This window comes from Anabrus simplex, chromosome 2 (assembly GCF_040414725.1).
Source record: "Anabrus simplex isolate iqAnaSimp1 chromosome 2, ASM4041472v1, whole genome shotgun sequence".
Lineage (NCBI taxonomy): Eukaryota > Metazoa > Arthropoda > Insecta > Orthoptera > Tettigoniidae > Anabrus > Anabrus simplex.
Window position 1 is genome coordinate 777,150,111 of NC_090266.1, and position 72,089 is coordinate 777,222,199.

The following is a 72,089-nucleotide window of genomic DNA, read 5'->3' on the forward strand; positions in this document are numbered from 1 at the left end:
ACGATGTGTTTGTGCTGTCCCCAACAGTCTTGCAAGTTACATACCGCACACAACGCTATCTTTCACCACACTAACGTGCACACTCCTGTATATGGCAGACGGCACTCACCCTCATTGGAAGATTGGCCTTACAAGTGCTACATATGGTTGAAAAAGCCATTCGAAATTATTAATACAACACCCTCACACGCATCTTAAAGTCAGTCAAGATCAAACTCACCATATTGGGAACAGAAGGACGACTAACCAATTGTATCCCTTACCATGGCATTTTAAAACGGCTTTATAACAAGATATCATAGAAGCAATGAAAGCGCTACAAAATATTGACAGAATATACAGTATTCCGTCAAACGAATACAAATATATATATATCAAATGTTCTTTCGATGGAGGGAAAAGAGGGTGTTGTACTTTCATTAGCTAATATGAGACACTGTATCAATAGGCTAGTACATAAAAGTAACGTGTCCCATCCCTCATCAACATAATGGACTTGTTTTCAGACTCGCCGGAGCAAGACGTGTAATGTTCACCACGACACTTCCTATTTACTCCCCCCTCCCTTTCGTTCTCTTTCCGTAAATTTTCCACTCTGGAGCACTGATAGCATCTGCAAGCACGGCTTCTCGAGCCTTTAATTGGACTCTATGAGACGAAGGGCAGGGGGACAAGGGGGCCTCCATACAACACATAGAAGCTTCACCTGAAAAATTCCCATCCTACCGGTATTAGGAAGTTTCAGAAATTTTTTACACACTCCATGTGGCTTAAAAGATGTAACACACGTAGTGTACATACTCCTTCCCTCGTAAGGTGTCAACTCTTAAATACATCGCAATTGGGAAATATCCCAGTGGCAATGGTCACTGACAATAGTGTGATAATAAGGTAAAGTTAAAATATAGTTACCCAACAACAACAACAACAACAAAAAAAACAAAAACAAAAGGGCAACAAGTAATTTCATGGAAAGAAAATATTACCAGAAATATTACTAGTTTAACATTCTCAAGTATATCCAGTGCTTAACATTACAAGTGATAATAAAGTTAAAACCTAACTACACAACAACAAAACAACAACATCAACAACAACAACAATAAAAGTACAACAAGCGATTGAGTGGAAATATAACATTACAAGAAATACTACTAGTTTAATATTCTTTATCCAGCATCATCATATGTAAAATAACTAGCCAGATACCAGTGCTTCGCGACGGTATTATACTGAAATTTGGAATTGAATGCTTATTGTTTTATATATAATCCTCCGAAATTCGCGATCTGACTCGTTTTCTGAGAGAATCCGCCAAATTTCGCGATCTGATTCGTTTTCTAATAGATTACGGCAAGTTCCAATCTATCCTTCCAGCAATCGATTTCGTACTTCCCGGGCTAGGTCCAGGTATTTCACCCGGTCAATTGGGTCCCTAAATCTTTGCCATCTTTTCCTATAAGCATTTTTAATATGGATCAAATCCTTCAGGAGATCCAGCATGGTGTCGTCTTGGGTGACTTGGCGATACTGAACCCGCGGCCGGACTGCATTCTTAGTCATTAACCGTCCAGGATCCGTTTCCAGCGCGGTCCGCACATTTGACGACGGTCCAGAACATTATTATTATTATTATTATTATTATTATTATTATTATTATTATTATTATAGATGTTATGGACCCCACAGCAAGATGCAAGACCGTTACTTGGCGGTAAATTACATCTGCTGCCATTGTCTATGATGACAGTATGACCAGCACCATTGTCGCGCGTAGGCAAGTGTGCGGGATTTCTGGCGATTCGAAAGACATACTTCCGTGCATTATTGGCCTTGTTATAGAGGAACTATTGGACGGTCAATCTCATTCCTATCGTTTATTTCAAATGTGTTTAAATTTTTATTTATATGGCAGGAGAATCTACTGTAATCTAACAACGTTCTCCGAAGGAAAAGATGGTTCTTGAAAACGAACCCACGAAAGATTAAAAATGATCGATTTATGATCAGAATAAGTACATCGAAAATCTACAGCCTGTTTCCAGTCATTCGACAGGGTCAGGAATGGAATGAATAAAGCCCCCATCTAGCGGCGACAATAGGAATTGTGCCGGCTGCCGAAACCTGTCGCACTCCTCTGGGGCAATGATTAATGAATGACAAATGAAGTGAAATTATATTGGACAGTGTTGCTGGAATGATTGATGACAGGGAAAACCGGAGTATCCGGAGAAAAACGTGTCCCGCCTCCGTTCTGTCCAGCACGAATGTCACATGGAGAGACCGGGATTTTAACCACGGAACCCAGCTGTGAGAGGCCGGCGCGCTGCCGCCTGAGCAACGGAGGCTCCTTATAAAAACATTATGAACAGTAAAATCAATTGGTCTCACCTCCTTTTACACCCCGCCGCCGTTAAGTTTATTCACCCCCCCCCCCCAAAAAAAAGGACTAAAAGAAGGCGTGTTTCTTTATGTTTAAAGGAGATTCCAAACACCAATGTTCACGTCTATTATCTTCAGTTCTGAGATAAAAATAATTAACTTTTTTTCACTTTCACACTCCTCCCCCCCCCCCCCCCAAGTGAATTTTCCGGCAAAAAATACTGGTTTCTTTAATAGTAAAGGATCTTCTAAATACTAATTATCATTACTCTAACTTCTTCGGTTTTTGATTTATATGTCCTCATGAAAGGAATTCAACACCTTTCCACTCCCGCCCCCCAAGATGATTTCCTCCCTTCCCCCCCACCCAAAACGGGTTATTCTTTGTTTTTAAAGGAGATCCAAATACCAATTTTCACGTCTGTAGACCATAACAACTTGAGTTTTTATTAGATGTAAGTATTCTCATACAATTACGTCAATTAATTTTTCAATTCTTTCACCTCCCCCCCTCCCATTCATTGGATTTCCCGAGAATATGTGTTTCTTTACTTTTAAAGCAGATTCCAAATATCAAATTTCACGTCTGTAACATCTTCATTTTTGAGATAACAGTAGCCTAATTAAAAGAATTCAACACCATTTTCTGTCACTAGGTTCAGCATGTGTCCTGTTGCTTAGTAGGCACTGGGTCCTCCACGGGAACTGATAACTTGTTCCATGCGTGATGGCATCGACGCGTATAAGGAGCGAATGTCGTCTTGGGGTAAGCCACGCATGCTGCATTTACCTGGTTCCAAAGTTCATGCTTGGTGGTTGGCATTGGGTAATAGCGCCGCACCCGTCGTTTCACCATAGCCCACACATATTTGATTGGCGACAAGTCCGGTGAACGGGTGGTCCAGGGCAACAGTCTGACATTCTGTGACAACCAGAAGGCACGTGTTTGTGCAGCAACATGTGGTAGCGCATTGTCCTGCTGAAATTTGGCGTCTGGGGTTCGTGCAGAAAGGGTATGGCTACGGATCGCAGGATGTTATTCACGTAGGTCAAACTGGTCACAGTGCCCTGGACACGCACCAACTGTGATTTGTGGTTGTACCCAATAGCATCCCACACCATAAGGCCTCGAGTTGGCGCTGTATGTTTTGTGCGAATGCAGTCAACGTGATGCCTCTCCCCCTGTCTGCGGCAAACCAAAATGCGGACATCATTTTCAAACAAACATAATCTGGATTCGTCCGAAAATACTATCTGCTGCCATTATCGTCCCCATTGACGTCGTTCTATGCACCATTGCACTCTAGCATGTTTATGCACATTAGTCAAAGGTAGATGGAGAAGTGGACGACGCGCCGGTAACCCAGACTGTAATAAACGGCGACGGACTGTCTCTCCTGATATTGTACGATGTGTTACACTGTTCCACTGTTGCGTCAGACCCGAGGAGGACGAAGATCTGTCCTACAATGCCATTCGGATGAGGTGTCCATCTTCTCGGGGGGTGCTCTGAGTGGTGCGACCAGACCCATCTCGTTGTATTGTACGACCTTCTATGACCCATTCTGTACACACCCGCTGCACTGCCGACACACTTCGTCCCACACGAAAAGCAATTTCCCGGATGGATGCATCACGTTCTCTCATGCCAATAATTCGCCCAAATTGTAACTCACTCATTTGACGGTACGGTACTCGCATACGTCTGCGAGGCATCCTGCACGTCTGCTCAAGTCACATTGATACATTACCTTAGGTTTATAGCGACAACGAGATCCGCAGGAACATTTTACCAGTCGGTGGTGGTGCGCCGATATATCGATTTGGAGCTTGAACCTGAAGGCCGACATAGTTCAAATGCTAAACATTTCTTAAGAACGTACTAATGCACATGTCCTGTGAATATGAACTTCCTACCTCCAGACTTTCAAGATGTTCTGCTTTTTACGAACATACGTATAGGTAATTCTTTGGTAATAGTGAAATATTTTTCAACTCCCCTTACCTTTTTTTTTTTGCTTGAGTGCCGGGAGATTCTGTGGACATGTTCAGCTCGCCAGTACTGCCGCTGCTTTTCCCGGTACACCCCATAGGGTGAGCTGCATGTGATGGGGTGTGTGGGCATAATTGTGCGGAGGTGGCCTCGAGAGAGGTACCAGTCCGGTATTTGCCTGGATGTGAGATGGGAAACCACGGAAAACCATTTCGAGAACGGCGAACGCGAGATTCGAACCCACCTATCTCCCAAGTATAGAGCTGGGAATCATAACTTATCATGCCACAACGCACTGGGCGAACCCATTCGGTTAACTCCCTTCACGAAGGTTGGTAACTGGGTAGTAATCGCTATCACCGCAATTATCACTGAGTGCGAGTGAATATCATTCGAAATTTTTGGCTATACTTTTTCTAGTGTCTTCTACAGTACACTAGTAGCTAACACTTTTGCACAGCGAGCTACAGTCTGTCCCGATAAGCTTAATTTTCGTCAGGCCATATTATTTAGCAAAACATTCTTTAACAAACTCGCCGTCTGAATATGGTTTTGATTTCGTTGCTGTAACTTCCGCTACTATAAGGGGCACTCAAATGAAAACCGAACACGCGCCATAACACACATTTCGCACGAAAGTTGGCAACACTGTTGTTACGTATCGATACTGCCGTTGCTGTGGTAGAAGAACTGCATAGTGACAACTCGCAGGTGCACGCAGTTGTTGGGTTATATCTCTGTTGGTGCGCGGACTGGGCTAGTGTGTTCGTCCAGCTGTAGAAATGGAGGCAAGCAAAGAAGAGCAAACAAGTTTGTTCGTTTTCTGGTGGCTGAGGGTGCGGGAGTACGCGAAACTCATCGCGCAGTTCTCCCCCCCCAAAGAAATCTAAACCTATTCACACGAGTTCCGGTTAACTCATGATGACCTGCTTCTTTGACCGCAGGGGTCCTCTGCTTGTAGACTTCCCCGAGCGTGGAACCACAATCAGTTCGCAGCGTTATGAAGACACTTTGCAGACAGTGCGACACGCCATAAAGTCAAAACGCCCTGGAATGCTGTCCGGCGGAGTCATCCTGTTGCATGATAATGTTCGCTCCTCATACAGTACTTCCAATTTGGCGAAGGCTACGCTTCAGCGATTTGGTCGGGAAACCCTTCAACATCCTCCGTACAGCCCGGATCTTTCATCTTGTGATTTTCACAGTTTTAGCAACCTAAAGAAAGACATTCGTGGACGTCGTTTTCATTCGGACGAGGGTGCGCTTGTGGATACGTAAGTACCTACCTCTTTCTAAGTAAACTGGAAATCATCATCTCTTCTCCCAGGGGAATACATGTATTAACGCTTCTAGTAATTACTTTTGAATAACACCATTTCATTGTTACGCTGTAGCGGGTGTTCGGTTTTCATTTGACTGCCCCTCGAACATTGTTCGCCTTGACAAGCGATTCAGATTGTGTGGACATATTTCTAAAACAAGATGGTTGTCCCGAAAACTTATATTTAAGTTCAATTACTTTGTCTTTACAAACTTCACCCTCAAATTTATCATATTACGAAGAAGCATGTTTGAAGTCCTGTCGCTTGACATTGTGGTCTTTAACAGCTGAAACCACTTACACTATTTTGTTTTTAATTTCAGTAAAAAAATAGTCTAGTTATTTCTCCACCTGGCTCGTCGGAAACTGTTCTTAAAAACTAGGTGTACCGAGTTCGATAGTTGCAGTCGCTTAATTGCGGCCGGTATCCAGTATTCGGGAAAAGGCGGGTTCGAACCCCACTCTCGGCAGCCCTGAAGGTGGTTTTCCGTGGTTTCCCATTTTCACATCAGGCAAATGCTCTGGCTGTACCTTAATTACGGCCACGGCCGCTTTCTTTTCACTCCTAGCCCTTTCCTGCCCCATCGTCACCATAAGACCTATCTGAGTCGGTGCGACGTAAAGCAACTTGTAAGAAAATACGTACCTAGATGTACAAGCCTTCAAAAATTGCTATGAACAGACACTTCACACACAGTTTTAAAAACCAATGGAAACTACAGTAGTCTTCTCAACAACACTGCTACTTAAAAATTGGACTTGTTATCTTTGTTTTTTACAACTTCCTTTACGTTGCACCGACACAGATAGGTCCAACGACGACGGTAGGATAGGAAAGGCATAGAAGTGGGAAGGAATCGGCCGTGGCCTTAATTAAGGGTGAGCCCCAGCATCAGCCTGGTGTAAAAATGGGAGATCACGGAAAACCGTCTTCAGGGCTGCCGACACTGTGGTTCGAACCCACTATCTCCCGGATGCAAGCTTGCAGCCGCGCCCCCCTTACCGCACGACCAGCTTGCCCAGTTATTGGACCTGTTACAAACCGAGTAAGCGAGAGCTCGGAGCTATATCATCATATGTTTTCTATAGCATAAGAAAGTAATTAGACATTTTCAAATGTCCCGACAACCGGCATTCAGCAATGGGCGGAGACTTGAAAGTGCTGTGAGTGGTTTAATACTAGGTATATAAATAAGGGTCTTGCTGGAAACCAATGAGTAAAGTAAAGTAATAAAATAAGCCCTCAAAACATCTGGACGCCTTTCCTAAGATGGGAATAGATGTATTGGAATTAACTTAGGATTAACACAAAAATATCAGTGTTATAGTTTCGTTCTATTTGCTTTATTAAAAATTACATTTAATTTATGAATTCGGGTACGGCGTGTTGGACACACCTGGGTTACAGCGTACGTTTCAGTGCATAGGGCAGAAGAATATACATTTCAATGATGAAAACAACGGGAAACTAGATCACTCGTTATTCCCCTAGTACGCTTATTCTGTGATGAAAATGTGTATGATAGTTATAACTCTTTGGTATCTAATCAGCCTTTGCCGTGTATTATACTGAATTAGGTGAATCAGTGGACATTTTCCACTCACCCTGCTCTAAAATTGGAAGTGCCTAACAACCTCAAGAATGTAAAATCCTCTCTGTATAAATATATGTATATAAATTACTCTATATTTAGCATAGTTTAATCATGGCAATTATTTTAGAATATTCGTATTTTATTTATTTAAAGTGTTGTAAATATGTGTATATAAACCTCTCTTAGATGTCGTTTAAACTTAGTAATTATTTCAGAAAATAAATTGTATCCATTTATTTAATCTATTTGTTGTATATAATGTTTTATTAAATCACCTATAATTGGGTAAATAACCTATTGATGATAAATCTATCTATCTATCTATCTATCGATTTATCTATCATTCTATCTATCTATCTATCTATCTATCTATCTATGGTAAGCTGGGTATTATTCTGGTGGAGGATAGCGTTGTGTTTGATGTGCGAGTGGTATGAATATTGAGAAAGATGCAAACACCCAGTCCATAAGCCACAGGAATTAACCGTTTATATTAACATACCCCGACCTTTCAGTGAATCGAATAATGTTATTTGCTTTACGTCCCACTAACTACTTTTACGGTTTTTGGAGACGCCGAGGTGCCGGAATTTAGTCCCGCAGGATTCTTATTACGCGCAAGTAAATTTACCGACACGAGACTGACGTATTTGAGCACCTTCATATACCACCGGACTGAGTCTTTTTTTCTTTCTTTTTTGCCAGTTGCTTTACGTCGCACCGACACAGATAGGTCTTATGGCGACGATGGGTCAGGAAAGGTCTAGGAGTGGGATGGAAGCGGCCGTGGCCTTAATTAAGGTACAGCCCCAGCATTTGCCTGGTGTGAAAATGGGCCGGACTGAGTCATGGTCGAATCTGCCAACTTGGGGTCAGAAGGCCAGCGTCTCAAACGTCTGAGCCACTCAGCCCAGCTGCAACGTATCGAACGCAGGGCCTCGAGGATAAGGCATTGACTACTCAGCCATGGAGCCGGAGACCTTCGAACTGAGGCAATCCTTCTATATTCAAACAAACTACATCTTTGTCTCTCCAGAGTGTAAAACGTCGTAAAATTTTCTACTTGAAGAGTAAAGCCGTACTGACTGGCTTTCGGTCGTCGGGGTCCCGGATTCGATTTCCGGCTAGATCGAGGCGTTTTAGTCTTGAACAGTTAATTCTCAAGGTTCAAGGACTGGGTTTTTTGTGATGTCGCTCGGCATTCCTGCCATTCCTCCACCACAATAATACGCAGCTTCCTCTACACGGCAGACACAGGTCTGCGTTACAAGGGCTGCACATTAGCCAGACGGATTTCTTTTTACCACCTTTAAGAGACAACCAATATTATTTAATCCCTGTTCAAAGCAGTCCAGCAGGCTGGCAAGAACAATGAACTGTATTCTCCTACATTAATGACAAATTATGCATGCATTATGAACGTACTTCCAACAAAACAAGGCTTCCTTTATTTGCCATGATCTCGAAACAGTGTGTTGGAACTATTTTGAATGCAGCATGATGTTGCGGGCATAGCAGCAAGTACTGTACAAACAACGCGCAATGAAGTCTCAATGTTTGCTGTGTGTTTAACTTCGCTAAAATTACAAAAGCATATTCCGAGACGTGAATATTTTCCCAGCTGGAAGTAATAACAGCGGGTAATGTGTTAGGCTCTGTGTGTAAGAAGAGCAACACCAGTAAATTACAGGCCTGTCCTCCCCATGTCACGCGCCCCATAATGAACAGCAGATTAGGGTTAAGTTTGGGGTTTTGTCACGCGCTACTTCCGACACTATTTCTTGAGTAGAATTGCCTGCTTATGGAGTTCACAGTCTGGTGAAATGAAGAAGCTCTCACACAAACTTCTTGAAGACCCAACGGCTTAGCGGGATTTAGGCTACAGGTTATCCAAAATAAAACAGGCTGCTTTCATCTAATTTTTACCTAATAATAATAATAATAATAATAATAATAATAATAATAATAATAATAATAATCCAAGAAGCCTCCGTGGCTCAGGCGGCAGTGCGCCGGCGTCTCATCGCTGGATACCGTGGTTCAAATGCCGGTCACTCCATGTGAGATTTTTGCTGGACAAAACGGAGGCAGGACAGGTATTTCTCCGAGTCCTCCGGTTTTCCCTGCCATCTTTCATTCCAGCAACACTCTCCAATATAATTTCTTTTCATTAAACATTCATTAATCATTGCCCCAGTGGAGTGCGACAGGCTTCGGCAGCCAGCACATTTCCTATCATCGCCGCTAGATGGGAGCTTCATTCATTCCATTCCTGACCCGGTCGAATGACTGGAAACAGGCTGTGGATTTTCATTTTCAATAATAATCCGAGGGTCAAAATAATTGCATTGACAATTGACGGATGAGTGGATCTTGCCATTTGGGTGTCCGTTTCTTGCATATATGGCCGCAAGATCAAATTAAGGTAATTGACATGAATTGGAACTTGATTGCGAGGAACTAAACTCAGTTGACTAATATTATAATAATGTTATTATTTGACATTAGACTAGCTTCTGAACGTTTTCTGTGACAGTGCGAAGGAAAACGCTAGGAATGGGAAGTGGGCGGTTATTACCTCAATTCAAGTACAGCCCTGGCATTTCTCTGGTGTGCAAATGAGATAGAAATGTAGAACAGTCTTCAGAGCTACCATGGGTGGTGTTCAAACTCTTCATTTTCCGAATGCAAGGTAACAGCTATAAATAGAGTACCATGTTTATCTGCTTGGCCGGGTGTGTAGAATCTGGTATGGGAGAAGATGGACTTCGTTACAGTGTGAGCTGTCGGAGGAGGCAGGCCAGTATTCAGGGATTAATACGGGTACAATATATCAAGACCAGCTATAGTGCCTGTTCCGGTATTGAAGGGCTTGTTGGTCAGGGTCCGAACCAGGTTAACACATGCTCCAGATCTTAGCAATCTGGTTCTATTCTTTGGTGAGGCCTTAGGGTCACGCTTTGCTGACGAGTATTGTACACAATGGACCATGATGGGAAAACGTAAATCGAAAGGTCCTACCCCAGCTGGTAAAATCCGGGGCCAGTCATTATCTGCTCTTAATCGGACATTTGGATTCTCTGGACCCTGTACCGTCATGTCGGAATCAGTCGGAGGATCCCTCACAACAGAACAGAACAACAGACAGAGATAAGGACAGGATATGGAAAAGGTGTCATCATAATTGACTGCCCAGCTTTCGCGGATGATGTGGTACTCCTAACTGACATTCTAGACTCAGCCGAAAGACAGGTAAAGGAATTAGAAAATGTGGCCACCAAAGGAGGTTAAGGAATATCTTTTGAAAAATCTGCATATATGGACTCAGGGAAAACAGGTCGTACGGACAGAGTCGAAACCAAATTTGTGAAAATCCACTGTGTTCAGAAATTCCAGTGCCTACGAGAAATTCCCAACCCGAATGGAAGTGAGAAAGAGAAGAGTGGGAAAGATTAAAATGGCTTTCTGACTATGTCATGGAACTTACATATCCAAGTCCATATCCATCCAAGCAAATTTAAAACAGTATTGTACGGTGGTCGGAACGCAGTGTCTATATTCGGCGGAAACCATGACGAGGGTAACGGATCCAGTCATTGATAAAAGGGAAAGGTGTCACTAGATTCACAACGCATGTTCCGAGTGAATCCGAATGGAGAAATTTATATGAAAAGGTTGAGAAAGATAACAATTACTATGAGGAAAAGAAGACTACCATTTTATGGGCACATTAAGAGGATTAACCCAAAGAGACTGGCACACAGGATACTTAGTCTTCAAGAAAAATGGATGACACAACCTTGGAAGACGTACAGATGCAGGAGATAGATTTACAGGAAGGAACAACTTTTAGGAAGAAAATTGAGCGAATGAGGGATGCTCGTCAAGAAACGCAACATCTCGGATGAAGAGCGACAAAGGAGAAGCCATAGAATTACGAACATAATCAGGAGTGCAAAGAAAAGGGAATAAGCTTGAGAGACATAAGCTATGGTGGATTGTGTAAACGTAGTCCATATATGACCGTAACGAATAAATAAATAAATAAATAAATAAATAAATAAATAAATAAATAAATAAATAAATAAATAAATAAATAAATAAATAAATAAATAAATAAATAAATAAATAATATACTATATAAAGTGAGTTGGCTGAGTGGTTCGAGCCGCGTAGCTGCAAGTTTGGAATCAGGAGATAATGGGTTCGACCACCACCATTAGTAGCCTTGGAGATGGATTTCAATTGTTTCCCATTTTCACAATAGGCAAATGTTCGGGCTGTACCTTAAGTAAGGTCATTGCCATAAGAAATTCCTATCGCATTAATAACTGAAACCTGTCTGAATTGGTGCGACGGTAAAATAACTAGTGTATTAGTAGTAATAATAATAATAACAATAATAAAAACAATAGTAATAATAATTTAACGTCTATCAAATTTTTAATCATCTCAACTCAAGCCAATGAATCCAACAAACTTGGGCACTTTTGCAGCTGTTTCATTCAAATTTTTTTATAACTTTCTGGTGATAAGAGTCTCCGACGGTTTTATTGGTACTCAAGTTTCCGGTTTGGGCTGCGGCTGAGAATTAGATGGACAGATTGGCAAGTGTCTTGTGAAGTAAACTGGAAAACTTATTAATATGCAAAGCAGTAGCATGATCATGAGCACAAGGCAAAACGATCACGCACTGACCAATTCCCCCCTTAATCTGAAGTTAAGTGTTGTACTACAGCTACCTTGAGGGTACAGGTCCAAAAGGCTGAAGTGATAATATACAAATTTATTTCTTATTTCGTGTAACTTAAATTTTTCGATTGAGATTTGGTTGATGGTCCAGAATGTTGTTCTAGCTATAGCCTACTGAAAATGAAATAAAAGGAGCGGTCACAATTGGCCAGGGCAGTAAGCACATCATTCAAGGAACTGAGTCAGCCACGAGGACTGGAAAGCTTGTGATTTTATGGAGAGAATCTTTAATAGTTCCTTTCATCCAAAAGGGATTAAATATTCTGTTGGATGAAGCGTATCATGAACAATCAACGTAGAATACAAAGCAAACGACTGATAGAGTAAAGCTACACATTGTTCACCATTCATAATGCAGGTCAATGTTTCCCGGAAGCGACTTTACTCGTTGTGCCTTCATCCGGCAGAAGAAGCGATATATTTTCCTTTATTTCCTTCTCCTCTTAGAAGTAATGGAGGGTGGGGCAGGGCCGCGGCGTGTAATACAGCAAACAAGAGTAGTCCCGCCAGTCGGCGATGTGCTAGGGTGCATTCCTTTAATGGTCACACAGCATAACTAAAGCAGGGTACTTACCCGTATCAGCCAAGTGGAGAACGACCTGGCCACTTTCATCCTCTTCTCTTCTTCTTTTCCTGCCCTTTTACCAGTTTATCGTCCGACTCGTTGGCTAAATGGTCAGCGTACTGGCCTTCGGTTCAGAGGGTCCCGGGTTCGATTCCCGGCCGAGCCGGGGATTTTAACCTTAATTGGTTAATTCCAATGGCCCGGGGGCTGGGTGTTTGTGCAGTCCCCAACATCCCTGCAACTCACACACCACACATAACACTATCCTCCACCACAATAACACGCAGTTACCTCCAAATGGCAGATGCCGCCCACCCTCATCGGAGGGTCTGCCTTACAAGGGCTTCACTCGGCTAGAAATAGCCACACGAAATTATTATTACCAGTTTATCTCGGGTTGGCACTTTGTATGGGTTTGATCTAGTTTTACGCCCGGATGCCTTTTCTGATACCAACCTTACGTGGAGGAATCTGTTCATTATTGCGTGTTTTCATGATGGTTTGCAGTGTATTGTGTTCTATTTAAATGAAGGTATACTTTAAGATGAACACAAACATCTAGTCCTCGACGTGTAGGAATTAACCAAATGCAGTTAAAATCGCGCACCTGGGGCCTTCCGAACCGAAGGCCACTACGATGACCGTTCAGCTAAGGATCCGGACTCTTAGTTCACTAGACACAGGAAGGGAAGGTATTGAAAATAGAAATGTTCGGCTACCCACAAGTAGGCCTTTCTGTATTCAGAGAGCTCAGCGAGCACGGTTAGCGGTAAGCGTACGGAATAAACGTTTAATTTACGAGTGGAGGTCTGTATGCCTCGCTGCTCGAAGGCGCACTGTACCACCGCCACTCGGAAATAAGGCAAGCATTTCCCCAGCCCACCTGTGAACACCAGCTATATGTCGGTAACGTTTCACTGCTCCCACCGTACTTCACAATGATGTCACTCCGCACCACAGGTGCTCACGCTGTGCATTCCGTCCCGCGGGCGCCCAGCACTCCAAGTGGGCGGGCTGGCAGGCGATGAGCGCAGCGTATGCTATTTAAGCACAGTGACGTTGTGGTTACGTCACAGGACTTGAAACTTGCCGAAGAAAGGCAAGGACCACGAAGGGCGTGAAAATGAGACTCCCTAGGCCTCGGATGCCCTAACATCGTCGGAGTCGGAAAAGGACAAGAGTTTAACAAGGGATGTCGAAGAGGACAGATGAAATTGAGGAGTCTGGCACAAGTAAGTGGAAGCAATGCCACGACTCATTATGGGTCTCATAGTCGCCAATCAACACTCCCAAGTTAAGAGTCACTGGGGCCCCTTACAACAGACAGGGAAACCTTCGGTATTATTCTACCGCCCCCACACACAGGGGTGCATTTTCAAGGGGCCTATTTCGCCTTTGACTCAAAATGAACTAAAATACAAACTAAAACGACATGATAAAACTGAACACGGCTTTTACTTACATGTTGTGCGTATTTTATTGGTCATTGATTAATGGTGGTGGAATTACTGTGAATACAAAGAAGAACATAAACATTGTCTAGGTGCAGAAGAGACCACCATGTGTTGAGAATGAAGTCCACTGAAGCTGAACTTAACGTTAGCGATCTGATGAAGTTTTGGATGGTTTTGTGCATTTGTCCTCCAATAGGATGCTATATACGGTATTCTTCCACTGCCCAATTTCGGTTTAAATATCTTTCCAGCTCATCTGTTGCAGTAGGATCATCTTCAACGCCAGCCCACGAAGCAAACTTCATTCATTACTTTGGAAAATTATGGCATAGTCTTGGAGTGTGATGACCCGGTAAGATTGGAATGTTTGTCATTCATACAAGCCTTGTTCATATCGTTCAGAACACAAAATGAACGTCTTTCCCACCATTGTCCACTACAGGCTTGAATACCGACCAAATACGACTTTGAATGTTCGGATCCGGTTCAGAAGTCTTGTATTGTCGGGTTTCTAACATAGTTTTTTCTTTATTTCAAGTTTTCTTGCCAAGGTTTCTTTTGAAGTCACAGTTCGCATTCATTTCCGAAAATATGGTAGACGGGAAAGTCAAATAGGAAACCACAGCAAACATAGTCGTCTCCACTCGACCGCAATACAACACACGCCGTTGACTAGCAGTACAGCAGTTAACCCATAGCATTACCACATAGCGCTGTGAAGAGGAGGTGGCCCTCCTGGTGATTGAATCGGATAATATGATTACAGCGCTCCTCTGGTGATCTCCAGTACTACCGACGGAGTCAAATCAGTTCCGGAGCTTCGGAGGTTAATCGGAGGGCCGTCCCCCGTTCGCAGCGCTAGTTCCTACTGTACGGTATTTGGCTGTAATTTCAAACTTATACCAATGAATGTAGGCGACCTATAAAAGCGTTCCCTACATGCACAGAAATGTATATCTATCACAAATATTCCATACAATACCCCTTAACAAAGAACGTATAATCATTCGAAAGTATGAAGGCATCCTCGCATTAAAATTATTTATCAAATTACTAAATACCATGGACATATAATTCATATCTCATTTAAATACAAGCCCTGTGAATATTCACAACAAACATTATATCTACATAGGTTCAATTGTTTCTCAGAAAAGTGTATGCCCTACCCGTAAAGGTTTTTTTTTGCTATTAGCTTTACATCGCACCGACACAGGTTTTATTGTAACGATCGGATAGGAAAGGCCTAGGAGTTGAAAGGAAGTGGCCGTAGCCTTAATTAAGGTACAGCCCCAGCATTTGTCTGGTGTGAAATTGGGAAACCACGGAAAACCATCTTCAGTCCTGCCGACAGTGGGATTCGAACCCACTATCTCCCGGATGCAAGCTCACAGCCGCGCACCCCTAACCGCAAGGCCAACTCACCCGGTCGTGAAGAAATTATATAATACTCTGCGCTTATTATTATTATTATTATTATTATTATTATTATTATTATTATTATTATTATTATTATTATTATTATTATTATTATTATTATTATTATGGAAATAATTATTCTCATTACATTGGTGCCAGAATACAGTAGGTTCAATTTACATGTGAATTCGCTTTTAATTTCTGGGTATATGTCAAAAACCCAAAAGCTGTGACCAGAAATATAGGATGATTTGTTACGAGCTGACGGAGGATTTCAAGTCTGCAAGTGTTGCGTTATAAAACATGGCACAATTGAATCGGAATCTATATATCACTATTGACCTGCATTTAGAGCAGTCGCCCAGGTGGCAGATTCCCTGTCTTTTTACCTAGTGTTTTCTTCAATAATTGGAGCCTCAGTGGCTCAGGTGGCAGCCAAAGACTTTAATATTACTTATCTAGACTCACAGAGCGCGCTGGTGCTATGCGGAAAATTGAATATCTTCGCGCATCGCCATGTTGCGGGCGCTTCAGTTTTGAATGCATGGTTAACACGTAGTGATGTTTACAGTTTCTTGTGTGTTTTTCATGGTGATTCCTATCGGTTAGCGGGTCTGTGGTTGTGTTAGGTGATAAAGTGATAATTTGTAGTATTGGCAACTATTTTAGTGATGAGTGCGAGCTTACATTGATTGGCGATATTAAAGGAGAGCAGGCCTAAGTGAAGCCGTAAGTGCGGAGTGGAGAAATATTCACGATGGTGACCTCTTGTGCAGCTTTCAATTGCACAAATCGGTATCAGAAAGGATCTGGTATTTATTTTCACAAGTGAGTAGAAATTGAAATGTTATAAAATTACCATAATCGAGAATGGGCTACAGAGTGGTGGATTCAGGTATGTATGGACGTGGCATTCTCAATGTTTAGGCTTCTTCTTCTTGGCGTTTTTCATTTCATTACGGGAAGTTCTTAAGAACTAAACAGCTATTCTGAATAAGATGATGCATTTGTTCTTACAGACTGTGTACCCGTATTAAAATTTCGATAAACACGGGCCTAGAATCCGAAAAATATGATTGATAAAGCTTGGTAATCCCATCTATTTTTAGGTCAAATTATGGCTTCAGATTGTTAACAATTATCAGAAAAATGATTTATTGATATCATTACCCATGTTTTCACATCTCCTTTATAATAAAAGAATTGTTAAGTATGCTGTTCCAGAGAAGTTTGACTAGGCTGACTACTTTGCACTAGAAAACACTAATCAAACTACCTATTTAACTGTTATATTCGTATATGCTTAATATTCAAGCTCCTTTGTCTTCTTCCTTATGTGAATCTTAATGTTCCTGTAATAAAAAGTTAGAACATATTTTAATTTGTGCTCAGGAAATCTCCTTTCAGTTCGAGTTTATGAAATCATTAGGGCTAATATTGGTATTTAAGATAAGAATAGTATGAGAGGGAATTTTGCTACCTAAATGATATATTATTCCTCTCTTAAATTTAACCAACTGGTAAAAATATATTTAATTCCGAGAAACTTAAACTAAGCTAGGTATTCTTTTCATTGTTAGATACATGTAGAATTATGAGGTAGAGCAGTACTAGTGTAATGAGTTTTTTCAGGAAGAATATATTCAAAAGGTAAAATAATGTAGTGAAATGTGAATGATTGCTGGCTCCACCACTCTGTTCTGAAATATATCACATGAGGTTCTATTTATGAAGCAGAAGAATATACTGTGATAAATCACTTGGAGGATGTTCTGTCATTGTACCAGGAATGGTTGAGAAAAAAAGGAGGAGATAGCAATATATACATTTCTTTGATTTCGAATACATGGCTATTATTTTTAGACATATTGCTTACAGATTTCCATTGAATAAGCCTGAACTTCTGTCAAAGTGGCTTGTTGCTGTTAAAGGAGACAAGTTTTTTCCAACTTATTTGCATATACTATGTTCAATTCACTTCACAGAAGTAAGTTTTTGGCAATCTGAAGGGAACAAAATTCTGAAAGATGATGAGGAATTTCCAACACTGTTTGACTTTCCAGATTATCTACAAAAGGTACTTGTAGTTCTAGTAATTTGGATTAGATATTGTATTTCTTCATTTTAATTTTTTTTATCAATGATAAGTTTTTTCTTATGGTAGACCCAATAGGTCTATTTATTATTTTCAGACTGAAAAGGCTCCCTGTAGGATTTTAAAAAGGAAGTTAGGTTTTGGAGAGACAAATCAACAGAATAACACCGTAGATCCCAGTCCATGTAGCAGTTCAGTCAGTACTGTTACACAGTGCATTTCATCTGAGCACATTTATTTTAGTGCAGGAAGCCCCATAAAACATAAAAATCTCAGCATATCTCAGTAGATTTTAGATAGCTATTTTCCAAACCATATAGAAATCATAACTGAAGTATACTCATCCTGATATACTATTTCACATCCTAGAAATAATAAAAAAGAAAAATGTCACTCAGATGGAAATTAGTAAAGTAAGCAAAGTTACTTGTGGTGAACACTGGGCATAGCTTTATTTTTTACAGATTTCTGCAGTCATGTACCTTTTCAACAATCTGTTCATAGTACTGAATAATATCTGCTGTGATTATTCATCAGAAAGAAAAGATATGGCATGTAACTTTCATAGAATCTATTTCACAGGTTTTCTTTTTGCCAATATTACAGATTCTTGCTTTTGATACAACTGTTTGTAAAAACTGTAAATATTGAAAGAATTGATAGATTACTGATGTTCTCCAGTCTCCTATGTCACAGGTAAGAGATTGGTTTTCTCCTCATGATCTGGAAATCATACTGAAGTTGTAAACTGCTGTGATTTGAAAATGTCTTGGTATTTTCATGAAAACTTAACTGCTGAGTGTAGGATTTAATTGCATGTGTCTATTCCGAATATGCAAACAAATCAGTTACAAACATGATCATTATAGTAGGCCTAATGTGAGCTGCATATTCTTTCTTGAAAATTATTAATTTAATGTACTGGTATACAATGTTTTCTGTTTTTGGAGAGTGTTCTCTAAATTTAAGACATGTGTTTATCTACGTAGGTATATATTTACTATCATTACTAGTGTATTTTGAAGTCTTCTTATACAGTTTTCTAAATGTTTTATTACGTCTGTTACTTCTAGGCCAGCTATCTAAATGATTTGTGGAGATTTGTTCAATAACAATGAAAATGTGTTCAGTTTGTAAGCATAAGTATCATTTCCGTGTTATTACCGTCTTGATTCTTGTATATTTATTGCGTGTATTCACGTTAATCGGTGTAGGTTGTGCCATTTATTATTAATGCATTAGGATCTGGAAATAGCTTGGAAAGAAATATTTCCGTACGGATCTTCTGCTTTTGCTTTCTAAAGCGGCACCTTTTAAACATTTTATTTTGGATGTATCTAATTAACATCTTTTCTTACCGTGTTATCCTGTATCGCAGGAATAAAAATAACCTGTCGACAGGTGTTTTCATTTGTGCGTAATTGAAGTTAATGCATGAATTCCATACTACGGTCTCATCGGCGAGCTACAGAGTGCCCGCAACATGGCGATACGCGCATGGACAGCTCTTCCCCAGTCACACTCTACTGCGCAGCCAGCGGTGTAGGGCCTTGGTGGCAGCGTGCCAGCCTCTCACCGCTGGGTTCCGTGCTTTAAATCTCGGTCACTCCATGTGAGACTTGTGCTGAACAAAGCGGAGGCGGGACAGGGTTTTCTCCGCGTTCTCCGGCTTTCCCTCTCATATTTCATTTCAGCAACACTCTCCAGTATTTCATTTCATCCGTCATTCATTAAACATTGCCCCAGAGGAGTGCGACAGGGTTCGGTAGCCGGCACAATTCCTATCTTCGACGCTATATTGGGGCTTCATTGATTCCTTTCCTGACCCGATCAAATGACTGGAAACAGGCTGTGGATTTTCATTTTCAGTTTCTTCAATAATTGCAAAGAATTGGGAAATTTATTATATATCTCCTTTGGTAAATTATTCCAATCCCTAACTTTTCTTCCTATAAACGAATATCTTATTTGTCCCAATTTTCCCTCTTGAATTCCAAGCTCCGAGTGAACGTGCACCACCGCCCCGCCCCGTTAAGAGCACTTTCAGCTGTTCGCAGGAGTATGGCTTGAACGTAGGATTCAACGAAAGAAGACATAACTACTACAGTTGCGTAGCCAGGTCAGCCGATGGGGCAGGGTTATTGTTACAAAATGATGATAGACCGCAATGAAGGTGCTTGTGCATGTGTGGTGCGCGCATGCAAGACTTGTCATTATAAGGACCCTGATACAAGTGAATTACGTTGATATTCAGATTGCAGTACACAAAAAACTCTTACATTAAAATACAAAAGAAGAACAATATGATCAAGATCAACAGTTTTACATCGAATAGTATATTCAGTTTACAATCTAAAATCCAACTTTCAAGGCTTCTTAGAAAATAGATTCAACAGATCTGTTGGTTCTAGTCTCTGAATGCTTATTTAATTTATTTTTTATGGTCAGTTTCTGTTTGTTTTCTTTCTATAAACATTCCATGGTGGGGGGGGGGCAGGGTCTAACCCCAGGTAACCCAAACTTGGCTACGCCCCTGAACTACTACTATCAAAGTTTTCATTCCATCCCTGATGGGGATGGCGGGCCTCCTAGACGGTAACACCGTATCTCAGACCAGGGAGATTTTGTCCGGTAAAGGAGATGTCCGGTGAAGGTGAGGGGGTTGGCGGCCGTTGCCTATACTAGGAAGCGTTTTCCGGCATTTGTCGTAGTGCAGGAGAATGGAAAACCACGGGAAACCATTCTCAGGACAGCCGACGGTGGGGACCAGCACAGGAGAATATAATTCTGTACAATAGCGATGACGACAGGAGACAAACAGTTTATAGAATCGGTTCCACCAGACGTACACTCGCCCAGCAAAAGGCCGCGCGGATTGGGTCACGTAGCTATCAGCTTGGTATCTGTAATACCACCAAATAATTCAAGTATTAACTTAATGGAGGGGCGTAATTTCGCGCAATAATAGCAATAAGTTATAAATTTCCTGTAAAAGTGCACGTACATTTTTCCCGTATTCGCCTGTTTTTCGATCGGAGGTTCTCCGGAGGCACCAATTTAAAGCGCCAATCTCCTCTCCGTAAACAACCGCTGCGTTAACAAGGCTACTACCACAGCGCTGTCCTTGGCTCACCGACATAGTCGCTGTCCAGGCGGTCCAGACCGACCCGTGTGATGACGTCACGGGCTTCTTATGTTTGAGCCTTCTAATGCACATTGCCGTCCATTGCGGAAGCGGCTCATGGGCTGGGCCACTGTGCAGGACTCTGATCCCCGTGGCAATGCTCCCCGTTTATGCACTTGCCAATAAAGTCTCATTATAGCTCTTAATGTAAATATGTATCAGACACAAAAAGATGTATAAAAGATTATAAAATAGATTTTCTTAAATATTTCCAAAAATATTCGCAAGTTTGTGAAACTTGTGATCAGGTCGGCCAGGTTGGTAGTTGAAGTAAATGAAAAAAAACATCCCATTCGCAGCAAGGGTAAAAGTACGAATGCGCGATAACCAATAGTGTCAGGTACAAGTAGTTATCAGGCAGGCTGTTTTACTCATAGACTTAGTAAAATATACACTAGAGGCAGCACTGGCGCTGCAGTCGCATGCGAATTTGAGCGAGCGCGTTGTTTGACAAAAGCTGGCTTGTTTGGCGCCTTCACTACTGGAGCTTCCCGATAAATTGAAGTACCGTACTTCTCTGATGGAGAATGCCAGTCTCTATGGCTGCACAGAGAGGTTCATAAAAGGCAATGGCGTATCATTTCACAAGTATGTTTCCTTGACAATCATTTTCGTGCGTATAAAATAACATTTCGCGTGACACTTGTGAAGTGGATCGGCCTACTCACGCCGACTTCGCATCCCCACCCCAACACCCTCGGCGTGAATGAGATTTTTGGACCTTACCTTGAGGACTAAAATCAAGAAATACAAGGGATGGTATCTTTTCCACTGAATGGTAAAGCTGAATGAGAAAGCGTATCGTATATACTGAACCCTTTAGGTCCTTATTGAGGGATACCTACCTTCCTTACCTATCAGCAAAGCTCATGAGATCTGTCTCTTGGGTCGTTTCGGGTTCTTCGTCACTTGCTGAGGTAAAGGTAGGGTTCATTAATTCTAATCTATCTACTGGAATGAAAGGTCTATTTAAAAGATTCCTATTTATTCAGGGAAATGAAGTAATTTACTATGTCAACGATGTCATAGTCAATTGTGTCCACTGGACACCACAATCATTTTTACATAAATGTCAGAACACTGGCGTGAGACTTTAACGTAACTGCCTGATGGGCAATCTTACTAGAAACCATTATCTCAATTATTAATCATTTAAGAAAGGAAAGTCTGGAAATCCTTAAATTCGGCTTCCATGTGAGACCACATGTACCATCATGGTGATTCGTTATGGTCCAGCCCTCGTAACACGAACTCTGGGCTCTGAGTATAATTAAGGCCGTCCAATCGGTGTGTGCCACACAGTGGTTCTACGGCATGGACCCTTAATTGAATCGATGTGACCTGCGTCTATGTCATGGACCGACATCTAATCTTCTAAGTTACTTTAAAGTCATTGTGGATGATGACCGCAAGGAAATGATGCTACAATGGCATATGGCCCTAATCTAAGTCAATGAGGTTGATGACCCCCTGACCATCCAAGTTTCTAGGCTGAAGGCTAAACACAATTAAGTTACATCGGTTGATGACCAAAGTTTCCACTTTACTATCCCCAGCACATTCACTGCTCAATCAATCAAAGTTCAATAATTATAACAATAGCAATGCTCACAAACTTTGTGGCAGTAAAATCCATTTCCTTCGGATATGTCCCTTTAATCTTTACTTTATCTTTTTAATATTCCCCAGACAACAAATTAAAATTTCCAGAATGCATCTCCAAGTTATTCGCTTGATTAAAGTTATTTCAAAATGCGGTTTCACTGAATTTAATAATTTAATAAATTTAAATGATTTAACGAAATATTAACAAACAACAAATTTTATCTCCGCGGACTCTGGTTTCCTCACAAATTTCTACGCAGCTGTGATGTAAAATTCAATATTGCGATGTTTATCTGGCTGGAAAAGAATTTGTTACATCATTCATGTCCAGCTATATATATCCCATCTCGTGATATCATGCTTAAAAATCTAATCTAGTCCTAACCGTTATTAACACTTGGATATCCTAATAATCTACGCACAAACCAAACAACTCGCCATATAATTACGATGTCATATCTCGTCATTACCATTATGAATTTTGCACACCCCTCACAGACAAACCGATCAATCACGACCATCGCTCTATATTTTGGACAACCCTGAAATTGGGTTACTCTGTTCCTTATACTCGAAGTTCATGGTTTCAAATGTTCATCACGTCCCCAATTACAGTACTTCACAATACTTAGATCATTACCGGCTATGAAATTTCAACTAAATCCAGCATTTTAACGTTTCCCTGGCCGAGAATACAGTCTCAATACCAAGCCTGTCCCGTTAGATAGCTGAGGTGTCTCACCCCCCCTCGCTCGCTTGGCAGTTGCAGGAACCACCTGGTTTATTCACAGTTGACTGACTTCTCAAAATGTTCCCTTTAAACTCTGCCGACATAATTAAACAAATACGATATTCTAACCAACAAAATGCACAGATTATGCTTCAAGATGCCCACACTAATTATACGCGTCGCCAATTGATACCGCTATAGATTTCTATGAATTTCTTTCCATTCCCAACATTATAAATATTCCTCGGGCTATCATATCCCGGCTTCAATGACAGGACTCTAACCTGATTCGCACATCTCATCTCAACTCATATAAAACACTCCTCGGGCTTCAGTGTCCCGGCTTCAATGACAGGTCCAACCTGATTCACAAAACTAACCTCTGTTTCCCAGCTCCACAATTATCATCGACCAAGAACTGGAATAAAATCCTCACTAGAAATACCGACGTCTAATATCGCACAATGCATTAATCATGAATAACTTCGCATAAATGATATCGTATTTAATAACTTGATTTTTACGAGAAATGACTGAAACATTCTACTAGATCTTTTATTGTCAGTCAGACACAGTTTAAAATGGGCATTAAATAAAAACGTTTCTCTCCGTGACCAAATTCATCCCCTAGGTTCTCACCCGACAGCGCGCTTCCACTCGATTGAAAATTAGTGACCATGGATTATTATTATTATTAACGTCAAATTGCAGACAGAAGAAATTTACGTCGAATGAACATCTTACTTTGACATCACAAAATACAGGCAGTACACTCACACGGATGACGATCTACATTGGACGTGATATCACTTCGGAATCCTATTCAATAACTTTTTACAACATTATACGGCCCTCGCAAAACTTCAAAATTTTATCCAAGTGGAAAATAAAACAAATGACTCTTTTAGTCGTACTCTCACATTTACAAAACTTAGTAGGGCGACCACTGCGTCGTATATCCCCATGCAAATACACTTTTAGAAATCACGAGACGAGATATAAGAGGTAGTAAGATGGAAAGCCACCTACCTCATGTCGTCACGCCAGTATTCGTCTTAGGGCTCACCTGTGACCCTGGCATTTTATTTAGCCATCTTTACATTCATGGCTGTACATCTCATTATGTTTCTTCAGGTTTCCTGGAATAAAGCATAAAAAAAAGAAATACCCTTCACTTGTTTGCGGAGCGCACACGATGGATTATAATTATTCCCGCACACGAATTACTTAATCACATTAGAATATTTCAGTACTTTGACCGTCCTATCTGGTACAGTTATTTCACTCAAGAAAACTATCTCCTCATGGAGTCAAGACTTAGCCGCAATGGCTAAAATCTGCAGTCGAACTCAGTCTACTTTCGTTGGTTTGATTTCGCAGAGCAGCTCAACAATTTTTCGTCCGCTTTGTATCACAAATGCCGGAGAAGGAAGCTTCGTCATGGCGTCCCTTCATATTTATAGCAGTTACCCCCTCTCTTCGGATCTCTCCCTTTGTCGCCAAGAAAATTTCTCTAAATATTCTGACTTACCTAAACTGTTATTTCAAGAGTTTTGAAAGTGACTACATGCTTGCTACATTTCTGGCGGTAGTGTTCATGGACATTTAAAAATTTTACGGGTTCGATTTGTGAGATGATTGACCTCCTTTGATAGGCACTATATTTTTTGACTTGGCGTGGTCACGCCATGTACACGCGCTTTGAAATAGTTCGTAAAAATGACTTGAGATTCTTCCGCCGTCGACACGTGTGGTTGACGTCACGTACCCCATAGCGTGGGACCGAAGGTAATCACCCCCTCGTCACGTGTCAAATCCATGCTATCAAGAATCCAACTTTAAATTATTTTGTTACATTATGCATAATGTTCTTAGGGCACAAAGGTCATGGGTTCAATACATATTGGCCGGTCATGCATGCATGATCACAATGTTAGAAGTAGGTTAACAAAGACCGTTTTATTTCGTAACCACTAGGTTGATACACTGTTATTCTTCATTATAATCAAGAAGTAATGTCGATTTCTCTACATATTTCTTACAGTACTGATAATATTGACGGGTATAAAGTCACTGGTTGCTCATGGTCATGAATATTCAGTTTTTAGAGATTAACCTGATGGATTAAATTACATATATTTGTTTCCTTCATAATGTCAGTGATGTGCATCATAGATTGGAATAGCTCACTCTGTGGGTCAGTGGTGGAGTATCGGCCTCCGTATCCCATGATTGAGGGTTCAAACAAGGCATAGATAGCCGGATTTCTGAAGGGCGGAAAGAAGTCCATTCAAGACACCATGTCGTACGATGTTGGCATGTAAAAGATCTCTGGTGACACATTTCATGTTTACACGACGAAATTATTTAGAACCTCAGCCATAACATCCAAAAGAGTTTCGGTTTACTCTGCAATCCTTCTGCGAATTTATAACAGTAACTGCTATTTAATATATTTTATGTAAGTATAATTTTTTAGTTTCCCTTCATACAATATGTGTAGATATTATAATTTATAGACTAGATGTGAAACACCATGCGAACATCTGAGTCCACTATTATTATTATTATTATTATTATTATTATTATTATTATTATTATTTCTTTCTTTCTTTCTTTCTTTCTTTCTTTCTTTCTTTCTTTCTTTCTTTCTTTCTTTCTTTCTTTCTTTCTTTCTTTCTTTCTTAATCTGTTCACCCTCTAGGGTTGGTTTTTTCCTCGGACTCAGCGAAGGATCCCAACTCTACCGCCTTAAGGCCAGTGTCCTGGAGCTTGAGACTTTGGGTCGGGGCGGGATACAGCTGGGGAGGAGGACCAGCACGGTACCTCGCCTAGGTGGCCTCACCTGCTCTGCTGAACAGGGTTCTTGTGGGGGGATTGGAAGTTTGGAAGGGATATACAAGGAAGAGGGAAGGAAGCGGCCGTGGTGTTAAGTTAGGTACCATGCCGTCATTTGTCTGGAGGAAAAGTAGGAAACCACGGAAAACCCCTTCCTGAGGTGGGAATCGAACCCCTCTACTCAGTTTACCTCCCGAGGCTAAGCAGATCCTGTTCCAGCCCTCGTATCACTTTTCTAATTTCGTGACAGAGCCGGGAATCGAACCCAGGCCTCCGGGGGTGGCACATAATCATGATAACAACTACAACACATTATTGTTATTATTATTATTATTATTATTATTATTATTATTATTATTATTATTATTATTAAATGTCATATAGGACTATATATAAGCACAATAAATTATTTTAAATCATTCTTCAGTTTTCTTCAATCATATAATTTACCACTCTCCTTTTCCATTCCCTTTTAATTAAAGGAAGTAATTCTACAATGTTAAACCAAAGCATTTCAGGAAAAGCTAAATAAAATAACTTCGTAATAGACTAAAAGAAGAACCGGGTGCATATTTCCACTTTTAATGCGTTTAGAAAACTGATGATGATACTTGTTTTTGAAAGGGGCCTAACATCTGGGTAATCGGCCCCGTTTAGAAAACAGAGATAATAAACTTTGTCGAGTTGCCCCAATATCTCGCCAACGTTTTTGGGCCTAAAAACTTGGTCATTCGCTTCGGTACGAGAGAGAATGTTTTCGGTCTTTGGACAACATTATGCAGAATGTCCTGACCATTTACACAAGAGATAGAGAAACATACGTACTCCCAGTCTAAAAAAGTATGTTGATTGAAGACTTCAAATGAGCAGTCTATTGATTTTGTATTACTTAATCGCAATTTAACACCGTGATCTTTTATCATGCTATTCTTTGATTTGATTTGATTTGTTTATTTATCATCAACAGAGTTAATAGTTCTCCAATTACAGATGATGTAACACATTTAAATAATAACAATATTAATAGCTCATACTACTACGAATTATAACTAAGCAGTATATAAAATATACATATTTACAAAACACACAAGGAAGAAAAGAAACCATGAAAACAGGAAAGTGTTTAACATTTGAAATGACCGAAGGAAAGAAGGATAACTCTGAGTTACCAAATGCACAGAACAAGTTACAAGGAACAACACACTGTCTATGAAGCATCCATAGGATGTCTACGAATTTCACTAGCTGACGAGTGAAATATATCCACCATCCCGCTAATTTCGTTCAGGGATCTTAGGGACTGCATAAACCAAGAGTTCCTGTTTGGTTCCATTCTGCATCTTGGTAAGTGAAAGGTGACAGCCTGTCGGGTGTTGCGGGAAGGAACATGAATTGGTAGCAACTGGAGTAAATTGGGACAGTCAAGGAAATTACCAATGCATTTGTGAATGAAACGTGCGTTGACATACCTGCACCTAGTTCTAAGAGACTCAGTACACACGTTTGTACAAAACAAATCATAATCTATCGATGGCAGCTTGATACCAAACCACTTTTTACTGATCCATTTTGAGAATTTAATCTGTACACGCTCTAAGGCATTAACTAAGTGTTATTGTGCGGGGATCCACACTCCAGAGTAGTACTCTAGACTAGATCGTATAAGCGAGAAATACAGGGTTTTCAAAGGCAGAACAGATTTAAAACTCTTGCAATTTCTTTTTAAGAAGCCAAACGTTTTAAATGCCTTGTTAACGATATTTTACACATGCTCATTGAAAGATAGACCATTTTGATTGCTATAAATAACACCAAGTTCGTTAATTTTATTAATACGTTACACTTCTTGATCCTTTATATGATAATTGAATACACTGACTTGCGATTTTCTCGTGAAGGATATTGCACTGCACTTTGAAATATTTAGGGTTAAATGCCACTTTCTGCACCAATCACTAATACATTTATGTATTTATGCTTTTCGGGTTTTCATTCTACTGGGCAGAAACATCACAACTATAGACATCCGCACAGTTTTAAAATCCTCTATTTATATTGATGAATACAGCGGAGCGAGAATTTTGGCAAACTGCTGAGATTACACCATTTTTCGCTCGCTGCAATGATTCTCTCGTAGACGGTGGCGCTGCTGCCGCTTCTAGTGCATTATTTATTGATGATGATGATGATGCTTGTTGTTTAAAGAGGCCTAACATCTAAGGTTATCGGCCCATATATTATTTTTATTAACTCTCTGGTTCTACTCGGGTAGGTAACTCCCTTAGCTCACGCCGTACGCAGCAGTAATGGCATCTATCGGAGAGGAGTGGCAGCAGAAGAGACAAAGCGCATCGCAACAAACAATAGCCAATGTAATGTTATTGTTGATCATTTTATGGGGACTCCTGCAGGACAGCACCTCGGTGTCTCCTAAAGCCGTTAAAAGTAGTTAGGGGGGGAGGGGCGTAAAACTTATAACACTATTATTTCTTATGGGCTTTTAATTTACAGGTCTTCATATTTAGGTTTCTTCCGACTCTTTTACATTAGAGCATCCAATTTAAAGTAGGTCCTCCTTCCTCTCTTCATGATTCCCTTTAAAGCAGGGCCTCTCAAACGCCCAAAATCTCACGCGTGCACACTGTGGCGCAGAGGTCCTTGCAGAGTGCATCGGTCCCACTCGGCTCGACTCGGACCAGCGCGTTGTCTCGGGCCGACTCGGCTAAGCTCGGCACAACTCGATTCGGACTGGGAGCGCTACGGAGCAATTGAAGAAGAGGGAGGCAGGTGGAGCGAGCGGGACAGGCGCGGGGAAAGAGAGAAACAGCGCTATTGCTCCAAATCGAGGAGTGGGGGCCTGCACCCTGGTCAACCAACCGAAGTCGTCTTTTGCACTGTGCACCGCTGAATGCACTGGTGCATGCACCCTGAGAGACCCTACTGTAAAGACTCCCTCTTGATTTATTCTTCAACTGATCGTTCCTTCAATATTTATTTTATCATTTTAACGGTCATCTTCACAACTTCACTTGTTGATATGGGGTGATGAACACGTAGTTTCTCACCTTAAGGCAATCACGACCGAAACTACCACCATCGCTAGTTAACACGGTTGAAAATTATTTCTATGTTAGCGATGCTTGGCGGAGATATGGGCTAAGAAACAACAGTTTTAATTCATTAATATATCTGTTATAGCCAGTACGGTAAAACTATACTTTTGTTATGTAGTATTTATCCATAAAACCACTCATTACATAAATATTTGAGAATTAAATTTCGGACTCTCCATACACTACATTTTCAACTAGGGCGAATAAAGTTATTTATAGCCTAGACTGTAGTATCTTATTCCCCGACTTCACTTACAAATTATCATCAAATTCTATTCACCCATTTTCTCGTGACTCGGCATTGATATGCACTAAGCAGCACAAGACTAAATTCATGAGTATCTCTATCATAGGCGGTACGGTAAAACTTGAAAGGCATAAATTATCGGTAATTATATTATCTACAACTGCTGTTACGTAGTACTTATCCATAGAAACACTAACAACACAATTATTTGAGAAATTTTTGGCCTATCCCTAAACTACCACTTCACTAAGCGTGAGTAAAATTATTTATACCCTAAAATAAATTGCTTTATTCCCCGATATTACATACCGATTTTCATCAAATTCTTATTATATATAGTTTATAGATTTACCTGTCCGACTCGTTGGCTGAATGATCAGCGTACTGGCCTACGGTTCAGAGGGTCCCAGGTTCGATTTCCGGCCGGTTCGGTGATTTTAACCTTCATTAGTTAATTCCAATGGCCCGGGGACTGAAGTGTTTGTGCTGTCCCCAACATCCCTGCAACTCACACATCACACAAAACACTATCCTCCATTACAATAACACGCAGTTACCTACATATGGCAGATGCCGCCCACCCTCATCGGAGGGTCTGCCTTACAAGGGCTGCACTCGGCTAGAAATAGCCACATGAAATTTAAAAAAAAATTACCTACACATGGCAGATGCCGCCCACCTTCATCAGAGGGTGTGCCTTACAAGGGCTGCACTCAGCCAGAAATAGCCACACGAAAACAAAATAGATTCACCTAATCCTTTTTATGATCGTTATACATTAGGATATTAGACGAGTTAATTGATTCATTCTGGACACTTAATTCTGAAGATGTAAATACTGTATATCATGCAAAGCCTTTCTGTCTTTCGGAAAACACCGAGCTCGATAGCTGCAGTCGCTTAAGTGCGGCCAGTATCCAGTATTCGGGAGATAGTAGGTTCGAATCCCACTGTCGGCAGCCCTGAAAATGGTTTTCCGTGGTTTCCCATTTTCACACCAGGCAAATGGTGAGGATGTACCTTAATTAAGACCACGGCCGCTTCCTTCCCACTCCTAGCCCTTTCCTGTCCCATCGTCGCCATAAGACCTATCTGTGTCGGTGCGACGTAAAGCAACTAGCTTTCGGGAAACGTATAACGAAAAATTAAAAGAAAATATAGGTAATAATAATAATAATAATAATAATAATAATAATAATAATAATAATAATAATAATAATAATAATAATGTACCAGAGACACTGATTTTGAACAGCAAAGCCGACATTGAAACCATTGAGATAAAGGAACGCAAAATTATAATAAAAATTCTAGGCCCAAAACTCACCAACGGAGAATACCAACTTAGATTCAGACAGGAAATAAAACAATACACAAATATTCACAGTGACATTAGAAAACGCAGGCTAAGATTCTATGGACATATTAAAAGAATGCATCCGAACAAACTTACCAAACAAATAGTCGAATTCTAGGAAAACAGGATAAAAGTTAAAACAGACACAATGAAATGGATTGACGAAATCAAAACCGATTTGACACAGGCAGGAATTACACAAGCAGATGTCCAAAGCAGGGTAATCTTCAGATCCAAAATTCACAAATGGCAAGTTGACCAAGAGGAACTACCAAACAAGAAGACTGGAACAACCTGGACTGAAGACTGAAAGGAAGCCCCCAAAAAAGAATGAAAGAAATATGTGCACAACGGAAGGTAAATGCAAGCCTCTAAGTACTTTGCGTAGTCTTAAAGGGCTCATTCGCCCATATAATAATAATAATAATAATAATAATAATAATAATAATAATAATAATAATATGTTTTTGAAGATATAAAACTTGCAAGTATTTCCCACGGGAGAATCAAATGCTGGTGTTACAAAGCTGTAACAAAGTCTCTTCATAGAAAATTTATTTGTCTCGTTTTGTTTACCCAGAGCGTGTAGTCTTGAGATACGTGCTTACTGCTTTTGTTACTGGCAGAGTAAAACGCACGCCAAAGCAATTCCAGAGAGAACTAGGTGCAATCTATCTCAATTCCAGCTGCGACACAAGAAACAAGAGAGCAACGCAAAATGCGTGGCATTAAATGAGTTGAAATGTCCATCGTTTCTCTACTCTGCTATGCTAATGAACATTGTACTGCGATCTTGTAAACGCTGAGGTCTAGTTTTTCCTTCATTAAGCAGTATGTCATAGCAGACATGGCAGACGTTCCCCTCTGGAATGTTTATTCTGCTTATGAGAATGTCGGTGAAATTCGAACGCTAACATTGTTCTATATACAAATAAACCATTCTTCCGATTGTTTCTTGAAAGAAAATATTTATAAATAAAACGGATCTTCCGAAGTTGACTCCCGTAAAGTAAAAGGTCACATAAATGAAGCCCAAATTGACATGATGTATAAGAAAATGTCTGGTGAAGGATTTAAACACTTACCTCAAGGGCAATGTCAAATGAATGACCACGAGTTTCCCTTCAGATTCAAAAAAAAAAAAAAATCTACCAAGATATCAATCTCAACCGATTTGGTGCAAAATAAGTGGTTAAGCCACTGAGTTCATCACACCCCCGAACAGGAATGCTAACCTTAGAAATGAAAATAAGGAATTCAATGAAATTTTTGATAAAGACGTAGAAGGGGCATCTACTACAAAATACAAAAAATCCAGTTAAGATATGCTGATCACGAAGATAAGTATAGAAATGGAAGTTAACTCTACTCTAGTTATTATACAGAGAATAGAGAAACCAGAGCGGATGGCAAAATTATGTATTATCGTTAGGAGAAAGTGGTAAAGGGAATCAAAGGGAGCTGAAAGGAAAGAGGATGCATATAGTTAGTAGTAAGGATATGCATAAGGTGGTATCGTAAACTCTTTAACTTAGTTGAAGTCTGGTATAGAAGTACATACATGATCACCATTTACAACTTACTTCTATGGGATATTGGCCCTATACTAATTAATATTATGAAGCATTTTGTTTTGTTTGAAATATATCCCGTATTTATTTTAAAATAAATAATTATGTTATTGGTTTTACACTGCACTAAGTAATTTACAGTTTTTGGGGACGCCGGGTTGTCAGCATTTTATCTAGATGAAGTTAATTTAATCGCCGTAAAATCTACATATACACGAATCTATCGCATTCGACCATCTTGAAATATCACTGGACTGAGCCGGGATCCAACCCACAGGCCCTCTCACGTCTGAACTACACAAACCAAACCGAACTAAACCCCATGGTACTACAACCCTGATGGGACTATCAAGCGATTGCTGCTGAGTTCGAGTGCCTGCAAATTATGAGGTGACGCGTGGTCAGCGTGACGAATCCTCTCGGCAGTTATTCTTTGCTTCCTAGACCGGTGCTGCTATCTCACCGTCAGATACCTCCTAAATTGCTTTCCCGTAGGCAGACTGAGTAGACCTCGATCCAATCGTCAGATGTTTGTTAAGATTATTGACATTTATTTAAATTTGACACAGAGTAGTTTTTTGGTGCTCGGTAGAATACGTGTTCTAGGTTACGTAGGTTAGGTTTACATTCTTTCGTAGCTGGGTTTGGAAAAATAAGAAATAATATTCCCCTTTTTTGGTCTAAGTACTGTATCTATAGTTTTATTGGTACGATACTTACAGTCCATTATGCGGATTTATACATCTCTACATTTTACACTCGTATAGGTGCCGTACTACACACTGTGTTTTCTAATGCACTCCATTGCACCTATCACGAACGAAACAACATCTTCAAATATCAACACAATACCGTTAGAACTGTGAATTTAGTTAAAGGAAATAAAACGGCTTCGAAATAGTACAAGGTATTTCGTTGACAAGAGAGTTAATGTCTTCATTGTCGATAATTATTGCTGCTCTACCATTTCCATCATCCCGCTGTTAACATACGGTCGAGTAAAGCACATGATTCGTATATTTCGGTATTTGTAGTCTAAATCTTCGGCATAATTAAGTCACTTATTTAGGCGCCTTCCCTCGTACTTTCGACATTTCAGCAATTAAGGGCATTATTAATTTCTGTTAGTGCATAGGTAGAAAAGTTATTGTTAATGTTGTAAGTAATGAAGAGCCTTAGATGCAAATTTCATAGTGATGAGTCCCTAAATGAAGAGATTAGAAACAGGCAAAAGGCTTATTGGATAGAGTGATCACACCAGATTACTGTGTGACAAAAGACATCCCTTCGAATTTTGAGTGAAAGCTGTATCGCAGTTAATGGCTGACAACTCTTGGCCAGATGTTAAGACCGCAACTGGAAACTTGCACACGTTGCAGATTAACATCTTAAGATGGTCCTTAGGAGTAACTTAACTGGACAAATTACAGAACGAGAAGATCAAGGCAATTATGGAAGTGGCCCTCATTGCCGAAATTGAATTGGAAAGAAGACGCCAAAGGCATTGACACGTCAGGAGACACAGGCAACATCTGTGGCAACAATATTGTTCAACTAATAGGTAAATGGAAAGAGACACAGAAGAAGGGCGAAAAATAGATGTATGCACATAATCAATGACGTTATGAAAGCAATAAAGCTAAGTCCGTTTGATGTCTAAAAAAGAATAATGTGGGGACACCCTTTTAGAGGAACACACCCTGCAACCTGAAGTAGGAAAATCCAGTAAGTAGTAGTAGTAGCAGTAGTAGTAGTAGAATCCGCTCCTTTTCATTCTCCAACTCACCTTCCATTAGCACAGTGAACGTAGGAATAATACGTTTGGTATAATTCTTGATAATGTTCTGGATTCTCATCCTTTTATGACGATCTTGATTGCATCAGTTCGAAAGTGGACTTCCTCAGTCAAAATCTGCTATGCGTTTAGACACTTACTCGGTCAAGTCAGGAGTTCATCCGAGTAATACAGGGTGTGCCTCGGCCAAATACCCGTTATGCGTATACTAGATTTCATTATCCATATTATCCGCTTTGTGTGCATTGTAATAAAATCAGTACAAAATTCCATTGTAATACGGGTCATGGATATATTTTAATTGAACAATGTAGCTCGTTCTATAACTATAACTCCATAATTGAATGATAATTGCGGTCGCTATGAGCTGACCACCAGTTTTTATTTTAAACTGGACGTGGGGGCTATTGGAATGTTGAGAATGTGGCAAGTCAATTTGGATTCGACTATATGATGTAAGTGAGCCATGGAGGACTGTTCATCGCCTGCCTAGTATCGCTATTAAAGATGAGGGGAAATCCATTTATCTCGTGGTTGCATAATTTATCAGTCCCTTTGTGTGTCCGGATTACGCTTCATACACGCTCTAGGGGCAGGGAGATGAGTGGTATGTGGTCTCTACCTGCCCTGCTGTGCACGATAACCAAACCCCATGCAAACTAGTTACCACAGTTATTTAATCTCCGTCTGCGCTTCCCTTTTGGTCTTCCGCTTCCTTTCATTCCGGATCCGAGTTCATGATGATCACTTGTCATCTGGGCATATCTTCAGTCACTAAAAACGCACTCGCATCTATGTTATGTTGATGATACATATTTAGAGCTACAATGTATTTGGTCCTCAGCTTGCGTAATAATGTATACAGAGTGGCCCACCATTCCGCTAAAATTTAGTTGCATGTCCCCCGAAGTTTAGGAATCACTTAAATTAACAATCCCTGTTCCTATAAAGAACTACAAGTTTGTGTTTGGATTTAAGCTTGACAAAACGGACGGAACATTTAGTGCCAATGGTAATTTAATGATAATGAATTCATGAAAAGATCACGGCTGTGAATAGCTCTTAAAGCAGGACAGGATGCGTACGTTAAGCCTATGAATACATAGCATAGAGACTGCGAACATGCTACCGATTGCTAGGCCTCGTACTAACTATGGCGGCAAAAGCGCGCACCGTTAGGATTACACATCCAGGCCATGCAGAAAGAGGTTCCGGTCACGAGCTGTACTTTTTTTGTCACATTTGATACTCTGGATATAGCACGAACCATTCCTATTCACTTCCAAAGAAAGGAATTTTATTTGTCCCTGAAAGGTTTCTTTGTATTAGATGTTATGCAACAGAGAGAGGACACGAGCCAACGACTTCACAGGGGAAAATATTCTCGTTTATCGTAGACCACTATCATTTTATTTTTATGTGAGGTGATTTTTATGAAATCGTGATTCATCTAATAAAATTGTCGTCATCAGTCTACTCGAATGTCGTCCTGTCCAATACCGTAAGTTCTTCAGCCAAGAATGTTTCCTTCGACCGCGACCTCCACGTCCAGGAATGGCTCCAAACAAGGACTGATGCAGACAGGGAATTTTATTTCTGTGACGGAAGGATTGGAAAGAGTTAGGATTGGGAAGGTAGCTAGCATGGCCTTAATTCAGGCACAGCTCCAGCACTTGCCTCGTCTGAAATTGGTACGGAAAACCATCTTAAGGGATGCCGACGGTGGAATTCGAACCCACCAACTCCCGAATGAAAACTCGCATCTACGCCACCCTATTTCTTCGCTTTAATACTTCCTATCCTACTTTCCTTGGTCAATTCTTGTTCCCTTCCGATCTCAATGGTATTAGGTTTGCGAGGCCTAGAGCTCTCATTTCACGCCTTTCGTGGCCAATCTCTTTCTTTGCCGATACTGTACGATCATTCATCTTCCTTTTTGCCTTCTGATTATTGTTGGAAGAGAAATTTTGTCCAGTTGTACTTCCTTATAAAACAATATTAAAACCTCTACCGACCGCCATGGAAACACACAAGAGTATCCGATCATAAAATTGAACTTAATCCACCTCCAGAATCAATTTCGTTTAAATAGCAAAGGACAGGTCTGAAGATGATTTGTTCCATTTAAGCCATATGTTACATAAAGGTAACTTGTCAACGCCTTAGTCATGTTGGAACATTGTATATCAAGGCAGTTTCGAAGTGAAGCCATATTGAGTGTGGTTAGGATTCCGAAAGGTTGAACGCGTGCTGTTGGATGCTGACGAAGTGGAAAGGGATTGACCACCCTACTGCAAAGAAACTTGGACTGAACGCGTCCTTGAAGTGGTCACCTGCTTTAGCTACGTGGACTGACAAGATCACCAATGTGCAAATTTTAAGATTACTTAGGCCATTTATGTAAAATATCACTCCCGTTTCTAATTGTACACATTGATTAAAAGTTTACATGACGATTACTTAGCATTAATAATCAAATAATGATGTTAAATACTTACAAAACTGATGCAGTTCAGACAACCGAATAACACATGATGATATACAAACCTGAAAAGAAAGGATAAGAATATATATAAAACAAGGTTTTAGAGTAACGTGCTCAACAGTATAGAACAATTTTCTCCTAAATGAAGCAAATATTTTATGAATTATTCAAACCACAATAAATTTGGTGAGAAGTTAGTGACAGTTCTATTCTGCCATCATGCCACAAATTGGGAAGTGGATTGTCTAGTATCAGGTTTTGGGATTTCAGAGCATGGCTGTAAACACACCATGCTTTATTTCTTTCGAAAACATTCATAAGAATCTACTGTAATTAAATTTTATTGCCATTTCTCCAGCACCAAGGCATTCGATTCGCAGTTGATCAACACGTTTTCTCCCCTGATGTCCTCACCTGTCAAATTCGCGCTCTTGGTATTGAGGCCTTGTACTTACCGTTCCATCGTTGGTCGTCTGCCACGGCTACTTTGGTAGAACAATATCGCTTCTTGGATCGTGGGGTCGCTTCGGGTTTTTATTTCAGTCACTTCATTGACTAATCGATAGGGTACAGAGTAGAGCATAACTACTTCGAATGAGGAGCAAAAATGTGGTTACTAAAATATATCCAATTAAATCACGATAATTATATTTACTAAATATGCAAAAACATGAGTTAAATTTGTCACAACATATTATAACGCAGTCACAGTGCATAACGTGAGTGGTAAAAGTATCTTGAAATTGTTTATAATATTGCCTTCCGAAGAATGAAAACACAATGTAAGATTTGTGGACAGCAAATCCAGAAAAAAGAATTAAAAAGCTGAAAGTCAGGCAACATTGACCCAAACGATAACTGAGAGTTAACCCACACGATCCATGGAAAAAATGACCTTCATTAAGTAGAATTCCAGATTTACATTTAATTAATGTTATCCACCAGTCGACTATCCTCTTGGTTATTGGAACATTCCTCGAATGGATCCTTAATCGAACCAAATTGACTATCAGTTGCCTTGGATAGGTTGCGAGATATTACTTGAAAGCATGGTGTTTATTACAAGTTAACAGCAATTATCACAGTCAGAAATATAATTCCACCCTGTATTGTCATCTCGTGACACACTTAAGTTAGACTATAGATGAATCCCAATGCTGAAACACGCTTAACCCCAAATAGATGTTCAGAATGAACCAACAACACTTGATCCGAGGGGATCTTACGTTACATCGTTATGAAGGAACGGAACTGTGAAAAGCAAGGGAAACATTAAATCATTATGCGTTTAGAAGAAACGCCAAACACTGAACTTAAAGAAAAGTGACAAATTAGTTGAAAATATTCTTACTAAACCAACTTTCAGAATAGGAAACAGTTAAGTCGTTAAATTCGTTAAAGTACAAGTCCACAATATAAAACAAACAACATGAAATCTTCCCAATTTTACGTAACTACAACTAAAATTACAAATCTGTCTACCTACATTTGTCCTCTTAAACTAAGCTACAAGTTATCGGTAGATCAGCGTCTCACCTAAATAATATGAATAACATCAAATAAGAATAAAATATAACAGCTGACGAATCGAAACAGCATTCGTAATGTAAATCCTACAAAAATTAACTCAGTGTCAACACACGGCACGACCATAATATACCGTACACCCGAACAATAAATCTTAAAGTAAAGAAAAAGAAACAAATAGAAACGAAAGTTCATCGAACTTGAACACACGCGGCTAAGTAGAAGGGATCAGTCTCCATTAGCCAGGTTTCTACGTGGGACAACCCTTACATTCACCCCGCTACTAATGCAACACTATTATGGGAGCACCTTCCGGCCAGTAAGGATTATGCCGAAACATGGCCTGAATAGTACCTCCTAATATCTTCCACACTCGTATCCACTACTGCAAACACCAACATTGTTCAAGGCGATTCGCAAAAATGCCTAACCTATGACGTTCTAATCCTGTCGTTGAGTCAACGTTAGAGTGTCTCCTCACCTCTAACGATAATTATAATACAAGCGGCATCCCAAATCTATCGTTGAGCTAACGTTATGGTCTCTACACATCACTCATACTGCCAGGCGAAATCGAGTCTAACACGATGTCGGGATACTTAAATCTGAGTCTCGTTGAAATTCTAACACAAGAAGTAAAATTCGCTACAGAAATGAACTCGAATCTGGAAATATTAACTATGGCTATTTCCTACGGTAAAGCGTGAAATCGAAATGACATAACAGGTTCGAACAGTTTAATCTAATTCCTAGTTACAATTCAAACACATGCGGTGGAGTTCGCTAAATAAAAGTAAACTCAAATCTCGTTTGATATTACGTGATATCACTGAAAGCAATAATCACAACCATCTCGATATTGACGACATAACTCGAGTGTGAGGCTCCAAATGACCTTTAGTGCCAACACTCCAAACATGGAGGCGAGCGTCTCAAACAACAACGCTACGCAGTCAGTCAACGGTTATTTTCTTTTTGCTACTTTTTTTGCTAGTTGCTTTACGTCGCACCGACACAGGTAGGTCTTATGGCAACAATAGGACAGAGAAGGGTTAGGAGTGGGAAGGAAGCGGCCGTGGCCTTAATTAAGGTACAGCCCCAGCACTTGCCTGGTGGGAAAATGGGAAACCACGGAAAACCATTTTCAGGGCTGCCGACAGTGGGGTTCGAACCTAGTATCTCCGGAATACTGGATACTGGCCGCACTTAAGCGACTGCAGCTATCGAGCTTGGTATTTCCTTTTGCAATTGACTTTACGTCACACCGACACAGATAGGGGAGGAAATGAATAGGGCAGGGAAGGAAGTGGCCGGGGTCTTAATTAAGATACAGCCCCAGCTTTTGCCTTGTGTGAAAACGTAAAACCAAGGAAAGCTATTTTCTGGTTTGCCGACAGTGGGGTTCGAACCCACTAGCTCCCGAATGCAAGCTCACAGCTAGGCGTCCCTAACCACCTGGCCAGCTCACTCAATAAGGTCATCTCTTCCAGATATCAGAGTGTACCAAAACGTTTTCCCATTCAGGCAATAAACAGTATCAATCTCACAATTACACTTTAGTTGCCAGGCCTCTAATGTAGGGTTTGCATGTTTGCCCTAATCCCAGACTCGTCCACAGATTTTAATTCTGGACTAAGAGCTGGAACGAGATTTATTCAGCTTCATGTACGCAAACTGAAAAGGCTGACATGAGGGGCAGCGGACCCAGTTGATTGAGAAAGACATCACGCTGACCATGTGACAATCCAATGTCTCTAGGTATGAAGGCCCTCTAGAGGCTCCATGAGTCACATGATTACTTGTTTCTAAATTTTAATAACCCAGAACGAAACTATTTCATCCATTTAGCCTGACTAACAGCGATTCAATCTTCAGCAGCAGTGCAAAGTGAACGTTATTATGGTTGATGCATTAACTTCAAATTCGAGGGTAAAATGAATTCGTTTATCGCCACTTCTGTCTTTCAGTTTCTAAGAGTTCATATTACAGAGCTTCTACTGTAGCGAACAGGTAAATGCTATCCCTTTCTAACATCATAAAGATTTAACGCACGGGATCTCGAATCAGTAGTGTTTACCGCACCTCCAGGCAAAGTCAAACTTTCCTCTATCTCTCTCTAACAGCATTCTGGTAGACGTGTTTCTATTTGTCTTCATCACCGGTACGTTGATCTACTTCTGTCTTTGTCGGGTGAGCTGTCGACTTCAAAGTACAGCACAAAACGACCAGACGCACATGAAAGAGAATTCGCCAAAGTGGAAAATTCGACAACAGCTTCTATAAAGCGTCCAAGCCCACCCTGGTTGCCCGGAATTACCGACAAACCGTACGCAATTGAATTTTCAATTATTAGATTTTCACTTGCAAATTTATAAACCTTCCTTTAGTGGCGCCAGAAAATCAGGGTGGTCTCCTCGTAGCGTTACTTAATGGGGAAGTATACCCAAGGTGTTAACTGGAATGATGAGAGGGTCAGTATCCAATCATCGGCTACTTCATGGTTAAGATGGTTTTCGCTGCAGCTTTTATATCCGTTTTATATTGCAGTCCAGCTGCACCCGCAAACCCAGGAGACACGCGTTTGATTTAATGTACATCGTCGTCCATTCTTCAAGGGAGTATTTCGCAGTTTCTCATTTCAACAACAACCTCTTGAATGATACTCGTCAGACTATACAACTGTTCACTATACTAATTCTAGCCCTTCTTAGTTACAAAGACACATATGAATAAGATGTTATTATTTGCTTTTCCGAATTTGTCCAGTTATGGATCGCAAGGAACTTAAGGATTCTTGGCCTTTCTTCTCTTCTCTTCTCTTCTCTTCTCTTCTCTTCTCTTCTCTTCTCTTCTGAAATGATCCGTTCGGGCCTCGGTTATAGCGATTTATCTTCAAATGTTTTTACACTCTCGACACTTCTTCTGAACTTCCTTCTATTGTGGATCATCTGTAGTGTAATTACATCTTCTTCCGCAACCTTCTTGATCTCTTCCACCCACTTGGAGGTGGCCGTTTACTTGAAGATTATTTGGTCAGTCGTTTGTCACCCGTCCTGGTGAGATGTCCGCCGAATTTCGGCCTTCGTTTTCGCGTTGTGTCCGTGATCTTTTCAGTGTACTTGTAGAGCCCCTCATTTCCCTTTTCTTAAAAGTCCCATGAGTAGTGGTCCCAGAATTTTACTCAGAATCCTCCTCTGAATACGTATATTATTATTATTATTATTATTATTATTATTATTATTATTATTATTCATTAAGTTGGAGAATTCAACAAAAGCTTCTCTAGCTATTTCATGCTTACCCTGCTTGCCCAAAATTATCGATGCAACCGCACGCAATTAAATGTTCAATTATTAATTTTCACTTGCAAATTAATAAACCCTCCTTCACTGGCACTTGAAAAACGGCCAAAGCCTGTAGTTTTACGTGACTGTTAATATCTCGACGAGAGGCATGTGACCTCCAGTTTTACGTGGAATCTGAACCACAATAATGCGACTTTTCATTTCAAAATGTCCACTTGCTATGCCGGGAATTAGTATAGTTGCTGCTTCTTATATGAATGGTCAGCGCAGTGGATTTCGGTTCAGAGGGACGGAGGATTTGATGTTACTCTTCAATACACACTTCTTCATTTTACACGCAACACAACGCACCATCGCACAATCACATAATATTTGTGTACATCGCTCCACATAGGGTTGACATTAGGTAAGGCGTCCGGTCATACACCTGTACAAAAAAACTGCGATACAAACCGCACCATTGAGCCTACCATGGTGAAGGAAAAGTGGCGAAGACAGAAAAATTATTATCTTGTGTACTGAACTTGTTAAATACGTAAGTAATCAGTATAACTAACGAGATATTTCTGAACTGACATAGTAACCGTATGGTTATTAACGCAGTGAGAGGACACGGGCGCTAGAGACGAGTGATTCAGTCCCATACTTACGGCAGCGTGCGAGAGTTTCCTCTGATATCATTTTCACCGATTGCTGAGGAAGTACTGCATTTTAGATATCTGCACAGTGATTTATTTCAATTGTTAATTGTAGTAAGTATGTCAGTAAAGGCAGTATGTATTTACCAGGTACACGGCTGCGTGGTGTACATTTCAATTCAATATACTGCCATGATTGTGGAAATAGTTTGAGGGTCTGGAACGGGTCACACTAAGACTCGAGTGTACAACTGGCAAAAGGAATAGGTTCTAATCCTTCAGTCATTTTTAGAGTAGATTTCTGTTGGTGGGCCACTCAATGTCTGCATGAATGCCTAGATGTAGTGTCTAACATTCGGATGATGGTCTCTTACCTTCAATTTTATTGAAAATATATCCCCCATGTCCAGCTACCTTAGCACGTTAGATAAATTTCACACAAAATTTTCAAGTGAAAGTACATGGGACTGACGACATATACATGGCTTCGGAATCAAGTAACAAACGTTATGGTTTGTGATTCATGCTCTCATGGCAGACCGTCCTGCGGAGACTAGCAAATCGGTGCAGAGTGTACGGACTCGAAATGAATAGTTCAAAGACCAAAATAATGATCGTAGACCGCCAGAACAACCACCACCCAGACATTATCTGAGTCGCTGGTTATGTGGACGTCAACCGCTTAGAAAACTTGGGATCCATCATCAATAACAAGGGGACTGTGACCCCGAAATCCGCAGACGCATTTCAATGGCGAGAAATGCGACATGAAAGCTCACTACCATCTGGAAGAACACCTCATCACCATGAAGATGAAACTAAGATTGGCGTGAACTGTCATCCTTCCCATCGCAACATATGCAGCAGATACCTGGACTGAGAAATGACAGACCGCCGGAGTATAGAAGGCTGTTACAAATGCTATGGATGGCACACCGTTCCAACGAATCGATCCAAGATCAAGTAAGTGTGAAATCAAAACCGTTGACAATTCTGAGCAAACGGCTTTTGAAAATCTTCGGACACATTGCCAGGAGACCAGACGCAACGAAAAATTAATCATTGAGGGAAATGTTAACGACCAAAGATTCAGAGGACGTGTACTATCGCGATGGACAGACTATCTTAAGTTCTGACAGGAAGGAGCCTATACAATTCTATCCACCATGCTCAGGATAGGGAATCCTCGAGGAGAACTGTGAAGATGGTTCTAAATCATGTCACCCCATCCTTAGGATTAGAACATGAGAGAGAGCTATACAGTAATATATCTGATAATAACTTGAGTTTAACTAGACAATTTTACAATTCAGATATACTTTGTTCCCCTTCCTCAAAAGTTAAGAGAACTTCTAAGCGACCTATATATCCGTTTTCGCATTAATGTGAGGCTGTACTTGTATACTCAACAGACGTGATATTTGAATTCCATTGACATTCTTTCTTGACGGGATCTTAACAGCAAAGTCTGAATGAACATTTACAGTTCCTGGTAGACTCAGCTCCAATTCCTAGTAAACTATGACTGTTCTAAGTGAACCGTTCCACTTCTTCAGTAGTAAACTATGACTGTTTTACGAGAGCAGTTTTGTTTCCAGGGCTATGGAGCATCATCTTCGAGAAACATTAACACCTTTATCGCATAAACGAAGAAGACTTATGCGTAAAAACTGGTTTGGAGGTCTTAATTATGTGTGATTATAATAGAAGAAGTTTCGTAGGGTCTGCCTTACAAGGGCTGCACCCGTCTAGAAATAGCCACACGAAATTATTATTATTATTATTATTATTATTATTATTATTATTATTATTATTATTATTATTATTATTATAGATGAAGGTGAATAATATAGTTGCTAGGTTTTCACCAAGATTGCCAAGACCCTTCTCTGGATCCGTGACAGAGTGTTGATTTCTAAGATCCTAAGATCGAGCATTTTTACAGGTTGAAAAGTAAATCATTCGACTCTCCGTATGTTATGACCTCGGATTATGTAAGATCTTTGGTGACGCATTAATTAATTAATTAATTAAAACATCAGAGATAACCTACATCGACCAAAAAAATTTCGGTTCTCTGCGTTCTGGAAGATTAAAACTGAAAGAAGAAATTTAACGTAAGCTGCCTAACTGGTATCAAATCAAAATGTCTGCACACCATAGCCGATGTCATACGATTATTATTATTATTATTATTATTATTATTATTATTATTATTATTATTATTATTATTATTATTAAGGCTGATATATTTTGAATTTCGATCATTGTGTGTATGCTGGACTTTCTGCCGTTCGGATTACGTATTTTATTGGCATTTGTTTTACGTCGCACCGATCAGACAGATCTTACGTTGATGATGGGATGGGACGCGGTTAGTGCAGGCAAGGCAACTACCATAGCTTTAATTATGGTATTGTACATCCCCAGAGTTGCTTAGCATGAAAATGGGAAACCACGGAAGACTATCACCAAGACTGTCCCTGAATGCAAGCCGTCAACTAAACGGCGCAAACCGCACACCGAACTCGCTCAGTGGATTGCAATGAAACTATTAAGTTAAAGTTTACATAATTTAAAGTGAAGCAGTTGAATCAGTTAATTTAGGTTACAAATCAAGAACTCTACTATATGGCTCTTTTAGGGAACATATAACGCTGTTCAATTCAATAATTACAGGTTGGAGCATCAGATGCTTGGCTTATAATTAATTTATATAATAGTACGACTAATTCTATAAGTACTGAATTACCCATCATTGTATACTGGAAACAAAACCACTGTCATTTTGCCCAATGATATTTGATTCACCTTCAGAATATGGGTCCATCTCTAGTTATACCTACAGGCAGAGCCACAGGGTGAGAATATTTATTGATTCATTTACTTTATTTTTCACTGAAACAGATGTATGTCAGACATCGTGAGTTTACAATCAAATCACAATAAACAGAAAGTGTTACTTCTGAGAAAAAGTGATTCGGAAGTTTTTAGTCTTTCATTCTCAATATCTGCTCTCAGAAAAAAGGATATTTATTTTTAGAATTAGGCAATGGGTTTGTTATAGTATCTAGAATAGCGCTGTGTAGCCGAAAGTGTATTAGTTCCTTAACTACGGGTTGTTAGAGAACTCGAAGTGTAGATTACTTTGATAACAAACGTTTGAAAAAGCAGCTTTCTAGCACTGCAGGTAATTTTGTCAAAAAGCAATTGCCGCAATATTACAGCGTTGCTTTAATTAATCCTGTAAATAACCGCATAAAGCTAATTATGACAAAGTAAAATTATCTACTCTCGCTTTAGACAATACTAACAATTTACATGTAGTTTTCTTCTAAGACAGAAGCATCTGATTTATGAGATATGAGGACGTGAACAACTCGGTCTCGATATACTGACTGCATCTGATATCAAAGTTAATCTCTTAGCGGCATCACTTGCTTTGAGCACAATTCTGAGTACACCACTCTAGTTTAATACTCGAGTGCACCGTTTTTGAACCCTGTTCCACATTGCTAGATTATAGTCAGATCAGCCACCTCTTCAACACTCGAATGTACACAACCTCAAGGTTGGTACAGACCTCCGAGGAGGATTTATGAGGCGAAGGTTTGAATGACAAATAAGTCCCGAATCAAGACTCACGTATTGGAGACACATCCACTTATCTACAAGAATTAATATAATTCAAATGCTTATGAATTGTATGATCTAAAATTTTCTTTACATTGTCACTATGGGTGGCTATTGCCTGCTGCCATTTCTTGATGGATACAGTACTTTTGTATCCATCTCTTGGCACAGGCCAGAGTAAAGTGTAGCTTTCACCGAAGTCCCAGTCTCATCCATGGCTGTGACAATATGGAAGCTGCTGGGGTATGGGTGGTGCTGAGTAATGACATTCAGAGCACGACTTGTGCATCTGAGTGTTATGAAAGGTGTTGCTCATAGGGTCAGTCGTCACTTTCTGACCCAGTGAGGAAAGCAATGGCAAACTATCTCACTCCTCGTCTTGCCTAGTACGCCTCATTTTGGTGCTGCCATTGGTTTTTGTGGTTTCCTTATAACCGCATAACCTTTGGTGGTGCTATTTGAGGATCCAACCAGCCTCTGGGCTGATGACCTAACAGACAGACATGGGTGGCTGAATATTCTTTTATTCTAAGTATTATTCTGGTAATAGAGAACACCTTTAAAGGCATGTTTTTTATTCCTCCCCCACGTTCATAGAATTTTAGCACATGCACTTGAGTTATTGTCCTGACTTCAAACATTGATTCTGTGACCTCAATAAGCGGTAGTGTGTAATTGTGTTATTGGGAGTTTTCAGGACGTAATCGGGAGATAAAATTAGTCACTGCCCAAAAATATACCTTTACTCAACGGGAAAGAAAACTCGGGGAGAAGATAATATTGAAATAAACTACCGACGTTGACCCCATTAACGACCGCGAACAATTCAAATTTGATTCAATGGTAAAGTCTTGTTTCGGATTTTAGTGTACAGAGCTATGCAGGCAAGTACTTTCCTGGAATGACTGTAAATTCATCAAACCATAGTCCTTGCAGTGTTACATAGGAATAAGTAATCATCAAGTAACAATCAGAATCTTCAGAAAACGTCGGAGACATTCTATATTTTGAGAGTCACTGCACTGTCCGACTCGTTGGCTAAATGGTCAGCGTACTGGCCTTCGGTTCAGAAGGTCTCAGGTTCAATTCCCCGCCGGGTCGGGTATTTTAACCTTAATTGGTTAATTCCAATGGCTCGGGGGCTGGGTGCATGTGGCATATTCAACATTAGAAATCATCCTAGGTAGGGCCCTCATCTTCACAGACATGCAGGTCGTCTAATAGGCCGTCTACTAGGGAAAGACCTGCACCAGACCCCTCCGGAGGCCATACGCCATTACATTACTGCACTGTGGACATTCCAAAATGGGGAAGGAATAGTGAATAATGCTTACGTTATTGTTAACAAAGGTAATTTGACATCATTTACTGCACTTTATGAAGTATTCGACGTTGTTCCACATGTGCAGAATGATAAAGGTGTTTCATCCAAATAGACCACGTTAGAGATAGCGCTCTAATAACGCCAGTAAGATTAGAAAGCAACTTACGTAGGCCCTGGAGTGGCAATATCTGGGCTTAACGTGTGTCCACTAATCTCGGCTTGCAATAACGTGGTCCTTGCTGGCTAGTCTAGCTGTAGTCCCTAAGCTTCAGGAAGCACTTGCAGGGGAAGGAAAACCTTCGGATCTTGAGCCATTAACATTCAGCTTGAAGAGGGTATTCAAGCACGATGCTTGCGGTGCTATTTCTGAAGCTTTGGTGCATTAATATACCTCATGGTTTTCATATACCGATATTTTAAAATTTTGTTTTAACTTATTCCATTTTAATACTATATGAAACTTGAAAGACTTATTAAATTTCATAGTCTTGAAGGAATTTCAACTCTGTCGTTTCCGTTCAGAACATAATTTTCAAGTATTTGCGGCAGCTTCTTAAACTTCTCATTTGTCATTGTTCTATTGATGCGTTGGCCCAATTTCAAAGTAAGGTGGTTGCGGGTCGAATTCCTGCCACAGCACGAGAGATTTTTGAAATAAAGTGTCACGTTAATGAGATTTGAATATCGCATAAATCTGTGGGTCCTGTAGTTTATGATCTCAATAACATGAGTCATGTTTGCTTTGATCTTGCTTCAAGTATTGTTCGCTATCTCTAAAGTCAGTAATGAATTGAGAGATGCAGAGTGTTTTGGAGGTTCCTGCAAAATTTCATCCCAAAGGTATACATTTTTTATTGGTTTTACGTCCCCTAACTACGTTTTCTCAAGACATCAAAGTGGTGGATCTCTGTTCCTCTGATGTTATTTCAAGTATCACGAGGCTATTTAAATACAAACTTAGGTGTTCATGAAGTGAATAGAGTGGGAAAAGTAACAATAAAAGTAAGAATGAAAGTGCTGTATATCGTTTATATTCAAAATGCTTTTCGAGAAACATCTTCTTACCACAAGGAACAAGGAGAATAGTATGGCAATAGGTTGTACTGCCAGGGTCGTCTATGAACCTCTAGCTTAAGTGTCATCTTCGAGGAGTCTGTTGTGGAAATTAAGATGATCAGAGTACATACGACCTTCTAATTAATCATGTGGTCAACATGCGTTAAGTTTCTAGATTGATGTGGACGTGTAATCGATTTACCAAATTTAAAAGTACTCATTCGATACAAATAAAACATACAATTAACCGATAACTGAAATGAAAGATGTAGATGAATGCGGGGGGGTGAAGAATCGTACAAATGTTAACACTTATTTACAGTTATGACCTGAAAATATAAATATGAGAACAATATAGAAGACGCTTGATTGTGAACCAGAAAGAATTTTAGTGAGCCTTTTGATATAATATTATATAAATAAAAGATAATGAGTTAATTTCTAATCTATTAAAATACTTAATCATGAAGTAACAAATACTAAGTCTCCTAATAATAAAACAGACGTGAATACAATCTCATAACGATGAACATTAAAAAGGAGGACAATCATACATACTGGGTATGAACCTATTAGCTTACTCTTTTAATAAAATGTAGAATGTAGGAATGAAGCAGGAACGATTTTGATGCTTTAGGGAGTAGTTTAAGTCTATCAGATGTGATAATGAAAGTATTTAATTGCACGATTTACACTATCAGAGTATATTAGCGGATATAGACTGAACGTTTCAGAGAAAATGGTACAAAGGGTTAGAATGCCAATGGATAGTCAATTGCATCATCACATTTCCTTGAAGAAAATATTGCATTTTCCGATGTGTTGAAGCCAGTAAACTCTGATCTCGTATTCTTAGCTCATTGAAGAAGATGGCTTTGGTTTAATTATCAGTGGCATCATCTACTTCCTCTTAAAACGTGGCTATGCGGTTCTGTCTTACCTCGGTACATCTTACACCACTGACGTCATACAGCATGCATGGGATGTACTAATCCTCATCTCCAATTACATTATCAAATGGTGGCCTGTCCTTTAGTCAAGCTCTACGACGTGAACCATGTCAACAGCTGGTCTCAACATCTGGGATGACAGTCGCATAGGAATGCGAGTGGGAAGGCTATATGGGACACATTCCGAAACATGGTCTTCTTTCAGGTGCCCAGACTAACCGCTGAATTGTTAGGAATTACCCTCGCAAATATCCTGTGCAATTAACTCTAGTTGCACAGGGTGAATAACCTTGGCATTAGGTCTGTAATACAACAATTATCAACGAGAACAATCACCTAGTAGTGTGTTGTACAGGTTTCTATAAGAATTAGGATTAAGTTCAGAGCCAACAAAAATTCAACTTCCGTATGACATATCCAGAAATCTTAAAAATAACTTCTAAGTAAAGAGTGAGTATGACAGTTACACGAAATATGTTGTTTGTGACAAGAAAGAATTTACTTAGACCGCATAGGTGACGAGAGAGATATTCTGAAAATGGGAGAGATAAAAGAAATAATCGACAAAATATGTACTTCACAGATATGACTGGTATGTAGTTTTGTAAATTAAGAAACGAAGTGGTAAGTACATTAGCATACTACATAGGAATTCATTATACTTTACGGGGACTGACGCAATTGCGAAAATGAGTGGATAATAATAATAATAATAATAATAATAATAATAATAATAATACTTTTTGCTAGTTGCTTTACGTCGCACCGACACAGATAGGTCTTATGGCGACGATGGGATAGAAAAGGGCGGAATGAAAAGGAAGCGGCCGTGGCCTTAATTAAGGTACAGCGCTAGCACTTGCCTGGTGTGAAAATGGGAAACCACGGAAAACCATCTTGAGGGCTGCCGACAGTGGGGTTCGAATCCACTATCTCCCGGATGTAAGCTCACAACTGCGCGCCCCACGGCCAACTCGCCCGGTATTAATAATAATAATAATAATAATGTTTTTAAGCCCTACTATCGACTTTTGCGGTCCTCGGAGACGCGGAACTGCAGAAAAATTTTCCCATAGGAGTTCCTTTGTGTACCGATGTATCTACCGAAAGGAGGCTGTCGTATTTGAACACCTCCGAACATCGCCGGACGGAGCAAGAATTAAATTACTTGGTTCTAAGAGATTAAGATCTATTCAGAGAGGACGTACAGAATGTAAGGCTTTTACGGAAAAATACGTAGGAAGCACTAGGTCAAGTTGTTCCTATATCTCCTGAGAGATGCTGCAGAATAATCTGATAGATTTAAAAGGTAATTTGTACAAACTTCATTCTACGCTATATAATCGAAAGTCTCCTGACACCTCAATGAACGCGATCTGTGTGACTTCCGGCTATGCATCCGAGGGCATATAAATGCAGACACAATGTGTGAACATGATACAGGTTTTTCTGTTAGAATGGACCTACGTAGAGAATTGAATGAGTTCACATGCATATGATTGTAGGGACCCACAACGGGAGTTACATGTGTACAGGTCCACATTTAGCGATGTTATTGTGAAGTGGAAACGTCAGGTAAGCACGGAATCCAATCATCGCTCCAGTATGCTTACGAAATTAAATGATAAAGACTGCCGAAATCTAAATCGGGCAGTACGAACAAATCATCAGGTATCCTTGTGAGCTCTAGCAGAGTACTTTTGCTGTAGGTCAGTGAAGATGCGGCCACACAGACCGCTACGTACGCGACGGTCGCTATGCGAACAGAAAAATTGCTTCCTTTGTTGACAATATGACTGGACACACAGAGTCTTGTACTTTACGTTCGTTTTTTCTCGCTACGTTAGCAGCGTCGGGAGGTGTATGATTCTCGGCTATGTAGCTGCGAGGTGTCATTGCGCGCCTACTCCTCGTCACTCACTTTCCACTCTAATGACAACTCAGCGCAGTATTTGCTTATTTAAAAATGACTCTTGAGCAACTAATTGAAGAAGTAAGGAAGTGTCCATGCTTGTGGAAAAAACTCTAAAGAATACCGCAAATGCGGGAAAATGCCTGGGACATGACTGTAGAGAACTGGATAAACCAGGTTATTTTCACACACTGTCACTTAATGTAGAACGTACAACTTACCTGAACATATTTCCACCAATTCTATCAAGGAGTATAATTCAAAATGAAAATTGAACTTTCATATTTTAATTACATGGTTGCTCTGTTGTTACACATTTAATAGTACCGTAAAGTGGAGAAATATCGGCCACGGAGGTTATTTTGTACAGGAATGCTACTTTTCTTATTTCAAGTCTGCAGTGCCATATCCCAGCGGCTATTTCTTCCGTGACGTTTCTGCCTACTGTTTAAACATTAGCTCACGGTTTGCAACATACACGGTTGTTTTTTTGGCACGTCCCTAGTATTGTGTAGCAGTGTTATAAATATCGCCATTGTTGCTAGTGTTTGTTGTCCTATAAAGAACTTTCATTGCCAGGGTATTCCTGCTTCACCACTCCAATGTTCTAAGTATATGACTGAGAGAGAACATCAGAAGACAGCGTGCTGATGGCAGTCAGGTGATGGTGAAATCTTATTTTGTGGGTTATATCGGACACTTAAACTGAGCAATTATGGACCTGTCCAATAATTTCTTAAAATTAAGATTTGCGTTATAACTACTAAGGATATTTTCGACAGTGTCACCTTTCCAGAATGACAATTATCCTTGTATTTAATAAGCTGTATTCAGTAATATTAAAAATCCGAACGATATTGACCCATTCTACGGTACTCTTAAATTTTATATTTAGCTTAGCAAAATAAAGATTGCACAATTTGGTCATATTCATATCCCACCTAGTAACCATCACTTCCTTCAGGCTAGTAACTTACACGTTGCCATTCAACTAGATCTTCATCAGACATGAAGTATTCCGCGAATGAATTTCGGGCCTGTAATACATCTAACTGTCGAGTTTGTTGCAGTGGTAGCCCCCAAGTGAACGAAATAGTTTATGTGTATGCATGCTTCCCCATTTGCAACTGCAGCAATGTTGGCCGGGGTTGATTCTTGTCGTATAAAGTTGTGCAAGACAATGGTAGCTGAGATTGTCTTGTCAGCAAGTTCAACATGGAATTCCAAAGGGCGATGATATATCCTCCAAGTATTAGCAAGGAAAGCATTTTCTGTGGTGTATGTCTTCTCTGAGTCAGACTGAGATTTCGACAAGTTTTTGGATAAGGTCGCATGAGTTACTTTCTAAGAGGAAATGCTTCATCACCAGCTATAATGTAAGGTAAAGGATCTCCCTCTACAGTTTCACCTGGAGGTAATCCCACGCTTTGTCGTCGCACGTGCTTACCAATATCACTGTTGGCAAACACGTTTCCAACACTAACGCTTCCACATTTCTACACAGACGAATCTTTTATTAGCATCAGCTAATCCCAACAGCTCAACACAATGGTCTTTTGTAGTTGAAAAATTCTGGCCCTTTTAATGGAGTGGCTTTAATACGGACATGTTTTCACTGACTGTAGACCGACCCATGTAATGTGTGAAAGCCATGGCTCGGACCGAATTCTCAGTTACTAGGTACCTGAAATTAAGCAAACATATGGTCATACTTACTAGTTATAGGCCTAGTTTTTAGTATCAAGTACTATATGCATTACGATTTGTTCATATTCATTCGGAAATATTCCTTAAATTTAACTTCATCATTGGGCAACTGCTTTATCAAGTGACAAAATTCGTCAAACTTTGTTCTCTGTAAGTTAACGCCGTGCACCCCCTTCCATTTATGCTTGCATACGGAAAGTAACAGTAGCTCATCGTCGGAGTCATCACTGCTCACCCATTACACACTGTCAGCCAACATCTCGGCCAAAACTGAGCGGTCTCGTACAAAACATAGCTTTCTTTGTGGCCGCGTGGGATAGCGAACGTAGCATACATGTCGTATGTGGCGTACGTAATGAACATAGCGTAGCGTTCTGTGTCGCCTCCGCTTGATAGAACGATCCGTCGAGAGGCGATAGGACTCGGTTTTTAGGGCCATGCTTCTGCCTGGAAGCCACTGATCAAATGAACGAATACGTGACGTCACTTGGAGTGGTGTAAACAACTATGTCATTGGTCTGCTATGGAAGAAAGTTTTTATGGAGTGGTGAGTCCTGGTGTACGTTGTGCCATTTAGATGGGCGTGTGTGTATCTGGCGGATGCCTGGCGACCGGTACTTATATTTACCTGAGTGTGTTGTAACGGTAGTAACATTCTGTGGAGGTGAGATAATTTGATGGTCTGGGATTATATTTGCCGCTTTGGACTGGGAACATTAGTTTTGTTCGATGACACAGTGACCGCAGGTGTTTAAGAAAACTTTCTAGACAATAGAATGCTTCCCACACTCTGGAAACAGTTTGGAATTGACCGTTACTGTATCAGAATGATATGCTCCTGTCCACAAAGCAAGGACCATAGCATCGTGGTTCGAAAAAAGTCAGGTGGATGTGCCGGACTGGCCTGCTCAAAGCCCCGAACTGAACACCATCGAACATCTTTGAGATGAATGACAGCGTCGGTTCCGTGGCGAACCCGGCAAAAACTATTCACCGTGGTTCAGGAAGAATAGAAACATAATTAGTGCACAAGAACTCCGTGGAAAGCCTTCCGCGAAGCTTAAACGCTGTAATATTACCAAAATATGGTCCTACATGCTGTTTGTTAGATGGCTGGTGTCTTTGGATTGACCAGCAAGGGGAGTCCAGACACATTAGACTATACAGTGTACGTTCAGAAAGCCTCCCATTTTCTCTATAGAAGAGGTATGCTTCAAGTTCACTTGCGCTCCTCGGTTTATTACTAGTTTACAGTATGTTGTGAGTGACACTCAACGTAAAGTATGTTGAGTCCTAAGCCCGAGCGCTAGTTTGATCCGGAATAGATCCACAATCAGCTGTCGTAGATGAACTGTAAACGCTATGACTCATCAGACATTCCATCGGAGGTTCAAGCTAAAGTACACATGAAAACTATACAGTAATTTGTCTATTTTTCTGCACAAAGGTGAAGTCATTTTACAAGCTACTCGTAGTCACTTCAGCCACTGCGTACTTTTTATGGGAAATTGGAGGGATCCCTTTTCACACGAATGCCATTTGGACACTTTACAGCAACTGTAAATTTGTTTGTCGCCAATTATAATTCTGAACTTTGGAAAGTTGGAGGTTTTATATTTGACTTCAACCTTCCATAGAACCTAGACCAAAGAGTACTGAAAATACGAATTTAAAACTTGCCCTTCACAAAAGTATAGGGTGGGTAGCATTATAAATTCTCCATTGAAATCGAATGTTTTACACGAGAAGAACAATTCCTGCAGGGGAAAATTTTACTCTCAAGAATATGGGAACTAATTATATTTTTCAAGAACGAAAAATGTCAAGAACAGCGACCAGTAAGGTTGCTGTGAATGGGGAAGTGTCATAAAGTGTGAAAATATGTGTCTCGATATGCTGCAAATTAAATTATGTGGTATCAGAAACGCAAAATGATTTACAAGTAGTTTTCCAAAGGACTTGTGATGCTTACCATCCACAAGCGTGTGAAGATTGATTTAAGGTTGATAGTTCAACATTTTTTTAGAGTTGCAAATCTGTACTCTCGTTTAAATTACTGATATTCCATGATACTGTTCCTTCATTAATAACATGTTGACACTGCACGTCTCGGACACTGTAGCAAAGCGAGATCTTTGTATACATCTCACTTAGAAAGACGATTAAGAGCCGGCTCCAACAGGCCAAACCTACCAGGTTCTTGTGTAGACCAAGGCACATCAGAAAAGAAACGTAAGTAACTGCGATGCTGGTATCGGTACATAATTTCAGTTGAAAAATAAAAAAAATATTTTGATGTTTTTCTGTTAATTTTTTAAGAGGGCATAATGCACATTTCTGTAAAATTTCAGACCGAAATATCAATATGTTCATGTTATTTTGAGCATTGTATCCGCCACGCCCTATTTTAAGAACAAACATAGGGTCCTATTAGTATATGGAATGAGTATTTAAAGCTATAATCTCTTTGACTCTTTGAACAACAAGTTTTGTAATTGCTTGGTAATATTCTGGCTGTGCTTGTGTGCGTCGAAGTATTACTTCAATGAAGGCAATCCAAAAGTTAATTGCTTATATTTGTTTGTGCTACCTATGAGACTACAGGGACTCAATAAAATGGGTTTTGTGTAGGGTAAAGTGATAAATTATTTATGACATTAACAGTTTTAGGAACTTGCGTTATAAAACGTAGTATTACAAAGGTCATAGTTTGCTTAATCTATGCTATAATTTTTGTTTGGGTTTGTAATTGTGTTTGTAAGGATAATTTTTTTCAAATAGCCCTACAGTACACTCCTGGTTATTTGGGAATATAAATGGGAGTAGTTGCAGGAAAAGTCGAATATAAGAGACAATCAAATTCAACGATTACTTTTTCCGCCCTTCCTTCGGTTGAACCAGTTGAGAATTGCAAATTTTTTAATTTTTCAAATATACAGTTTAAAAATGTTATGTTTTGGAGGTCTACCACTACCTCCGTTCCTCACAAAATCTCAAGATTTTCCTTCCTTAAAACTGCAGACACTTTTATCTCCAATTACATCACCTGCTACCAGCTTAGCAGCCGACTGTCCATCCTCATATATTTCTTATTTTCATTTAACTTATAATTTCTGCTTTATTGTTGAACAGCATTCTTGGTTTTTCTTCAGTGACAAAATAAATGTGAAGACCAAACAAACTGATTAATGACATAAACATGCAGTTTTCACAGAGACGCAAGAACGGTACCAGTGGGTACGATACTCTATTGTCACGTAGTGCGGGATTCGTTGTTGCCATAAAAGCTACAGTTCTTAACAACTCAACTTAGAGAAATAACTTAAAAGGCAGAAAATTTTATCGTCACCACAGTACACTTATTTTATCTTATTTTATTTTATTTTATTTTATTTTATTTATTTATTGTTTATTTAAGCCTGTATGTGCATTTTAAGTTTTTAATTAGTTCTTTTAGCTTGCATGAATAATGTACAAACCGTATAACACACAGACGGATAATCGGAAGTTTACTATGTTAGATTTCTGAGCGACATACTTTAAACGCCCCCTTAAAATGAAATGAAATGGCGTATGGCTTTTAGTGCCGGGAATGCCCGAGGACATGTTCGGCTCGCCAGGTGCAGGTATTTTGATTTGACGTACGTAGGCGACCTGCGCGTCATGATGAGGGTGAAATAATGATAAAGATGACACATACAGCCAGCCCCCGTGGCAGAGAAATTAACCAATGGTGGTTAAAATTCCCGAAACTGCCGGGAATCGAACCGCGACCCTTGTGACCAAAGGCCAGCACGCTAACCATTTAGCCATGGAGCCGGACAATGCCCCCTTAATTTAGACTGACTGGTGTTTCATATTCCTCTTGCTCTAAAAATATATCTCCTTACCATTATAGAATGTCTTTGGTTCTCGCATAATTGAATTAAGAACAGTTATGAGCAGGACTTCCGTCCGGCATATTGACGGTAGAATGAAAAATCAAACTAGATAACGTTTTATTTGTTTACAGCTGATGGAACACATGGAGAATGGGAGGTCTATAAAAGAAGATAAAACAATATGACAGTTACAGTTGTAACTGAATGTTGGGAAGGTGTATTCATTATTGTGCAGCGCTCAATAAACTTTGAGGAGAAGAGCGCTCCCGTTGGGCCAAGTGGGCTGTAAGGAGCGTGCAGTCGACAGCTTGCTTGTCTTACAGCACAAACAATGTTCTTTCAATAAAAGAGACATCATTGAAGTTGTTGATATTGTTTAGAACATCCTACGCAGAACTCTAGCATTGTTTAGACAGTGAGAAAAAGACACCTTGAAGAGACTCGATCTCATTGCGTGAGCAATATTTGTTCACGAAAACGAAAATCGTATTTCAAATTAACATCACATACATACACAACCAAGGAACGGAAAGAAATATAAATTGCAACCTTAAGTCTTTTAAAATAAGGAGGCTTTCATTTATCACATTAGAATCCTTGCTTCAAGGTCGAGAGTTAATTCAAGTAACTTGAAAGTTCTTGACCAGGTATCACCAGTGGGTAGGTTTTCTCCAAATATTTAAACGGTGCCTATTTTTGCCCTAGAGTATCCTTTTCCAATTAAGTCTTTTAAAATAAGGAGGTTTTCCTTTATCACATTAGAATCCTTGCTTCAAGGTCGAGAGTTAATTCAAGTAACTTGAAAGTTCTTGACCAGGTATCACCAGTGGGTAGGTTTTCTCCAAATACTTAAACGGTGCCTATTTTTTGCCCTAGAGTATCCTTTTCCAATTAATTAAAGATAAACAACCATGTTGATACTGCACTCTCTCTGACCGGACTATCATTTCACTGGAAATTCATTGTATTGATCACCAGCATATCTTTAAACTTTCAACAACACAAAAAAGGAAAATACGAGTACACGTTCTGAATTTGTATCTTTCTGTTAAGCTGTTTGTCCAGTCTTCAGCCGGCAGTCTGGTTGGATTTCCAAACAGCACCACCAAATCACAAAAACTGACAGTGAGGTTCACAAGGCACGATGGCGACTGAGGTATGTTTGCCATTGCTTTCCTCACAGGGCCAAAAAGTGCCATTGCAGCATGACTGACCTTATGAATAGCACCTTTCATAACGATCAGGCGAATTAGTTGTGCTCCGGATGGCATTACTCAGCACCACCCGTACCTCAGCAAGTCCCATAATCACGATCATAAAATAATGAGAAGGGCGTCGGTGGAAGCTATATTTTGTTCTGGCCGGCACTAAGGAGGTAGATGCAAAAGTACTGCATTCACCAAGAAACAACAATAGGCGACCCTGTTCAGCTAAGGTGCCTTATTGATAGATTTTGTACAGGCCTATTAGATTTGGTTGAAATATTTCCTTTAGGAGGCAAAGCAGGATATAGACACGCAAACAGAACTACGTACATCAAACTAAAAATACCCCTTTGGTGATTATAATAATAATAACAATAATAATAATAATTATTATTATTATTATTATTATTATTATTATTATTATTATTATTATTATTATTATTATTATTATTATTATTATTATTATTATTATTATTATTGTACGTGAAGCGGAAAACAAACTTACATTTTTCTGAAATGTTGCACGTATGCACATGTGACCTTAAGAGTATTGACATAGACCTCGTCTACTATTTCCTGCATGCCCACGAGGGCTCACAGAAATACTTTCATTCTCAAATACTGTTAATTTCTAAGGGGATGTTCCTTCGGGGATCTGACAAGTGCACTTCATCATGTAGCCCAGAATAGATGCGTGTATGAGGAAAGTTCACTCCATGTATAAAAGTGATTTCCCATTTATTATCAAGATTACATATATTCAATCAAGGGAACTATTTTGAGTCAACGGTTAACGGTGATTTCATCAATGTTTCGTAGCACTAAACATTATATATTGTACCTTAATGACCGGTTGCATGAACCGTTTGATCTTATATCAGAGACGAAACTGATGTCAGTTCACGCTAAACTCGGATTTTTTGCTGTATAAACCTTCATGTGATATCAGTTCGCACTGAACTAGGATTAATTCTGACTGCAAAACTTTCTCCCATCAAACTCTTTGATATCAGTTCCAGGAGTTGTTTTCTATTTGAGATAGAAGAACAGCTGATTGTGAACATAATATTACCTGTGTCGTTACGATAAATCATAAGAAAAGACACAAAATCCTAACATAATACATTGTTAGCTGTAGTTGTTGTCCGTATATAAGCTATATTACGCTTCTTATAATCCAGTGAAACATAATTCTACAATAGGAAGATGGCGGCTGTGTGAAGAGCACGAGAATAACGAGCTCCTGCAAAGTGTGTATTAACTAGTGTCAGATCGGGACTTGGGAGTGTATCTGTGGTGTGTTAATAGCGTGCGGTATTTCACAACTACTAAGAAAGTGACAATATCCTGATTAACCAATAAACCCGAGTAATTTGAGAAATATGGTGCACGTAAATAACTCAGCGAAATGAGCGCCTGCGAAGAATATGCGATCGACGTGGGTAGGGCTCCCAAGGTACAGTGCGTGGCACGTAAAAAGTGTTACCACAAAAAGTGTATGAACAGTGTAAACAGATACACCGAGTAGAGTTGCGATAAGTGTACAAGACATGAACCAAGAAACAGTGCGCGGAAATCAACATCATTGACTGCATTTACGAATTATTCAAAGAGTTAACTGAAGAAATGAGGCAAATGAAGGAAGACCACAAGGCTCGAGAGACAGATTTAGCTAATTCCCTTGAACTGTGTCACAAAAAATTAGATGATACGGTATTTCTCATTTCCAAACAACAAAAAGATATCGAACAGTGTTTTCAAGATATAGAAAACCGCACCGAAGAAAATCATCTTCTGAAGGATAAAATAAAATCCTTAGAAATCCGTGTGGTGGAATCTGAAGAGTATACGAGAAGGAATACCATCGAAATACACGGGATTCCGGATATACCGAATGAATTCGTTCTAGACACGGTAAAGAATGTCGGGCTTGCGTTGGATATAGAACTTAAAGAAGAAATGGTAGATGCTTGCCATCGACTCCCTAAGGCACCAAACCAGAAACACTGCGGGTTCATAGTGAAAGTTGCAAGAAGAACGGACAAGGACTACTTCATGGAGCGGAGGCGAGTGAAGCGAAATCTGTCCAACAGACAACTAGGATTTCCTGGTGACAATATCACCTCTGTAAGAGTCTGTCCCCTCAGAAGAAGTTGCTGGCCCAGGCCCGTGCAGTCCGGAGTGAGAAGAATAATTACGCTTACATTCGGGCGAGGAATTGTATAATTAAAATACGCAAGACTCAACGGTCTGGTGTCATTGTTATCAATAACCAGGATGACCAGGCTAAATTGTAATTGTGATGGAGAAAAGTAGGCTTTCAATTTATTACCAGAATGTACGTTGGCTTAAAACTAAAATAGATGACTTAAATGTAAACATTATCAGTAATAATTTCGATGTTATAAAGCTCGCTGAATCCTGGCTAGATGCTAGTGTCTATGATAGCGAGGTCTGTTGTAATAAGTACAAAGTATACCGCGCTGACCGAGTAAGGGGCTCAACAGTGTAGGGAGGTGGGGTAGAACCTGCAAAAGGGAAGCTCAAAATACTTATAATTTTAAAAAAGCTAATTTTGAACCCTTGTTAACAGGATTAAGAGATCTTACTTGGGAAGACCTGTGCGAATGCTCTGATGTAGACAAAGCAGTAGCCTGTCTTTATTATAAAATGTACGCAGTGTTAAATGAGACTGTTCCTAAGAGCGGCTCTTGGAACGTCAGGCAGAACATACCCAATAAGGTTCACAGAAAGCATAAAACAAAAACTGAAAGACAAATAATATTACCGAAAACGGAAGCATCTTTCAGAATATTACAGTAGGCAATTTAAAACGTTAAGGTCCGAAACTAAGCCTGCAATTAAATCCTCATATAACGATTATGTAAAAATTGCAGAGCAAGATATCACTGATAATACCAAAACATTTTGGACGTGGGTGAAGGATAAGAGAAAAAACTGCAATAATCGCAGTACCTAGGAATACGACCCTAAGTATTAGAGAATGATTGGAACATTACGGAAGTGTTTGCAACTTACTTTCAGTCTGTATATTCCCAAGATAGAGCTCAAGGTGATATTCCAAAAGTTCCATCAGGAACTACTGGAAATATACGCATTGACAGCATTACTGTAGAGGATGTTGAACAAGCGATAAAAAAGCTCAAGCCCAAGTCTTCCGCGGGACCAGATCAGATGCCGCCGTATGTTATAAAGGGGTGCAAAGATGTACTGAAAAATACTCTCCTCTTTATTTATAACTTAATTCTCAAAACGTCCGTATTTCCCACAGTACAGAAACGGTCCCGAGTATGTCCTGTGTTTCAATCGTGTAATCCAATGTTAATCAAAAACTACCGACCAATATAAATCATTTCAGCTATAGCCAAGGTTTTCGAATTTATATTATGTCATAGACTCACAGTCTATACAAGACCTTTATTATCAGAACAGCAACATGGATTTATTTCAGTACGATCCACAGTAACAAATCTCATAAATTTTACGCAATCAATATCCACATAGCTTGATAGAGGTGGCCAGATAGATGCAATATTTACTGACTTCGAAAAGGCCTTTGACAAAATTGACCACGACATACTCCTAAAAATATTATATATGCTTGGATTATCTTACCCACTACTATGTCTTTTCAGCTCCTACCTAAGGGATAATTTAACAAAGACTTAAGTAATCTACTTTAGTGGACGACTGAAAATCAAATACATCTAAATGTAGAGAAATGTGTATCGATGTCGTTCAGCCGAAATTAAACGTGTATTTACTTTAAATATAAACTAGGTTACGATGACCTGAAACCAGTAAATGAGGTTAAAGACCTCTGGATATTATTAGACCGAGAACTCATCTTCACCCCACATGTACAGAAGGTAGTTGCTGAGTCATACAGGACATTAGGATTTGTGATGAGGAATGTCAAACCCTTTAAGTTCCTAAAAACCTGATTACACCTCTACAGCTATCTCTTCAGGCCCAAAATAGAATATTCAGGCGTTGTATGGAATCCAGCAAACAAAATATATATTGAAAAGATCGAAAATATCCAAAGGAGATATTTAAAATGCTTACATTAAAAAAAAAGTAATTATCCACACATAGCATACAACGAACTTCTCCTAAATTTTGAAATAGAAAGCTTGAAAATGAGGAGGCAAAAGGATTATATGAAGTTTCTGTACAAAACTGTAAATTCTATTATTGACAACCCTGACTTTTTATCCCTCTTGAGTTTCCACGTGCCCTGCTCTAATCCGAGGACAAATGTAACTTTTCATAATAAAATAGTCAGAACGATCGCTCACAAAATTCCACACTCTACAGGCTGTAAGGGTTCAAATCCCGTTACAAATATTTATCTGTATTATTATTATTATTATTATTATTATTATTATTATTATTATTATTATCACTAGGAAATCCTGCATCAAAGCTGGCACATTATACGTCATCTAAACACGTTTGTTGCTGTCAAAATGGACACTTGTTCATTATCGATTGCCACAATGACGAATGAAATGACATTAAGATAAGTTAGAAGATTGATTGGCAAGAGGAAGGAAGAAGTAGACCTACTATGAAAACTCATACCAACGATAAGTCAGACTCCGGAGTCTTACAATTCCCGGTTTCATCTATGTGAAAGAAAGTTCGTGAGTGTTATCTACATTTTTCTTACCATGAAACAGAAATTTACATCATAATTTTATATTGAAGATTTATCGATTCGACAGTTTTTTGTTATTCTGTATATATTTGTGCGTATCCCATTTTTTTCATGGAATGATAAAGCTCAGCTAGGTATAGATTGATACGGAAGTATCGGAAATTTATCTGGCGCGGAAGTTATACACATATTTTATATTCTTTTTCTTCAATAGCTGCTAGAACGGAAGTAACATTCAACATAAAATCAGTACAGAAAATATACGTACATTGTTTTAGGTATTCCTTCATTTCGTATCATCTCCAATGTGCTTAGGAACGAATATTTGATATATAAATTACAACTAACCATAAAGCAACATACAACCTCGCATTACCCACAACGCTCGTTGACACATCCTTAGTTCCCAGACCTTTAATTTCATCCTGAGTTATCCGTTATATATAACCATCAATATGACTGATATTACTTGTGACAGTCCGGCTCCATGGCTAAATGGTTAGCGTGCTGGCCTTTGGTCACAGGGGTCCCGGGTTCTCGATTCCCGGCAGGGTCGGGAATTTTAACCATCATTGGTTAATTTCTCTGGAACGGGGGCTGGGTGTATGTGTCGTCTTTATCATCATTTCATCCTCATCATGACGCGCAGGTCGCCTAAGGGTGTCAAATCGAAAGACCTGTACCTGGCAAACCGAACATGTCCTCGGACACTCCCGGCACTAAAAGCCATACGCCATTCTTATTATTATTATTATTATTATTATTATTATTATTATTATTACTTGTGACAGTTATAAAGACCAGAAAATTCCTTGTCAGTATTGTGGTAAACAGTAACAAATACTTAAAATTCATATTATTAAAGCCCATCCAGAAGAATATCGTGATTCACTTGTAAATATGACCTCATTGACTCCTGCACCTCACCCAAATGTACGGTTGGAAGATGTCTACTCATCTTTATAATTGCCCCATTTACAAGAATCGGATAAACTCGGAGACGTAAATAATACATATGAAGGAGAAATGAGGAGTGAAATTTCTGTATACGTTCATTTTAGGTGCGCACATCCCCATCACAGCGTGACATCAAGCACGCTCATCGTGTCTTACGCAACCGAAGATCATTCGATATTAACACCAAACGAACGCTTTGATACCCAGGAAACCGGGAAGGCAAATTCGTACGAAAACAAAAACAATTCACAAGAGCCTCGGGAGGTCAAATGTCAATACTGTAGCCAGTATTTTCGTGGTAAGAGGGGCGTATCCATCCATAATAGTCGCTCTCATCCCGACCGATATCGCAAAAGATTGCTTCAGAATCACACAGCCAAATATCTCAAACAGATACATCCGGTCCAGTCCCTAGCGAAGATCCCAATCCCAGCGACGACGGGGGTATATCAGATAATTCATCTCTAAAGTACAAACAAGAAATTCGCGTCTGGAAATCAAAATTTGAACAACTCAACGACGATCATGGCTATAATAAATTGGTTCAAGATTTCGCAACATTCCCCTTCACATCTATTAACCTCCTGCCTGGCCCCAAACACCCAGAAATCAAATTTTACGAGGCTAGGAAGAAACGCCGTCTAGCTCTTAACGGAATACACCACAGTCACTCGTCAAATCCACAGCGTGCAGACAAACGTGCCCGCGAAAGAGGCGAAACAAATATAACTACGAACTGACCCAATACCAGTTCTACAATCAGAGACGGCAGGCAGTGAGGCGCATGTTGGAAAACAAGTCCGAGGTGTGTAAAATTGACCTTGGAAACATCCACAGCTCCTTTTCCGATACATTTTCCCATGAAAATTTACACGGAAGGGAACCTACCCTTCAAAAATCACTGAAGCGGAGCGTGTGGACATTAATGAAACGTCCGTGCCCACCGTGTCGGAGGAGGAAATTACTGCTGTCGTCCATTATATCGCAGTGGATACTGCACCGGACCCAGATCGCGTTTTGATGAGAGCCCTCAATGACGACGATGTACCGGCTATCATCGCAAAACTAGCAACCAGAATGCTACAAACTGGCGAAATTCCCGAATGTCTGCGGAAAGCACGAACAATTTTGCTATATAAGAAAGGCGATCCTAAGTCCGTGTCGAACTGGCGACCCATCACTATCTGTTTAGTCATTAGGAGGGTAATAGAAAGAGTACTTGACAGTCGCCTACGTGAGTACGTCCACTATAATGAACATCAGCGAGGATTCTGTTCAACTCCAGGCACCATTATAAATACTTCCATTCTCGGCGCATTGTTAAAATCTGCTAAACAGAGTAAATAAGACATCACGGTAATTTTCTTGGACATTCGAAAGGCGTTTGACAATATCGGTCACGGACACCTTCTAAAAACTCTACAGTCCGAAGGAATACCATCAAAACTCAGAGACGTAATTTCCAACCTTCAGACCGGTAACGTCACTCAAATCGAAACGCAGAAGGTTAGAACAAAACCTATCCTCATAAAGAGAGTTGTGATGCAGGGATCTCCATTATCACCAGCCCTCTATAACCTAGCCGTAGATCATATCTTAGACGAGCTAAGCGAAGATTGTCACTCGCTGCATTACGGGGCATCTCTGTCACTCGAACTACCATCTATAACCGTAATGGGCTTTTCCGATTACACCGTCATCATCGGGAAGAACAAAGAAGCCGCCTTAGATCTTACTCGACTAGCCCGCAGGAGGTTCGAAGAAATTGGTCTTGATTTCAATCCACAGAAGTGTACAGGGATATGTGTAATCCGAGGCGAGTTGAAACAAGAGTCGCTATCCGTGGAAGAAGACTGCAGCATTTATTTAATCGGAGACGGCGAACAAATTCGTTACCTTGGAAGTACCTTCAGGGATACTTTAGTGTTCGACGAGACTGCTGTAATGAAAGACATTCACAATAAGCTCCAACTTCTGATATCGTCGCCACTGTTTAAGGAAGACCAAAAGCTCATAGTACTAAATTCCTCAATCTGTCCCACCCTGACATACCCATTCCTGACATGCAGTTTCAAGAAAACTGCACAGAAATTCTTATCCGATAGCGATAAAATGATTAAAAGTGCAACAAAGGAGATATTGCATTTGCCGACGGGGACCCCAGATGGTATGATGTACACCGAAATGAAATACAAAGCACTCGCTCTGTTTAAAACCTCGTGGGAAGTTTACCTACAATGCATTAATGCCTGCAATATCTTGCTGAAGACTAAACATCCACTTGGTGTCGCTTTGAGGAATTCTCACGCGGAGAATCGGGAATGTATAGAACGCCTAAAACTAACAAACTCTGATGCCCAGAAAATAACCGCCAAGAACGGCCTGTACGATACTAAGAAGATCCGTCAAGAGCTACGAGAACGTGAATTCCCCTCCTGGTGTTCACTACCGCAAAAAGGACTCTGAGTACAACTTTACAAAGAGTATACACCAGCAAACTCTTGGGTGCGAGATCATACCGGACTGTCTTTTAACGAGTAGAGAGAGGCTGCAAAGATGACTGCTAATGTTTCTGCGGTGCGTTCGGTGCCAGGCAGATCCCTGGACAACAACCTCTGTCGGCATTGCCGCGGAGAGAAAGAAACTCTTGGTCATGTCCTGGGATTCTGCACACGAGGGCAGCTCCTACGAAACACGCGACACCACCAGATCAGATACTTCATTGCCGAAGAACTGAGAAGGAAGGGATTCAATGTACATGAGGAGGTACACGGACTGGCCTTAAATGGTAGTTCGCAGAGAATTGACATCACAGCCTTTGAAGACAACAGCTCTCAAGGATTCATATTAGATCCGACTGTCAGGTTCGAGCACCATAGCGGTCAGCCAGAGGAGGTTAATCTAGAAAAGATTAACCAATACAAACCCACTATCCCTTACTACAAATCTAAACACCTTCAGGAAATTGAAATAATAGGGATAATGGTCGGAGCTCGCGCTACCATACCTCGTCACTTCGTCGCCACATGGAAGCGCTTCCAACTCCCAATGAAGCTCATCCCCGAAATCGCGACCCTCGTCCTCCGAGGCTCCCTCATGATCCTGAGGCACCACCTCTACATCTAATTTTAAATTTTCTTTAATTAATAGATATTTACAGAAAATTGATATGTTTTACCTTGTTCTTTGCGGCAGCCTGTAAATAGAGGAGGTCTTTCCAAAATAAATGGAAATTATTATTATTGTCATAGTTTTATATTGTCTTTTGATTTATCGCAGCAGGTCTCACCCGTTAAAGTCAACATTTATAGAATATATTTTGTTTAGTATCAAATTCAATTTATTGCTTTATTTCAATGGTAGAATTAGAAAACCCCAAATTTTAGCAGGGAAACCAAACTTCAAAGTCCTTTTCCCAGAACCTATATGTTATACTGTCAAAGTAAGATTATTACCTCACACCCTAGAGATATTCAAGATCCTTATTGTATTATCGTTTCATTTATTTGTAGCTTTCACCCATCAGCAATTGTATGTGTAATTAATCAGGTAAGTACTAAGTGACACAACATAGTCCGACGATTGAGTATTTTATTTCATGAATATCTTAATTCAGTTACATGTATAAAAGAGCCATCACAAGGCTGTGCAATGTCTACAACAGAGCAGTTCAGGAAAATAATTCTTGAGACTTATGTGTACCTTTAGAACTTTTTTTTACAACAATTCACCATCTCCGTGAAAACTCTGATTTTTAATGCTTCTTTGAACCATAAAATGTATTATAAACATTCTACATTAAGCCCTGTCCCATAAATGTAATTATAAGTGTTAAAACTAGAATAACATTATACTTTGGTACGAAATTGCGATTATTATTTTAAATTTTACTTTTCCCTTTAAAGATTAAATTAAATGTGAAATATTGTTCTTTTCTCATTGTAAATATAATATTAGAATAGTTCAGATATTAGGTTATTAGAATAGTTTAGAAACGAAATTATGTTTCCTATTGGTTCTTGTAAGGATTAGATATATAATATATCTTTCTGAACATAAATAATACAATATTAGAGTAATTCAGATATTAGGTTATTAAACATTTAGAAAAACCACATGTAAACATTTGCCACTGTAATTGGGATTAGAAATCCTGAAGTGCGTAATAAATAAATAAATAAATAAATAAATAAATAAATAAATAAATAAATAAATAAATAAATAAATAAATAAATAAATAAATAAATACGCGTAACCTCTATGAATTGCTTACGATAACATTATCTCATTCCTGTTTTGCATATGTCTGATAAGTGGGATATAGAGGATTATTCAGCTAAGTTGTCCGTCTCAAATAACATATGGACCGTTCAAGATAGAATGGCGTCAATATCCTCTGAGGTAATGCTATTAACTTGGTTTATGAAATGGAACTACACTGTTTTCTACACCTAGCCTCAAATCTACAAGCATTACAAGTTCAGCACTGTGATTATTCCGAAAGTAGATCCAAGTACTTCTCGAGAAAATGTAATGTATTCCCACGTGCTTCATTTGCCAGCTGGTGACTGTCCTGTTCGATTCGCGCTACGTGTGAAACATGAGATAGCTGCAGAGTTGATTCACCTTTTCCTGACAGCTACGTATTTGCCCTGGTGTGCTCATAAAAACACTATGACCAAATGTATGATTTAACACCCTAATATCACCGTACGTAACAGGAACCGTAAAGGAAAAGTGGGCATGCGAAGGGCTATATGTGACAATATTTTTATCCTGACATATTAAACCACACAAGACCAAACGAGCTAGTGCACCTGGGCAATCACCCCTTCTTAACACGAATCGATTCACCATAGAATGAATAAAAGAAAGAGAACGGCTACGAAGGCTGTGAAAATGAAAGACTCATTCGGGGATCAGAAAAGTACAAGGTTTGACTGAGGGAAGTCGGATATCCGTTTTTCCTTTATCTGTGTTCGCTGCAAGAAAAGCATATATGAAAAAATTCCAGTACATGTTGCAAACGACATTCATTTGTCAACAGTCACAGCCAGCTCAATACCACCATTTTAGTATTATCCAACGGGCAATGCTCTTTCGTATTCCATTTGTTTTGCGATGTTGCAACGTCCACTTTTCTGAACTGCGACCTCATTTGAACTACACGTGTGTAAACAGAGTTCAGTTTCGTACAACGCGACGAAGTCGTAATCTCTGTTCATTTTCGGAACCAGGTTCTAAACTGGCCTCCGTTCAGATATCTTTATGCAACCGGCACTAAATGCTCACATTTGTGGATCCATCCCGATGTTTCCCCGGCGCGTGTATGTAGTCTTCACAATGTGTTCTTTGGACAACACGGTAATGCTAGGAAGTGATACATCTTTCCGCTCAACGTCTTTGGAAAACATGCAGGCGAATAAAAGAGAATAAAACTTCGTTCTATTTACATTCCAGAACATCTTGTTTACAACAGCGAAGTTTCTGTACGTTGTCAGTTGTTCGAAATCTTGAGAAGGCTGTAGCAGTGAAGTTAGATAAGATTTAACCCAATGGCTGCCAAGATCCGATGTAAGCCGCTGCTCTGTGGATCGTAAAACTGCCGCGATCCGATGAGATCCGATGGTGTAAAGGCTGGTTTTCAAATACCGTTGGTTCAGGTTTTTTTTTTTTTTTTTTTTTTTTTTTTTGCTAGTTGCTTTACGTCGCACCGACACAGATAGATCTTATAGCGACGATGGGACAGGGAAGGGCTAGGAGTGGGAAGGAAGCGGCCGTGGCCTTAATTAAGGTACAGCCCCAGCATTTTCCTGGTGTGAAAATGGGAAACCACGGAAAACCATTCTCAGGACTGCCGACAGTGGGGTTCGAACCTACTATCTCCCGACTACTGGACAATGGCCGCACTTAAGCGACTGCAGCTATCGAGTTCAGGTTTAACGCAACAGATTACTCACGTATGCATGTAGGCTGATCCATGGTATCTCTAACTACATGTAAATGCCATTTTCTCTTTGACAAAGAGAATATAACAATCTTATTATGTCTTGAGAGGTTTGTACGCGCCGGCCATGTCTTGTGCGCCACGAACTTCGCGCGGCAATTTTTTTGATGCGAGGTATTGCTTTTATCGTGTTTTTGCGTATTATACTGCGAATTTATGTAGGGTAAGATGGTAAAATATTATTCAGAACACTTGTGTTAAAAATACATTTAGGCTATGTTGTTAGGAAGTGACAGTGATATACACTGACTGACAGAGCAAATGCAACACCAAGAAGGAGTGGTTCGAAAGGGATGAAAGTTGGGGAAAAAACAGAGACGGCACGGACGAATAATTGATGTTTATTTCAAACCGATATGCAGGTTACACAATGCGCACGGCATCGACTCAGTAGGATGTAGGACCACCGGGAGCGGCGATGCACGCAGAAACACGTCGAGGTACAGAGTCAATAAGAGTGCGGATGGTGTCCTGAGGGATGGTTCTCCATTCTCTGTCAACCATTTGCCACAGTTGGTCGTCCGTACGAGGCTGGGGCAGAGTTTGCAAACGGCGTCCAATGAGATCCCACACGTGTTCGATTGGTGAGAGATCCGGAGAGTACGCTGGCCACGGAAGCATCTGTACACCTCGTAGAGCCTGTTGGGAGATGCGAGCAGTGTGTGGGGGGGCATTATCCTGCTGAAACAGACCATTGGGCAGCCCCTGAAGGTACGGGAGTGCCACCGGCCGCAGCACATGCTGCACGTAGCGGTGGGCATTTAACGTGCCTTAAATACGCACTAGAGGTGACGTGGAATCATACGCAATAGCGCCCCAAACCATGATGCCGCGTTGTCTAGCGGTAGGGCGCTCCACAGTTACTGCCGGATTTGACCTTTCTCCACGACGACGCCACACTCGTCTGCGGTGACTATCACTGACAGAACAGAAGCGTGACTCATCGGAGAACACGACGTTCCGCCATTCCCTCATCCAAGTCGCTCTAGCCCGGCACCATGCCAGGCGTGCACGTCTATGCTGTGGAGTCAATGGTAGTCTTCTGAGCGGACACCGGGAGTGCAGGCCTCCTTCAACCAATCGACGGGAAATTGTTCTGGTCGATATTGGAACAGCCAGGGTGTCTTGCACATGCTGAAGAATGGCGGTTGACGTGACGTGCGGGGCTGCCACCGCTTGGCGGCGGATGCGCCGATCCTCGCGTGCTGACGTCACTCGGGCTGCGCCTGGACCCCTCGCACGTGCCACATGTCCCTGCGCCAACCATCTTCGCCACAGGCGCTGCACCGTGGACACATCCCTATGGGCATCGGCTGCGATTTGACGAAGCGACCAACCTGCCCTTCTCAGCCCGATCACCATACCCCTCGTAAAGTCGTCTGTCTGCTGGAAATGCCTCCGTTGACGGCGGCCTGGCATTCTTAGCTATACACGTGTCCTGTGGCACACGACAACACGTTCTACAATGACTGTCGGCTGAGAAATCACGGTACGAAGTGGGCCATTCGCCAACGCCGTGTCCCATTTATCGTTCGCTACGTGCGCAGCACAGCGGCGCATTTCACATCATGAGCATACCTCAGTGACGTCAGTCTACCCTGCAATTGGCATAAAGTTCTGACCACTCCTTCTTGGTGTTGCATTTGCTCTGTCAGTCAGTGTATTTTGTAGTGATGAAAACAGCGAGAGAAAGAGAGAGTAACTGTTCATGCGACAGATAGGCCTATTAGGCCTAATTATGTTATCCCTCCTCAAATTACCACCACCACCACCACCACCACCACGACTACTACTAATTCTGTCGGAAGTGAAGATAACACGACGTTAATGTTAACTAGCGAAATGCAAGTCACCATGACGACAAACCTAACCTCAATTTTCAATTTCAAAAACTAAAATCATTTGGACAATTTTTAAACTTAGAGATTGGAAAGTTTTAACATTAAAAGACAACAAATTTCAGTGATTCTAAAAGTGGCATTAACATGTACGTGAAATAATTATTACTATGCCAAATACGAATTCAAATTTGCAAAATTAATTACAGAAGGTGGAAATGAATGATTCATTATTTGTTTACATGAAGACATAAGCGCCAACAAAGTAAATCACAGGACATATACACGGATATATCGTGAATCATCAAAACAGGTTTCATATATATAGCTTCAAAACCGAGGCGAATGCAAACTTTTCAGCAAGACCTTACGTTTTACTTTAAGTTAGGTTGTCAGTTTTAGCAGTACTACAGCATTTTTGCTTGACAGGGAAAGGGTTAAACATGTGTTCATGAACTTTATTCGTTCGAGACAGTAGTTTCTACAACGCTGAATAGGGCGGTTGGATTTTGAACACTAACCCACAGTAATGCGGGCATGCAAACGGTATAGTTGTATAAATATGTTGGAAGTATTTGATAATACATATTTATTTCACCAGATGTTAGATTGAACAGTAATCTTGAAGTATGACAGTAGAAGCCTACACACCTTTTAATAGGGCATCTTGTAACATTAATGTGAGTTACTTAGCAATTAACTGCCAAACGCAGAGAATTAATACAAAATTAATGTAAATATCCAGTGATTTTTGTTAAGAAAACAATGTTCATTTGTCTTACAAAGTGTGATATGTGCGCGTCAATCCTTGATATATCGTCGCTGTACTGGCAAAACGTCGTATCCCACAATGTCTTTCCACTCCATTATTCTCCTTAAGACTGGTCACACCTCCTAGCCTCATATGGAAATGTGGTCCATCAGACAATTTTTATTGTGTTCTTTGGCGTATGTCGATGGGTAA